This window comes from Cupressus sempervirens, chromosome 10, assembly GCF_028749045.1.
Source record: "Cupressus sempervirens isolate cs-2001-9-10 chromosome 10, ASM2874904v1, whole genome shotgun sequence".
Lineage (NCBI taxonomy): Eukaryota > Viridiplantae > Streptophyta > Pinopsida > Cupressales > Cupressaceae > Cupressus > Cupressus sempervirens.
In genome coordinates this window covers 434083790-434155878 of record NC_143127.1, presented here as the reverse complement: position 1 = coordinate 434155878, position 72089 = coordinate 434083790, and positions in this window count along the sequence as shown.

Here is a 72089-nt window from a genome sequence, read left to right as displayed (position 1 = left end):
TTAGTGCTATTTCAATAGATATTTTCTCATTCACCTTTCCTTGAAACTTCTTCTTAGACCATTGTAAAAGTTTTGCAGTAGTATCAAGGTATTCATTACGAACATTTTCCACTGTATTTGTCAATTTTTCTATCAGTGGCTTGGTCTCTTTAGGAGTTGGTAGACTGAATGCATCTAAAAAGATGTCTTTAATATCTTGGAGTGCTTGCTTCTACCTATGTTCTCTCCTAAGAATTTCTTCATGCTTTTTCTTTTCTCATGCCTATTGCAAAATGCCTATTTGCTCCAATGTCATGGTGTCATAGTCAAATTTTGGAATCACAATTTTTTCATCAAGGCTTATGTCTCCATAGTGAATTACCTTATCAATCATTAATGAGCTAGGGCTTGGCACTGAGATTTGTAATGGAATGGCTTCCATGCTCAGCTTTTGAAGAACCTATGTAGAAGGAGTACCAGATACTAGTAGAGTTACTAGTGCTTGGATGGATTCTTGTTCCTTCACCTTAGGTGTTAAATCATGCTCTTTAGGCTTTCCCTAATCTATCACTATGACTTTAATAAAACCTTGTTCTTTTTCTTTAGGTATAGATGAATCTATCTATCCTATTTTTTATTTTCATGCAATATCTTTCTCTTGTACTGCCTTCTTCTCAATAGTATCATATTTAACATGTGTATCAACCTTGGTAGATATCTATTATTGTTTGAGTCAAAGGTTGTACATTAGTAACTAAAGGTGTGATAGAAATTGGTTGTTGTGGATTCACATTTTCCCTTGTGACCTCAATTACTACCTTTTGCAATTCTTCTACACTGACCAAAATTGGATTTTCACAGAGTTTAGTTTGGAGTGTAGATTGGTTTAGAATCTTCTTCAAGTCTTCTTCAGTAAGTAGATTGATGTTCTAACCTACATTTTTAGAAACATCCTTTACAGTTATAGTTTTAGTTGCTACACTTTTGCCATGAGGGGGCTAACACTTGGCACTTGTGTGTCTTGCACATTCTATTGCTCAGTTGTTGCCTTGTCACCATATTAATTTTTTGTTTCTTCCCTAACTATATTATCTTTATCATCATTTTTCTTTTCATCATCATTATCATCATCCTTACCTTCTAAAGGGTCAACTTCTCCTTGTTTCATAGTGGTCAACCCATAGATAAGTTTCCATATTTGGGTCAATTTTTTGACCACATCTTCAATGCTATTTTGAAGAATGCTGAAGGCTCTATATTTAGGTGTAAACCTAGCTACATAACTTTTAACAACCTTAGCAATTTTCCCCTTTGTCAACTCTGGAATTACTTGATCCAATGTAGTTTCCCTAATTTCTTTCTCTAAATTTAGACAATAATGCCATTTTTTTTCAACAATATCATATAAAGCTTTTGGTATTGTATTAGCAAATTCTAGTGTATTATTTTTAAACTTAGACATCATGGCATATAATGCCTCTTCCAGTTGGTTTTTGTCTTCTTTTCCAAGTTTAGCAAAATCAATATGTTTCATACTAGATAAATCTGCATTGCTTTTGATATTTTCATGTAAATTTCAAGGTCATATAAAGGATTGTGACTTACCACTTTAAATTGATTATTTTCATTTGATTCTATCCTTTCTTCATCTGAATCTAGTTGTGCCACATACTTTCTTCTTTGTATTTTTTGCTCTTGGCCACCTTGCCATTTTTGCTTTATCTTTTCCTTGGCCTTCTAAGTTGTAACACATGTGCTAGCTCTAGTGGTAGGAGTAGTCAGCTTGGTTGGGCTAGGCTTGACAATTTTCTTTGCTTTTGCCACTGGCTATGCTTTAGCATTCCTCTTCTTTTTCTTGGCATGTGTAGGTGCTTCCTTGACTTCTTCTCCCTTGGCACCTTAAATTTCCTCCTCCTCCTTGTCTTCTCCTATGACTTGGGTTAGAGCTAGAGGTTCTTGTGTTTTTTCTTCCTCTTAATCATCTTCTTCTTCTTCCTCTTCTTCTTCTACACCTTCTCCAAATTTTACTTTCAACTTCTTAACCAGCTTATCTTCCTTCTTGAGTGTGGAGTTAGTTTTCAACTCCATGGTCTTTGATTTTACCATCTCATAGTTGCCAAATATCTTTGCACTTTTATCTATTTCTTCTACTAGTAGTGTTGTAATGGCTACTAAAGCTACATCAACATTAATTTCATACCCAAGTGGTCTTAACCATATTACCCTTGGTGTGGAAACTTGCACCAAAGTTAATAAGCATCAACAAGAAAACATATGTCAAATAGTGTTATTCAACCAAAGAAACTAGTATCCTCATTCTTTCCCTCATTGATTTCTTAAAATCTTTAAAGTAACTTGTCATCAAGGTTTCCCATCTCCTCAATGAACTCATTGATTTGCACTACAATTGACCCATTGGTCTTCCACCCTATAGTACCAAAAGAGGGAAATGTATTCTCTACATATAAGAATATGCAAATCAATATTGAACCAAACTTGTATTGTGCACTCTTGTTTTTCTTGATAGCTCCAAGATTTTTCATAAGTTTTTGTAATTGTAACTCTACCATATCATATGTATGATCTTTCTTTACAATCTTGTAGCCAATATCCATAGCTATGCAAGGTACACTATTTAATCTACTAGCTTGATATAATTTATGAGAGATTACCCTTACAACAAAGTTTAGCAGTGGATTAGTGATGGTACCTATAGCCATACCTCTCTTATTCCATTTTGCACTAGTGTTCTTCTGAATTGCTTCCTTGGAATCACTTCTGAGTGTCTTTGGCCAATTTAGGGTTGGACAACTAGCTACCCTATGAATTATTCTCTTGATGATCTTGATTTGTCCTCTGTCTAGCCATAAAGAACCATCGTGAATTTGGTTTAGTAAAATTCTTATCCATTCAATTTTTAAAAAGGATCTTATTTATAGGCGATGTCAGGAATGACTTTAAATATGGGTTGTTTAACTTCATTACTAAAAAGCTAAACATTCAAAACTTCCTTCCCAACATTTTTGAACTAGATTCCATTTTATCAAAATAGGGTTTATGCAAAAGTAAATTGCATGGCTCATCTTATGATAAATACCTTGTGAAATTTGATAAATTAGTGTGAAATCATTGCTAAATTCTTTGCAAATGCTTTGGATAGGTTTTTGAAATGCCTTCTACTCTACTTGCTCTTGCTATAATTTGAAATGATGAATAATGAGATAAAATTGATCATATACCCTTTGAAAACCTTGTATTTAATGCTTAGTGCTTATATAGCTATAAGCTCGGCATCAACTCAATTTCAAAATCACTTGGCATTCATTAGATGCTTCCACCACTCAACAGCTACTATGAGTTAAAAATCAACTAATATTCCACTTGGAATACATAGGAGATTTTTCATACTTGAAAACAACATAAAAAACTTAAAGATTTAACTTGAATTTTCAACATCTGGCATCTTTATCCATGCTAATGTAGTTTTTTTAGTACTATCTTCTTTAGAATTGATGTATGATATAATACTTGAATATTAGTCCCACATACCTCTTGATTGCCTAGTTTGATAAGGTGTGATCACTTGACCCATTAGGTGAAGTGATCCCTTCTCCATTTGATATGATGGAAGAATCTTTCTTTTCCCGTGTCTTTTTCATCTCATTTTTGATGTGTTCAACATCTGCCTTGCCTTTACCTTTATCAAATTCACAACTTGGTGCCTTTGACCTAGTTGGACAATGCTTACTAATGTGACTAGTCTTCAAATAGCCAAAATATGTAGTTTGATTCAACTACCTTTTTTAGTTACCACTGAAGTGTCTCCTAATACAATTCTCAGGAATATGTCTATATTCTTGACAATAATGAAAACTATATCTCACAGTATAATCCCTATTATAAATTTTTTTATTATTTCTTACCTTTGTTGGCTTGTTTGATGACAACATGGATTTGGATCTTCATTCAAAGGCTTTATGTCCATACTTCTAAAAATTGTAGAAATATCCTTCAAATCTTTGTTTATGCATGGTCTTGGTTCTACATTAATGTGCTTGATGGCCTTGCTTGTTGCACTTATGACAATGAGTCATGTTCTTAGGCTTGAAATTCTAATTTTTATTCTTGCTCTTGAACACACTGGCATCATGTCCTTTCTTACCACAAATATGACAAGTAGGTTTGGAGTTCTTACCTTTGATGTTTCTTTCTTCATGACTTTGGATGATTTTCTCTCTTTAGTGCATGTGTAGCCCAATCCTAATGTATTTTTTTTGGATCTAGGGGTCTCAATAATTTCTTAAAGTATTTCATGGCTTCATTTGGCTTGTTAAGACTTTTAGCAAATTCCTTTTCTCTTTTTAGGTCACTCTACAATTGTTCATACTACAACTTTAGTGCAGTTATCTCAATGTTCTTGATATTTAACTCATAATTGGCATTCATCATCTAACTTAGAGTATCCAATTGCATGTTGGAGATTTTGGTTAAATCTATTGACTTTTCTCCAATCTATTTGCCAAAATTCTTTTTTCTTCTTCAATCATGGCTTTCTTCTTTTGTTTAGTCACCTCACATAGTATTATAGCTTGTGATTGTTGTTCTAGCTTGAGATTTCTGATTTCCCCACCTTGGATTCTATTCTTTTCCATTAGATCTACAACTACTGCATCAAATTTATTGGAATCACCATTTGTAAATAGCTTAGTAGTGTCTATCTCTTTGTATAGTGTGTCATTCTCTGCAATAGCAATCTCTTTCCTTCTCTTCAAGGATTTCTCTAGTTTCTCTCTTGACTCATTCAATTGATGTAGTATGAGATGTATTTCAATCCCCTAGTTCTAAATAGTCTTTCCCAACTTCTATACTTCCATTTCAATATTTTTCCTCAAAGTTGCAAAGCTTCTCTTTCTAAGAACAAGGCTATGGTACCAATTGTTGGAATTACAAGTGGGAAGAGATTAAATTTTTTTTTTTTGGGGGGGGGGGGGGGGGAGGAGGTGAATCAGGAGTTTAAACTAGGACCCATAAAAATTTCACCATTCATTCATCACATGCATTTAATATATTGAAATAACATGTAAATAATATGCATCTAAATCATGTAAACATGAAATCAATCACACACATAACACCAGATACAATTACCTAGAAACCCTCCAAGTGAGAAGGAAAAATTGGGGCAGGGATGACACTCACAAATCTTCATTACTACAATAATAAAGTGTATCCAATGAGGGTTATAATGATTTGATCATGAATCATGGTCTACCTTGTGAAAGGTTTTCCCTATTAAAGGTATAAAAAGACTGTTAGGTATCACATTGTTAGAGGATTTCAACACCCTATTAGAAGTGTGCTTGGTTAGAGGACTTCAAACTACAATTAAGTAAACACCCTATTAAAGGATTTCACACAGCCTGTTAGGACTACTATGTTAAGATAGTTAACTAAAATCACCTATTAAAATGTCTTAGCATAGATCTTGCAAGTGGCACTTGCTTGCTTGATAACAGACCACCTCTACACAATGTCTAATTGATCCTTCATGATTAGATGTATCAATGCTATATACTTCTCTCTATCATCTATTCTTCTAACTGATTCTACAATTCACTCTTACTTCTAAGTTACCTTGAATTCTCTACAAACTATCTTATTTTCTCTTCTAATTTAATTATTCACCCATCCATCTCTTGTAAAGAGTTTAGGGCTTCGTCCACCTTAAGAAAACTTAGGTGGCTTAGGGCTGGGTATGAATCTATGGATGAGATTCATCTATTTTGTTGACTAAACCTTCCCATTTTCTAATTAGATGCATGTAATTACATAGGGAATCTACATAGAGATTCATTCTTATCTCCAAAAGATCATAATCTATCCTTAAGTCAGCTCAGAAATAGTTTACATAGTTGTTTGTGCCATTAAAAAAAAAATGTCGAAACTATGTCACTCAGCATATGCTCAGCATGAATTGTTCCATATATTATGACTTGACACTTTCCTTACTCGGCATCCACTATTTACTCAGCTCCTTAATCACTCAATATGGTTGATCTACTTAGCACTTGAGTAGTTCAGCACATAAGTGACTTAACAGTCATTGCAACTTGACATGGTATAGTATTTACATGTTTTGCTTGACATGTATTAATTTTTTGGCATGAATTGAGTAAATGGATTTAGTGTGTTGACACTCACTTGTCAAAACCAATCTAAGATCAACAAATACGTACAAAAAAAATACATACTAAGATGACACACATATATATTTTTCCCCTTTTTTGATACTTATGTTAAAACAACTCTTAGCATTGAAAAATACATTATCTGGGAGTATTTCAAAGTGATCCAAAAAATACTTATGATTATTCAATATGCTCTCTAAGGTGTTTTCCTAGTTGGACCTTATCACCTCTATAATTTTCATCTTAACTCTAGGTTTAGGCACAAGACCAACCAAGTGACCAACTATAGAAAGACTAGGGTTGGCTATGAGATCCTTGGCATCTTCAATATGAATTTTCAAAACTTATAGCTAAGATAATAGTGAATCTTGAATTTCATTTATCTTGATTTTCAAATTTCTCTTGTACTATAGTAACTCATGTTGAAGTCCTATGAGAAATCTTACTATGCTAGAGTGCATTGATGATGTGCTTGGATTGATTTTTAGTTCATCTACACTTTCTTTCATGTCTTCATTCATCTTCTCCATTTTATTCTTAACATCTTTTGCAATAGAAGGAATATCACACACTTTTTGAAAAAATGACATTTCTTTTTATAAATAGTCTCTAATTCAGTAACATAAGCAGATAACGTAGGTATTTCAATAGCAATTTTGATAAAGATCTTCTCTAATACCTTATGCTCAATTTTATTTTCATTTCTCTATACCAAATTGGATTGGGTGTCAATATTTGGATTGTTTAAATTATCAAAAAGTTGTATAAGTTGGTCCAATATAGGGGCTTTGTCATTAAATTAAAATTTTGGCAAAACCTCAAGCAATATATCTTTCACATCATGAAGTGCCTATTTTTTCTTATGCTCTTTCTATAGTCTAGCTTGTTATTTCTTTCTTTCACACAACTAGGTGTAAATTTTCATTCAATCACCATCCAAAGTGTTTGGATCCTAGCTCGATATGTTAATTTCCTCTTCCAATGTTGGTTTGACTTGAATGCATGGTACTCCTTCCTCTTTCTCTTGAGCTTCTTTCCTCTACTAGTTCTCAATGAAATGTTCTATGTAATGAGAGCTTGAATCTCCAAATTTCATAGTGTGGTTCTAGTGTATTTTTGTGGTTCTTCTACCTATATTAATGATTCAACATCAAATATAGTAAGTGGAATTACAATTGGTACTACATCCATGCTTGATGATGTATTCACTTCTTCATTCTTCTTGTGGTTATCACTCAATAATTCATGTATCTTAACTTTTAATAATCTCTTGGAGCTAATTTTTATTGAGATTGTTACTCTGTATATACATTCATTTTATATCCCTTGAGCTCAAGATAGTATTTTCTAACATATGTAAGGAACCAATAGGAATATCATTTATATTTTGTTCATTTGGCTTGGGGAACTCTTTTTTTTTTTTTATAACTATATCACATCAATGTATTGTACATGTGTTGGCTTGGTAAGTGATGTCCTCTTGGTATCCAACATGGTAATTACTATAATATATTCATTCTTCTTCATTTGCTCCACAAAATCCACATCCATCATATTTTCAATGGTAACAATTTCCTTCTTCCCTATTACATCACCAACCATTTCATACACTATATCTTTAAATAACCATGGGGTTATGCTGATATAATCATCTTCGTTATTGTCAATTTCAGCATATTTCTTGGTTTGAGTATTATTGACATTAAAAGTTTCCTTTGGATCATTTCTATTATAGACTTGCCTCTAGATTCTCTTAGAATCTTCATCTTACAATTACAAATTATTGGGTAAAACATAAATGGATCTATTCTTCTATAAAAATCTAGTCTTTTATTTCTCCAAAGCTTCAATTATATCTTCTAGACCAAAATTTGGCATAATCTTTTCCAATGATCTACTTCTCATCTCCTTAGTTTTAAGTGCATAATTCCATTGACTATCAACTCTTTGATATAGTTCATCTAGGACTTGATCTCCTAACACTGTTGGTGTACATTTGAACTTTGTCATCATAAAAATTAGAGTATTGTGATTTTAATAGTGCCCTTCGTTAATGTTGGAGTAACTTCTTGTGCAACTTGGGTTCTTGATCTTGTATTCTTTTGGCTTATGGGAGTATTTGTAGGTATTTTATTGCCTTTTAGTATTTTACTATTTTTGGATAAAAATTAACTATTAATTTTCCTTTTCCCTCTTCTCCTATGTCATCTTCATTCTTCCCTTTAGTGACCATTAATAATTTGTGAGATTCATTTCCACCGAATGTGCTCTTAAGTGTACTCAACATCTTCTGAGATTTATTTCTAATTTTGATGACCAATATAATAGTTTTTATCTTTTCCTTATTCTCCTCATATGCCCTAAATAATGGGAAATCCTTATTAATTGTCTCATTGAACAAAGCTTCAATTGCCTTGGTGGCCTGATCTATGTTTACTTCATAGTCCATGGGTTCAAGCCATGCAACCCTTGACAATACAACTTTTACAAGTTTATTATTAGTGTCAACTAGAAAAAAACATCATTATGATGTTTTTCAGCCAACATTGGGGGTATCCTAAATCTTTGATTCATTCTCAACTTAAAATTCTCAAAGTATTCATTCATAAGACTTTCAAAATTAACTCCTAGTGCCTGAATATACTAATTAATTTGATAAATTACTGGGATATCCATCTTCCAGTTCATTTGACCAATAGATGGGAAAGAGTTTTGCATATAAAAGAAAATGCATACTAGAAGGGAACTGTACTCACATGTATTTGACCTATAAACTTGGATAGTCTTCATGTTGTCTTCAAGTTTCTTTAGTTATAGCTTTGCAAAATTGCACTTGCATCCTTTCAACAAAATTTTATACCTTGTGTACACTACCATGCACAATACACTGTTGAGCCTCATATATTGAAAGATATTGTATGTTACCACATACACTCTTAATTTTATCTCTAAATCAAATATGGTGTCCACTTTACACCTTGTCTATCCCATTGTTCTTTTATATTCTCTTACATTTCATTTTAGACATTGTTTGAATGGTTTTGACCTTTTTTATAATAGGGTAGTTGGTGACTATATGAATAACATCTTATGTAATCTTCATTTTCTCATCTAGCCACATGTGCATGTCATGCACTCTACTTAACACTGTCATCATCAAGTTTGCCTTGAAATATTTTAGAAAAAGTAGGGCATGAATAAGACCTATTGCTTCCACATGCTTATACTTGTCCTTTATATTTCTATCAATACACATTTCCCCATACACCTTACATAGTTCATGCTCTCTAACTTTTGCAATTTTGCAATGATAAAAAGAAGATATATCACTAACAAATAAAATCCTACATTGAATTACTAATTAGGCATCTACCATGTCTATTTGTGTGGTGATTTATGGTTGTAATTTATACTTTGGCTCTTCACACACATCATTCTATTGGAAACTACAATTGGAGGAATTGTTATATTTGTCATTAATGTCAAATGTAATGGTGAGACAAAGTGTCAAACAACTTGAGAGACATTTATTAATAGTGTAGAGTGCCATATCATATGATTGATGAAGAGGATTTGAAAAGAAGAGATAGTAAGGTGAGCTAGTGATGTTGATAAGTGATAAGAAGTTAAGTATTATAGAAATACAATGGGCACTTATTAAGTTAGTCATTGACAAGATAATGTGTTGTTTAATTACTACATGAAGTAAAGAAGATAGTTGGATGAAGCTTAGAGTTGGAACAAGTCAAAAGGATAAAATTGACCAAGTATTAGTGTTGGTCGGTCAATGGAGCTGAAACATAAGATTAAGGAATTTTGGTTGAAGCCAAATATGCAATTTAAGTCGAGTGCTAGTTATTGCCAAGAAAGTGTATGAAAAAGTGTTAATAGAAATTTACCATAGTAATGCCCAAGTGAGCTTGTGATTCCAAGCAAGAAAATATAGTGTATGTTGAGCTACATAGTGATGATCGAGAAAAAGAACACAATGATTGTTGAGTGACAACAAAAATCATAGTTTGTTAGAGAATTGAGATTCAGGATGACATAGTTGAAATTTTGAATTAGTCAAAGAATGTGGATGATAAAGATTTATGAGTTAGCTATTTAATGGATGAAGAGAGTTTTCTATGTGATCAAAGGAAAGGATTTGATTAGAAGTTTCTAGAAGAAGGAAAATAAAATGATGGAAGGACATAATGGATCTAACCTAACCCTAAGATCAACAATGATGTTTAAGGAACATAAGGTCAAATTACCTATTTGAGAAGGCATAAAAGATTTTTTTTAAAGGTTGGTCCATTGTTGATTGGTGGTCTTTCAAAAAATCTATGAAAAAAATAACAAAAGATGAGTGTTAAGAATTTGGTGAAGTATGATTTCTTGAAGGAATATGAAGAAGATCAATGATAGAGATGTGAATGGAGGTTAATGAACCAACATATGAGAAAAAAGAGATCTAAATTCACAAAGGGAGTTGTATTCTATAGATCAAACCTAGTGTTACATTCCAACCATTGTGGGAGTCTAAACTTTTTAATCAAGGTTGATTCAATAGTCATTTTATAGATCCTTTAATCAAGGTATCATTTTAATGAAATGATCCATATTCCTCTAACAAGACCACTCCTAAAGGGGTGATTAAATCATTTAGCAAGGTCACATTTAATAATTTATTGTATAACCTTTAAAAGAGTTGGCTCTTAACCAAGCTCACTTTAGAAGAGTGAATAATTGATAGCACAACACTAGGTGGTTTTTCCCAAATTGAGGTTCCGTGTTAAATCTCACTGTCAAAGTATTATTTACATGTGTAGATGTTATTTTATGTAATCTATTTTTAAATACCTCTTTTACTAAAAAATGGAACATATAGAAAACATACAGCTAAGAAATTGCACGAAAAATTGAAGTTGAATTGGTACACCTAGACCAAAGGACAATAGATTCACCCCCCCTCTCAATTATTCTAAAACACCATAATGTAATTGGTATCAAAGCCTAGTTGCTTGTATGTATAGTCTAAATGACTTATAGATAAAGATCAATTTATACAAGAGAGATACCTAAGATGAATAAGGAGAACTTCCTAGCATGACAAAGACTAATGAGATTGCACTTACATGGTATTGTCAATTCCACATCATACTACTTAGATAATGAATATATTGAGGTGCCTATACCTATGACTATTGAACAATTTAAAGAGAAGCATGAGAACAACCAAATGATGATTAAACTTGTAATAACCCTAAGTTATGTAGAATTTGATGATTTGAAAGATTGAACAACTACAAAGAAAATGTGGGATAAGTTGGTAAAAACCCATGGAGGAGATAAAAATGTTTAATGAGAGCTAAAGTACAAAGCTTGTGAGGAAAATTTGATGACATGAGAATGAAATATAAGGTGAGAATATTATACAATATTATGGCCAAATCAAAGAAGTGGTGAATGCAATCAGAGGAGCTAGATGAGACACATGTGATAATATTGTGATAAGCAATATATTGAGGAATTTACTTCCTAGATATGTAATTAGAGTACTTACAATTCAAGAATTGAGATGTACACCTAGTAATGATTAGACCTTGGATAGTGTAATTAGTAGAATTACTACATTTAAATTGTCAAACTTTGATAATTTTTCTCTTGCTAGTGTTGAATTTTCATTCCAATCACAACTAGCCCTTGATGGATCAAAGAGGAAAAAGAAAGGAATGCATGTAGAATGTGATATTGAAGTTGATGATTACCTTGATGAGCTTGGAGAATTGTTGGCTAGAAGACTACTTAGAGGAAAATGAAAATACAAAGGTAAATGACGTAATTCTCCTATAGAAACACTCTCTTTTCTCAAACATAGCTCTATGCTTCACTCTCTGGTTCATGGTTCAGAATCCAAAAACCCTAAAACTATACATCATAAATCTCTACAAACTAATATACCATGGCTTCCACAACTACCACCAAGCTTCCTCCTTAATTTTATCCAATTCTTTCTCCCCCCATTCCTCTTCATTATATCTCTTTCAATTATGAGTCAAGATGTTGATGCCACCACCTTTTCAACATCAAAAACCTGATGGCATTAGGGATACATAACTGGCACCAATCTCATCCACATTAAAACATGGAAATGCCACAAGCTTACATTTACTGGTTCCTCCCCTTCCACTACTGAATGCAAACAAGAACATGCTTTGTAGTGACCCCATTCCCATTATCAAGTTTAGGTGAGGAAATCACCACCTTTCCTCTAAGAAATGAAAAAAAACATGATGTTCTTCCCACCTTCAGTCACACCAAGTGTTGATAGTTATTTCAACATTTGAAACTAGTTCTATCCAAATAGATGTATAACAGTTCTTAAAACTATTTGTCTTTACAATGAATAGTCGACTTTCTTGGATACATTCAAAAATCATAATAACACTATAAAAAATCCAATAACCATGAAATACACATAGAATCCCCAAGAAGACTATGAAACTTGATACTATTATTGAATTGATATGCATAATATTAACTAGAATATCTTTCGAATTTGATATCACCCAAAGCTTTACACTCATGTATTCCAAAGTACAATATAGTAGGTTTAAAACCAATTCTTTTTCCAAATGAAATACTCCTATCATTGTCCATTCAAGACTACTAAGAAACTCAATTCTAACCACTATTAAAGCAAAACCAACTTGCATAGAATTTAGACAAGAAAAAAAGAGAACAAAAAGATTAGCAGCACCAATATTTAGAAACTAAAATACATTAAACTATAAACTGCATACATTAACAAGCTTGGCTCTTTGGATGAAGGCTAGAGTAATGACTCTTTTCTAATCTTTTGTTCACTCTCTTGTAATTCTTCTCTTTCTCTATCTACACCTTCAATTACATAAATGTGCCTATTAAAGAGCATCTTGGATAGTTATGACTATCCACTTTCCATCCTATTAGGTTACATGTTTGTCCCTAAAGGGATTCTAGGGAGCTATGAAATTTAATGTCTCCTCATAACCATTTCAATGAATACATCATGTTGTCTAATAATAGACAATTATAAATGGTTACAAATGTCTTAGGACCCATTTTTATGTACATTATAATGCAATTTTAACTAATTTCCATATTTCTTAGACAAGATCCTACAAAACCTTAATTACTAAGATAATACAATATTATGAAACTTGTCATAAATTTCAAGAGATGAGGTGCTCCTGCACCATACTCCTAGGCTTAAAAGATTTCCATTTCTCATGGAAATGCTAATTATTCATGCTTCTATGGAAATCTTGCAATGAACTCCAATCATTGAGGCACATACTAGCCACTATCCACCTTGTTTCATGCTTCTTCACACAACCTCCATATTGTCATCTTATCCAACAAAGTATGGAGAAAATGCATATAACATATATTTACCATCACATCTAGGCATATCCCCTATTTTCAATGTACAAGAATTGGTGGCATTCAAAAGTACATTAACTTAGATCAATCTAGATGTTCAAGTAGACATTGAACTTGCTGCAACACCTAGTATCAACAAGTTGGAGGTAGAAGAAGTCTTAGATTCCAAAGTGAAGAAGTCTACAAGGCACAAGGTATATATATAGCACCTCATCCAATGACAGGGAAATCCAACTTTCAAGGCTACTTGGGTTTCTAAAATAGAGATCAAGAAGGTTTGTATTCCCTTGGACATGTTTCCATTAGGTATAACTTTGGGAGTATGGTACAGGAGCACCTAGGTAGGCTAGTGATACACCCAGGGCTTCTTTGGTGTTTTGTCTTGTAGTGATGCTAGCCAAATCACTATATTAATAAGAGGACTAACTTGGTCTTAGGATGTGGATAGATAGATTGCAAGAGCCGAAAATGGCAATGTTGCTCATAGTTGCTCAGAATTGCTCATTTGGCTTAATAGAGCATTTTTGAGTTTTGAAGGTTAAATAGGCCAAGTAGGTGTTTAGGGGACCTTATTATGTGTTTTTCATCTATGTAAGGCCTTTTTCATGGTTTGGTAGAAAATAGAGCAAATTTGAGAAGAAAATATGCACAATTTCAAAAATTGCTCATTCTTGCAAAGTTTTGATTACGTGAAAATAAGTTTTAAAGGACCTGAAACCTTGTACAAAATATCAGAGAAACAAGAGCAGAGTAGCTTAGAAAAATAGAAGGCCTCATTGTGAAATGTGTAAAAAAATAGAAAAGCTAAAAACAAGAGGCCAAAATACAACTATGCATGAAAAGATAGCAAAAGGAAAGCAAAAAGACAGCCCCAAGACAACTATAGAGTCTTTAGAAGATTCACACCTTGGTCTGCTAGGATGTTCATGTTTTCTATAGCTGATTTTACATCAGGTTTTTTTTCTTCTACACCCTCTTTCTTCTTGGAATTAGCCCTTTTTTTAATGCTCAAACACTATTCCTCTTTCATAACTTTAGTGTCTTGGCCTTTACCATGTTCAAGCTTGTTCAATAGAGTGTTAAAGTTGTCAGCCACAATTTTCAAGATAGTGTAGTTTTGTTTGGTCAATTTCTTAACCGTATTATCTAAGTTACCAACTCTAGTATCTAGTCCATCCACTCTTTTTTAAAGATCTTTTCCCAACTGATCTAAATTTCTATTCTTGGCTTCAAGTGGTGGCACATGTTTCATCAAATTCTTTACCTCTTCAATGTTTCCCATAATCTCAAAAATTCTATCAATGTGTTGACCCAATGTTCTCTCCCCCCTTGCCATCTTGCTAAGCTGATCAAAATCCCTCAAGATATCCTACATTTTCTACTTTAGAGTGTCAATATCCTTCATCATTATCCCTATGTTAACAAAAATTCTCTTAAGAAAACCCTAGTCTTCCTCATCCTTATTATGCTCAAGGTAGTCCTCATGCCCCATGTTTGTTCCTATCTAGTTCCATCTCCTTAAGTTCTTTCTCAATATCCACATACTGAGCAAGCACTGTTTCCCTTTTTCTCTCCATCCTCTTAATTAGGAGTTCATCATTAGAGGGGGAAAAATTCCTTTTCCACATTTATCCCCTTGTATCCCAAAACCTTGCTCAAAGTTCCTCTCATCTAATTACCCTCTTCCTACTACTCTTCAAAATCACTATCTTGTTCAAAAGCAATCTCCTTATCCTTCATTTACATCCTGAATGAGCCCCCTAGATCACATTTCTTCATCTTCTTCATTTCCACCTTAGCAATTTCATCCTCTATATCCTCATCAAATTCCTCCTTTGGTTTACTTCCCTCCATCTCATAATTTAAAAATTTCTTGCTCTGCCAAGGCCTATCCACTTTTTTGGATTCATAAGGTTCATAACTAAAACCATTAACTCCTCATGACAAGCATGATCACCCTCAAGATCATTTTGAATGGCTAAAATAGTGTTACCCAAAGATTGTCTGAGGTAGAAGGGTAAGTTTAGCCTAACCTTATGACTAAAATGGTTAACCAATATAAAATGGTGTCCATATATCTTAGTAAAGTGGCCATCTAAAGTGAGATACTCTCTCACCGTAAACATAACAAATATCCAAGGGTGAGAAATGGAGCTAAGGCTAAAGTATGAATTCCCAGTTTTTACCAACCTGTTGCACTCCTTAGCCATTTCCACAAACTCTTCAATCGCCCAATATGAAAGTTTCCTATCCCTGTAGAAGTTAATACCCTCTGTGTCAATTCTGTTGCTTCAACAATAATATCTTCAGAAACCTCCATCCTCTGATTACCCACAAATATACTCCTATATTTCCAAGTTTTGATGAATTTTTGGGTAATGGAAGGGTTACTACCTTTTAGTTTCTCCATAAATCTTGTGAAATTGCCTTGCTCCAGAATGTCCCAAATCTCATTCAATTTCTTCTATTCTTTGCAGCTCGCTAGTTTAACTCTCTTTCTCCTTCCTCTCATAGTCTTCACACTAAAATAGTGGCTCTCACTTCTCAAAAACACCCACTACAATGAAAGACCAAAGTCAAAATCATAGCCAAGGATTTTAGTGGAAAAAATTCCCACAATCCATGTGGTAATGAATGACAATACATTGTACTTCTCATAATAACTTTCCACTTCCCAATCATGTGCTATCCTTCTCATAATAACCTATCACTTCCCAATCCTCCACTATCTTTCTCATAATAACCTATCACTTTCTAATCCTACCTATATCATTATTACTCCTTGATAGAATATTCATCATTAATGAAACATTTTTGTTTCCTTCTAGCTTTGTCATGCTCAATCAATAAAAGCCCCTTAAATGGAATAATATCACTTTGATTACAAATTAGCTTTTCATCACTCTTGCATGTCACATTAGCCACCTAGTTATCAACTTGATTAGTTTCTCTATAGTTGTGAGTGACTACACAATTTTCAAAGAAATTAATAAGATCAATGACCTTTCCTATTATAATATTAATAGTCCAAGAAGGATTAGTAACTTTATTAAGGCAATTTATTATATTAAGGGAGTCCCCTTCAATACAAATCTAATTCAAATTCAAAATTTTAGCATAGCTAAGACCATAGAGGGCCACACTTTCTTCAGTCACATGGTTAGTCACATGGTTAGTTTGAATCCCAAAAGTAATGGCTATTCCACCCAATCTATCCCCATTCATATTCCCAATGATGAAACCATAACCTACTATTCCTAGGTTTCCCTTTGAAGCCCCATTAGAGTTAATCCTACACCAATCCTTAGGAAGAAAATCCCATCTTGCCAAATCCTTGAGGTTAGGACCATTTTGAACAAGAATAAGACCATCCAACTTCCTTTTCTAAAATACTAATTATTCCTAGGTATTCTAAGGTTGGTGTCATTTTCATAGGATCTATTATTCTTAGACACCATATTCTTAATCTTGTATAATATATGACCTTAATTAGTTTCCTTACTCCTAAACACCCTATCATTTTGTTCCTTCCAAATGCCCCAGCAAAGGAATGGGGGGATGAAATCCCACAACCTCATAGCCAAAGTATTAGTAGAGGGAGACTTCTAACCATTGAAAAACTCTTGAATGGTAAGGGGGAAAACCCAAGTAAGTATTCAACAAGCTACAAACCTTTTCCCATAATCGTCTAGTATTGTAAAGTTGTTGTTGACAACTTTTGCAATTTTCTTGCAAAATGAGCAATTTCTTCATGAGACATCTTTAGCCACCAAATTTAGTTGGGAACACTCTTGGGAAGCATTTATAAGGCAAATATCAACCTTTTCAAGGTGTTGGAGAAACTAAATTTGGTTGTGTATAGTCTGTGTAGACAACATTCATACTGACATTTTGTGTTTTTTGAATTCTTGTCATGTGCACGGATTAGATTTTGTACTATTAGTATTGGAAGATTTACTAGAACTTGTTTTGTGATTCTATAACTAGTTTGTCTTTATTTTACCAAGCTTTGTGTGTTTAGATTCATTTTTTCATAATTTATCAATTTATTTTTCTGAGCAGAGGTTCTTGGACAAATACGGTTCTTGGGCCATTTACCACTGTAAGCATTGTATAGTTTCTTGGTATATGGAACTAGAGTCCATGTAATCCATGTACAATAATGGAGGGCCCATGGAGAGAACAACTATTAGTTTTAAATTGATGCCCTAGGCAAGTAAAACCAACTTGGTTAGGGATCACAGAGTAGAAAAGGAGCTATGGAGTGGATAGAAATGTCTTATTCTTCAATCCAAGAATGTGGAGAATTAAGAGGTGTTATGAGATAGCCCCAACCTTGAGGAGAAGCTTTGGTGAGAGTTCCAAGGTGCAAAAATCAATTATTTGCACATCAAACAACAAGAAAACCCTTGAAACCTTTAATTCAAGGCTAAATTTGTGCTTGATCTGCACAATCAAAGCATAATCACTAGACCCTCAGAATCTCTAAGAACTCTAAAAAGAGTATCTAGATTTATTACTTGTTTTGGAAAATTTTAAGAATTTTTTCAATATATTAGGGTTTGAATGCATTTGGAGGGCTAATCCTTATAGCCTTTTTCCAAGCATTTGAGTGCTTTCTAATTTGTGGATTGCAACTTGATTAGGGTTGTGGCCTTCTTTTGGGTTAGACATCTTGAAGGGTGACATAAGCCACACCTAGGTGTCCTTTTCATCATATGGGAGATCCAATCATCATTTGGGCTATTTCTATGTTGATGGAAGTTGTGAGTAAGCTTGTACTATCCAATTGATAACTAGGATCCTTGGAGGCAATAGGGTGTGTAGAAGCCATATTTGGTCAAGTGAATGACCTAGTGTAGACCCTAAAGATTTTGGGGTTTGAAAGCAATATTGGTTGTCACATCAGAGTTGTATTAGAGCCAACAAAAGATCTTGGCATGGGGGTAAAAGCACAAACATTTGTCACCCTTATGTAAAGGAAAAGGCTAAGAAAAGTATGACAATTCACCTTCAATGACATAAAACTAGAATTATTATGTTGAATTTGATAATGAAGTAAATTAATGAAATGTGTAGAAATGGATGAAGTTTATGATTATAATTTTTAATAATTATTTGCAGTAAGAATTGATATATTTTTCTAAATTTTATAGATAAATATTTAGCTATTGAAAAATGCTAAAAATTAAGGTTGTAGTTCCCACAAAAAAACTATATGGAAATGAACTTATTTCTCTTTGATTTCAGACTATGTTATAGATAACATATATATCTAGAACATAGATAACATATATATCTAGAACATTCAAAAATAAAAAATTTCTTTAGATCTATATTTTCTCTTTTATAATGATTCAAATTTTAACTCACATGAAATCAATAGTTTTCATCTCCCACCACATTTTTCAAAATAAATCTATTCTTAACTAGAAGAAAAAATATACATTCTAGAAGAGGATTCTCTCCTCTAGAATGCCATATAATTTTAATTTTTTAAATATGATTTAACATATTTTTCTTCACAAAATCATCATCTTTTTTAGTGTTAAAATGCATTCTTGTACAATTTATTAATTAAAATATAGTATACCTAATTAAAATACTATAAACTCTATATAAGAATATTCATGACTTTGAGCTCTATAAAATGGTGTTTATATGTTATTAAAATATAGCATAAAAATAGTAAGAGTTATTGAAATGCTACTTTTTTGAAATAATTTGATTACTTTAGTAAGTGGATACAAACTAGTATAAAACATGCATTTAATTGGCATTTCCAATTGGAAAAGTGTGAAACCATGTATAACTTAGCTACAATGAATTTATCTAGATCATATTTTTGAACAAAATTGATTTTCAGATAGAAATACACAAATTCAATTGTTCTAATAAGTCAACTTGAAAGGTAACACAACTTTGTACTTATACCCAGGGTAGAGTTTGCTTTCAAATAATGATTGCAAGTTATTCCATCAAAGATGGAAGAGGAAAAAGTGTTCTCACAAAAATATCGTAGCAAAGGTCTTGGTATTATTTCCAACTAGATAAAGATGGGTAGAAGGTGCATAGTAGGCAACCATTAAGAGAAAGGTGGGAAGCATCTTTTAGCATCTTATGTCAATAAGATGACAAAACAAACTTTCTGTGAAGTAGCATGAGGCAAGGTCGATAGCGACCAATATGCTCTCCAATAGTGGGGTTAAGTTTTAGCATCAGAGAACACAATAGAAGCATGTACATAAGCTTTGTCCCAGAAATTTCCACGAGACATGAAAATCTTTCAACTCCAGGAGTATGGTGTGGAGGCACCTTGACATTATTGACATTTTTTTTAAAATATGACCAATTTCATCATAAAGATAAGTCTTCACCAAGAAGTCATCTAAAATTTAAGGGACCATGATTTATAATGGTTAATTTTCTAATATATTAAAGTTAATAATTATGTTGTAATGATCTATTCAAATGTAAATGGGTAGGTAGATGGTTTTAGTTTTACAACTACCAACTATCCAACTACTCAAAGAATCACTAATTCTTCTTTTATAAAGGAGGTCAATGTAACTGAAGATAGAGGAGAGTGGCTAGATGAAAAGTTATAAGATTTAGGATATAGAGTGCATAGTAGTTTAAAGGAAGGGAATTTAGGTAGCTCTTTGACAACAGCCAGAGAGCCATGCATTTGTAATTAAAAATAGTTTGAGTTTTGAAGAATGGTATTGTTTTAGATTATTTTAGTGTTTTTGTGGCTCTTGTTCTATATTAAATCCCATTATTGAATAGGGCGCGCTCATTGTTTGTGAGTTTGGTTCTTGTTTTTAGTCATGGGTAGGATAACTATGGAGACATTATTGAGTCTTCCAAAAAGAGAGCCTGATAACCATAAGGAGAGAAGAGATATGATTTTTAAAGATAGAAAGGAAGTAGTAAATGGATACCATGGGAGAAAGTTTAATATAAAAATGGTAAGGATGGATGTTATGGGAATAGGAAAGGTGATGATGTATGAACCTAAGAATAGAAAGGGAAAGAGAAATTGGGTTTTGGAACTAGTTTTTCATTTGATAATGGGCAAGGTGGAATATACATGTAGGTGACAACATGATAGGAAAGGAGGAAGCTTGGTATGTTAAGACCAATGTATTCTAGGCAAGATTGAAATAAGAATCAAGTGTCTATGGTCAATATTTAAATAAGAATCAATATACTTTCATCAACTCTAAGAAACAAGAAGAGATTGTATGGAATCATAAATTAAAAGGGTTCCATTGCATGGAAGCCATGGCTGTCAAGAATAGAAAGGTGGCAGTATTAAAGTCTTAGCTTGTTAAGTGAAGAACCCAATAAAGATAGGGATTGGGTGTAGAAGGGACCCACGAAACAAAGGAGTTTTATCTCAGTCCATGGAAGGCCCAAAAGGTATGAAGAATTAGTAAAAGTAATAATTTGACTATTGGTGAGTTCTAATGCAATGATTTTCCATGGAAAGTATCATAAGTTTAATGTTGTTAATATTATCATTATTGAGATATAAAAAGAGCATGAATCTCTAAAATTGTTGGTTATAAAGAAAGGAAAAATGATGAAGTATTTGCACATATAGAGTATTAGGGTGGTAATTTTTGGCATGAAGAGTGAAGGTTAGAAGGTACAAAGGTTTTAGTTCTGTGCCATCAGAGCATGTTATACACTATGCACCTTCTACCCAAATTTATCTAGTTGGAGACAATACCAAGACCTCTATTGATATCTTTACATAAGAAAACTTTTTCCTCTAGTAGCTTTAGTGGAACAACTTACAACCATTCTTGGAAAAAAATCTCTACCAGCCCAAATCTTTCACTTGCTTTGATATCACTTGATGTAATTCTCCTACAGAGAAACTCTCATTACTTAAAGATAGCTCCCTTCTTCATTCTTTGGTTCATGGTTCGGCATCTAAAAACCCTAAAACTATACATCATAATATATGTGGTGTAATATTTCACCACCTTATCAACCTTAATGGGCTTCCTCTATATTAGTAGACTCCTCACCATTTCATATCTACCACCCCATCACTCTTATCAAGTCCTCCTCCTCAAATCATGGCACTAACAAAACACTACAAACTAATACCCCATGGCTTCCACAACTACCATTGAGCTTCCTCCTTAATTTTATCAGGTTCTTTCTCCATCTATTCCTCATCATTATGGCTCTTTCAATTACAATTCAAGATGTTGATGCCACCACCTTTTCCAACATCAAGCACTTGATGACATTAGGGATATATAACTTAGCACCATTCTCATCCAGAGTAAAACATGGAAATGCCACAAACTTAGATTTACTAATTCCTCTCCTTCCACTACTAAATGCAAACAAGAACATGCTTTGCAGTGACCCCATTCCCACTATCAAGTTTGGGTGAAGAATTTTCCACCTTTCCTCTAAGAACCAAAAAAAAAAATTATGTTCTTCCCACCTTCGTTCACACCAAGTGTCTATAGTTATTTCAACATTTGAAACTAGTTCTATGCAAATAGATGAATAATAGTTCTTAAAACCATTTCTATCTTTACAATGAATAGCCAGGTTTCTTGGATACATTCAAAAATCATAATAACACTATCAAAAATCTAATAACCATGAAATATGCACTAAATCCCCAAGAAGATGATGGAACTTGATACCAATCTTACTAAACCGATATACATCATATTAACTAGAATATTTCTCAAACCTAATATCACCCAAGGCTTTACACTCATGTATTCCAAAGTACGATATAACAAGTTTAAAATTAATTCTTTGCCAAATGAAACAATCCTATCATTGTCAGCTTGGGACTGCTAAGAAATTCAATTCTAAGCACTATTAAACCAAAACTGACTTGGATAGAATTTAGAAAAGAAAAAGAGAGAACAAAAAGCTTCACCAAAACCAATCTTTAGAAAATGAAATACATTAAACTATAAACTACTGATGCAGGAGCATCCAGAGATATAAGGGCAATCCTGTGTCACCCAAAAAAATGTACTTAGACTTATTTTCTATTTCATGTGTTTTCATTTCTAGAAACCCATTTGGGTCAAATAAAGGTTCCAACTCTCATAGTTCCACTATTAGTATTTTGGGTTAGAGTTTTCAATCACCTTGGGATACATGTATATGTTGAAAAAATAGGAGTATGTAATTGAGTAATATTTTGGTGAACTAGAAGATGTAAATTGGTTAGATGATTTCTATTGTAATTTAGAGCATTCCAAAAAAAGAATCAGGTCAAAAGGCCTCATGGTTTGAAATTTATTGCAGTTTTTCAATTTTTGGAGACCTCCTAAGAATGCTTCAAAGTCAAGTTAGGGGCATTAAATGACCTCAAATAGGGCCAAAAAATGGGGGATGAGTGAACCTCCTCCATAGGGCTATAGAGTGCTTCTATGGCTTTCCAAAAATGTAAATGGTTCATCAATTGGAGCTACAGTTGAAAAGTTATGTCTCCTGGAAGTTTGGTTACCATTTCTGGATTCTTCTAGTTTTGCGCCAACTTCTAACGCGGCTTCTAGAGCCTTCTAATTGGTCAGTGGATGCCAACTACCACTTTCTATAATTTACTCCTAATTCTTAACCCTTTGGGGTCTATTTAAGGACATTTCTAGCATTGTAAAAGCTAGTTTGGAGTGGAGTTTGAGAGGAGGTACTGAAAGGAGAAATTATCTCTAGATTTATGCTATTGTAAGCCCATAGGGAATGTTTTGAAGTCTATTTTCTCTATACTAAATGTAATATAATATTTACATAGTTAATCAAATTTTCCCCTTTCTTTTTTTGTCCATTGTGTGCTTGAGTTGTGTCCCCATCAACTACATACATTAACGAGATTGGCTCTCTAGCTGAAGGCTAGAGAGTCGAATCTTTTCCAAATTTTTGTTCACTCTCTCGTAATTCTTCTCTTTCTCCATTTGCCTCTTCAATTACATAAAGACAACTATTAAAGACCATCTTGGATAGTTATGACTACCCACTTTACATGTCTATTCAATTACATGTTTGTCTCTAAAGAGATTTCAGGGAGTTATTAAATTTAAATCTCCCCATAACAATTTTAGTGAATACATCATGTTGTCTAATAATAGACAATAGAAAATGGTTACAAATGTCTTAGAATCCATTTTTAATTTGAAATAATTTCCACATTTCTTAGACAAGGTCCTACAAAACATTAATGATTAAGATATTAAAATATTATAAAACTTTCCATAAATTTCAAGAGGCACTCCTGCACAAGTAAACTTCATATTACCTATTTTACATGTAACAAAGTTCATATTGCAACAAGATTTCCTGATAGAGATGACAAAGAGGAAAGGAAAAACTTTAAGTTCAAAGGAAGGAGAGATAATAGAGACAATAAAGGTAACATACACTACAAGGATAAATGTAAGAAATATTGCTATATTGCTAAAGAAGATGGCTCTAATAGTAATTATAATGGTCATCATGAAGAAGTAGTTTACGTTGCAATGAAAGATGATTCTAATAAAGATGAGAAAATTACAATGATTTTACATGTGAGTAAGAATGATAGATAATTAGTTGATAATAATTTCTCACATCATATGACTGGGGATATTGGTATGTTTTAGAAGCTAGAACATTATAATGGAAGTAGTGTTAAGTTTGGTAATGATGCACCATATGTGAAAGGTAAATGATCTATCAAACTAAATGATAAGATCAAATGTGACAATGTATATTGGGTTGATGGCTTGAAATATAACTTGTTGAGTGTGACATAGATAATTTTAGGCTATAGAGTTTATTTCTAGAACAAGAAGGAAAAGATCTATGATACTACTAGTGAAGTATTTGGAAGTGGAGAACAAACAAGAGGTAACTTGTTCTATCTAGACCTATCTAAAGATATCTTTCTATTTGCACATTGTGAAGATGTTTGGTTATGGCATAAAAGGCCATGTCATGTGAAATTTGATAATTTGGTAAGCATTAGTAAGATGAAAATATTAAGAGGTTTACCAAAGCCAAGAAAATTAGATAAAGTGATGTGAAAATAATGTTGAATGGGTGAAATGACAAAAGAGAAAGACCTATTCTTCTAATGATATTTTGGTATTGGTTCATACTGACATGTGTGGTTCTATTGGAGTGAAAAGCTATTATGGTGACAAATATTTTATTTTTTTTGTTGATGAATTTTCTAGAATGATGCTATGATGTTTCTTAAGACAAATATGATGTATTTCAAATGTTTAAGTGGTATTTGACTAGAGTTGAAAAAGAAATAGGAAAGAGTCTGATGTGCTTGAGATTAGGTAGAGGTGATGAGTTCATCTCAAATGAGTTCAACATATTCTATAACAACAAAGGAATCAAGAGAAAAATAACTGTCCTGAGAACTCCACCATATAATGGTATAGTTGAAAGAAAAAATAAAACAATTATGGACTGTGCAAAGATATTGATGATGGAGAGAAATATTTCATAGAAGTACTAGAGAGAATATACTTAAGTACTAGACTCTACACTCTAAACTGAGTTTAAGTGAAGAAAGGTATAAACAAAATAAATTTTGAACTCTGGTATGGTTATCTACCAAATGTGAATTACTTTGGATTTTTTGGAAGAAAGTGTTATATATTGGAAAATGCAAGAAAAGGAAAACTTGATGCAAATAGAGATGAAGATATATTCCTAGGTTGTTCCACTAAGACAAAACATTATAAGTGTTTGAATTCTAATGCAGAGAGGAATGTAGAAGAATGTAAGAAAGAACCTAAAGATTATATAAATTTTGTCTATATCTATGAAGGTGAACCTAGAACCTTACCTAAACCAGAAATGGTTGATGCTAAGCATCAGAAGCCAAACACTTTTGAGGTTTTGCAAAAGAGTTCTACTAAGCATCAGGATATAGGATTTGAGTCACAGACCAAGACTTCCAACATCATAAAGAGGAAGTAGAGTTGTTCAAGAATTTATACATGTCAAATCTAGTGAACAATAATAAGAAGAAATAAATCCCAAACCTATATTGGAAAAGTATGTGAGAAAACATCATGCATCATATCAAATAGTTACAGACAAATATCTAGGAGTCATCACAAGAAAAAAATTTGAAGAATGATATATGCTTAGTATGTGAGTTTAATCCTAAATCTATCAAAGATGCTTTGGATAATGAATATTGGAAAGGTGAAATGAATGAAGAAACTCAAAAAATTGAGAAGAACAAAACTTGGACACTGATGCCTATACCAAAGGATAAGAATGTGATTGTACCTAACAAGGTTTTTCAGAAATAAGATGAATGAGAAAGGAGAGGTCAAAAGGAACAAGGAAAGACTAGACTATAAGAGATATGCACAAGGGGAAGGAGTTAACTATGGTGAAAAATTTTCTCTAGTTGCAAGGTTAGAAGGAGTGAGAACTTTTCTTGCATATGATACTTATAAAGGATTCAAAGTGTACCAAATGGATGTCAATTCTACATTTCTAAATGGGATTCTAGAGGAAGAAGTCTACATTGAACAATCTAAAGGATTTGTTGATCCAAGAAAAAGGAATATGGTATGTAAGTTACATAGAGATTTATATGGTTTCAAGCAAGCCCCTAGAGCATGGTATCAAAGATTAGATAATTATCTGGTAAAAATTGGTTTTACAAGAATTAATAACAATAACAATCTGTGTTTGAAAATGAATCTAAAAATAAGATATTGCTATTTGAAATTTTTGTTGATGGTATCATATTTGGAGGAAAACATTCATTAAGAAAATCTTTTTCTAATGATATAAAAAAGGAATTTGAGATGTCAATGTTTGGAGAGATTAAATTATTTGTTGGATTACAAATTTGGTAGATCAACAAAGGCATTTTCATTAAACAATTAAAATGTATCAATAAAAATTTAAAGACTTTTGGTATGGAAAATTAAAGAATAGTTGGAACACCTATGGTTACTAGACATAAACTGACAATGAATGATGATTTAGCTAAAGTGAATCAAACACTATATAGGTCAATAACTCATAAACTACAATATTTTTTACATAATAGAACTAGCATTGAATTAGCAATTAAAATTGCTGCTAGATTCTCTACCAACCCCAAAGAAAATTACATTATGGTAGCATAGAGGATACAAAGATAGTTGAAAGTTACAAAACTTGAGTTGAAGTTTTATATAAATGTTGATTGGGAAGAAAATTTTGATGACAAAAAAAATACAAGTGGAGGATATTTCTTTTTAATAAGAAGATTGATTTTATGGACAAGCAAGAAGCAAAATTGTATTTCACAGTCTATAGCAAAGGTTGAGTATGTTGCTACAATATCGAATTATTCTAATATTGTGTGGATCACACAATTATTGAAAGGAATGGATGAAGAGATGATTGAACCTATTGTGATATATTGTGATAACAAAAGTTCTACAAATATATCAAAGAATCCTCTGATGTACACAAAGAATAAGAATATTAAGTTCAAGTATCATTACCTAAGAGAGCTCGTACAAGACAAAGAAGTGAGATGAGAATATGTGAATACAAAGGAACATTTAATATTCACTAAGACATTACCAAGTTATTTTTTAGTGGCTAATATTCATCAATTGGCTAATTTTAGAAATTTTTGCTTGGTAATTTGGCTATTAATTTAAGATTTAACACAACCTAAGTTGACATACTTTCATAAATTTTAGCTTTAAAATGTTTAAAATCACTCAATAATTTATTTTATTAAAAAAATTGTATTAAAAGGTTCACCATAATATTTGATATATGAATAGATTTGATTCACTTAAATATTATATATTATTGGAGAAATTAAAATTAACTCACCAATAATTGTCATAATTATTAGCTACTTTAGGGATATATAACCAATATTTAGTTTTCACTATTGATTTAAAATATAATGTAATGATCCTCATAATATTCCATGAGTTAAAAAAATTTAAATTACATTCGTAATATTTTATGGTTAATGAAATTTCTATTATTATTGAGATCCACTAATATTTTCTTTACAAAATTTTTGATTCCAAAATAATTACCAATATAAATAATATTTAAAATGAAAAATTTGAAAGATGTGAGGCCTAACCCCGACCTGTCATAGCATATACATGTTACTAGCATTTTGATATTCAAGACTTTACTATTTTGACAGTTATTTGAGACTTAGATGGATAGTGGATTGCTTTGTCTATTGATTTTGATATTTCAATAGTTTTTTACATTTCTGATATGTACCATGAACCTAATATTGTGAATGGAATGATCGAACACATATGGATGCAACTTTATGATAGGATTGTATTAGATTATAATTCAATGTGAAATGTTAATTTGATTATGATGATTTATGATATGTAAAAAAATGTTTAATTAATTTTGGTGATTTATGATATGCAGATGGATGTTAAAGTTATTATGATGGTTTATGATATGTAGATTTGATATTATAACATCTTGAATGATTTATTTGAAATGATTAGGAAAGGAAATTTAATTTGAATTATACTAATAGTGATTTCATAAAATTTGAAATTTTATGCATTTATGACATATATTTTATGTGACCTCCTTGGACTACTAATGCTTGAGTTTAATGTGTAACAAGTGGAACCATGGAAAATTCTTGGGGGAAACAAGTTCCAAACCTATGTGAACATAGTTTAACCAAGGCAAATCTTTAGAAGATTCAAAAGCCTCGTTGTGAAAATACTTTGCTTTGTAAATGTAAATGTTCTTGTATGTGGAAATATTAATCTTAAAGATGCATTAGGGACATGTGATGGTGATGTGGAATGTGTTTTTTTATGTGTCACTTGACACTTGTGAACTGTATGTGCCATGACATGTCATCCAAGGTTTTGGTTATGGTGACATTTTAGCCTAAAATTAATTACCTTGTTAATGAGTTAGCAAACCCACTTGACAAGAAGGATGGGTCACAATCAAAGGAAATTCGAAAGTTGACTTGGCTAGAGTTATGAGGGGTCTTTAACTAGTCCTAAAGTGTCTTTTAGGTGAAAAAAAGTTACCCATATGATAGTATATCAAGTTAGGGACCTAATTTTTACCATGTGAGTGCCTAGATAGCCTAGGGGGCCTTTAGCCATGCATTCTTCCATCAATTCAAAATTGGAGTTGTCACATGTGTTTTCTTTCATGTTCCCACTAAGTCAAATATAGAAAATTTAGAGGAGACAAGTTTGTAAGAGGGGGTGGCTTGGTTTTTTTTCTAAAATAGTTAGTGGGAAGACCTTATTAGAGGGTCTTGGTCAAACTAGTTGGGGTGTTCACCCACTCTCTAAATTTAGAGATAGTTAGGGTTTGGAGGGAGATTAAGGGAGTTGTAGTACAACTATCATTGCCTTTAGCTTGGACCAAGGTTGGTGAATAAAACCATGTTCATTATTTTCCTTTTTAGTATTGCAAAATAAATCTGAAAGAAAGGAGTATGTGTCATGGATTTATGTATTGTGTGGCGAATCTTTGTATTGTAGATTTTGGCATTATATTGTGAAAATGTGAATGTGTGTTGTGTTCACATAAATTTCTTGGCCTTCTTTTTTGATTTTCTTGTCTTGATTTGTATGTTGAATGTGATCATGGGTATGAAGGCTTCACTCACCCTTGGGAGGGAAGAGAATCCTTACGTGAAGGGATTAGTTGGGCTCAACAATGTACTAGAGAGCCTCTTCTCTTGGAGAGAAGGGGGAAAATTTCATGGAGTATGGGCTTCATTGAAGCCATTGTCCTACTATTATGATTGGGGGAGATAAGTGGAAATATGAATTTGGGGTTGATAAGTAGAAATTGTGAAGAAAAGAAAGTATGATGCAAGCCTTGTAGAGGCATGGTGAAATTCAATGTGTGTGAGTTGTATTGACATGGAAAATCTCCTCTTGAAGAGCCCACCTTCACCCAATGTTCTTATGATTCCAATGGTGAATCAATGTACAAACCTTTGAAGGAGTATTATGTGTTGTCTTGTAAGTTTCTCATGCATCATCATATGTTGTATGTGTGTGCATCCCATCTGGATCTTGTTTCGCCTGCTTGATGGGTGGCATCATAGAAGCCTAGGATGGGAGGTGAGCCTTCATGGTTCCAAGTTTTGTGTTGTGTTATAAGTTTTGTGAAGATGGATTTCTTGGAGATATTAGGGTTTTTTCTTGGCAATTGGGAATCAAGTGTGTGTGGAGATACAAACCCTCCATGCCATTGTAAACATGTTAGGATGTTAAGTCTCCATGGTCATTTCATTATGATGTAAAGAGGGATATTCTTATAATTTTATCTTATTGAAAATGTGTAAGGAAAGATTGAAAAATATTTATATAGTTTACTTGTAAGAAAACATTGATTGTGAGTTTCACATTATTTAAATTGATGCAAAATGGAGAATCAGATAAGTGAAACACTCCTTCCTACAATTCAATTAGTGTAAATATTTCATAGTGGTTACATCCTTCTGATATAGTTGATTTAATTCAATGCATAAATGTTGTATTGTAAATAAATATATTTTGCATACAATATGATGGAAGAAAGTTAACATATTTTGATATATTCATTCATGTGTATAAAGAATTAGGTCACTTGGACTTCAAGTTGTAACAAAAAATTTAGGTGATACCATCACATCATCAAACTTATTCACCAAAATTCCATGGTAGAAATCAAAGGAAATTAGCTTGAGAAAATGAATACACAGACAAAAAGTATAAGAAAGCATCCTATATGCATATATTATGCCTCTAAAAAATGTATGGGGAAATAAATTAATTCCTTCTCCAAGATTATAGATCAATAAAATAATAAAGATAATATGCTTGATACCCCTAGTAAGAATCTATAAGGCTTAGGGACTATAATATAAAATGATCAACACTAGGACCCCTAAGTCATTTCAAAAATCACAAGATTTTTGAAGTGACATATAGAAATATACAAACAAATATGATAAGAATAAGAAAATAAAATAAATAAAAAGAAATAGAAAACCTAAAACTTGAACCAAAGGTAAATTAAGAAGATATAGACACACACACACACACACACACACACACACACACACACACACACAAGCGCACATGCACCAACCTTAAGTGTTGATAACCCCTTAATACCTAGAAGTCCACTCATTACCATGTTCAAATAAATTCAATATTGAAAAAAGTGCATTGTTCTCCCCACTAGGTGAGCTATCTTTGTCTCACTTTGAACTCATGAAAATTTATGATGGTGACCTTAGAGATGACATAACTTTACCTTTCCTTCCTAGGTGACTAGCACATTTTTTTGGGATTGTGCAAACTTAAATTTTGGGTTTTAATCTACTACATCACACCTAGAAAAAGGTGAAGAAGGCATTTAGGGAAGTGGGAGGAAAAGGGTTATGTTGCGAAATGTTCATGACAGGGCACCTTGGGATCTAGACCTTGCAAATTGTTAAAGTGGGCACATGACTCTATGTAGCTAAGGAATTTGCATGGGAAGGAATGTGGAGATCTAGGACATGGAAATGTTGTGTGGAGTTAGGGGATGAAGAAAAAAGGTAAATTGCAAATGTCTTTATTGCTAGTCAAGATAAGAAGGTCATTTTGTTTAGTGCTAGTGTTTAGGGTTTTTTTGTATTAAGATATGTATTAGTAGTTAGGCAAATATATGACATGGGATAAGTAAAAATGCATTAAGAAAGGGGTTAAGTCTTAGGTGGCACAAGGTAAGGTAGATAGAAGTTAAGGTAAGAAAGTTAGTTAGTAGAATTTATTTAAATAAAGTTAGGAAATCTAATTTGTAGGAAAAATGGTATCATAGGTAATCAGTATAGAGTAAATAGTAAATAAATTAGTGAGGAGCCATTGAATAAAGTGGGTTAGTAAGTATTGCATAGAATTTTAGAATTAATTTAATAGGGGTAAGTTTAATTAGCTCTTTATCTACTACTAATAATAAAGTTAGTTCGTAGAAATTATAAGTTAATAGGAGATGTTGTTACTACATGGCATAATTTTATGGATTCCAAGGGGTATTAGGGAGAATGGTAAAAGGTTAGTATGGAGTCATGATATTTCGATATGGAAGCTTAGCAATAAATATCTAGGAAATATATTTTCTTATTAATAAGAAGTTGTGCTAAGTTAGGATAATAATGTTATAAGAATTTAGTTAAGTTACAACAAATAGACATAATTAGGAACCATGCAGTTATGAGTCACTTGGAACTAGGAAATTCATAGCTAATAGTAATATTATTCATTTTCGATTAGAGGCTATGTTAACCATCGACTTCATATTATGATTATTTTATTTTACTTATTTTTATATAACTAATACAAATAGTATTAAGGAGCAAAATGAATTATTATATACATAGATTAAATAACACATATAATTATGTCAAGACATTGCACTTAATCCTTCCCACAAACTAAGACCAAAAAGGAACATAGTATTTTAGTAGTAATGTGTAGTATGATATATAGGAAATGGTTAGTAGGTGGTAATGTATTGTAGTAGTTCAAGAAAATAAAGAATCGATCATCACTCTAGCTAGTAGCACCTAGTCCATAGGTCATCGATATAGCAAGAAATGTAGAGGAGTAAAATGTACGATTTTCATCAAAGAGTCATAGCTATATCATAATTAAACTAGAATAGAATTTTTGCTTCACATATACTTACGAAATGTATTTCAAGGATAGGACATGGAATCCGAAATTATAGCATCACCTATCACCTAGCAACTATGTCATAATCTAGACCTTCAATTAATATTTAGAAGCAACTTGGCCACCCATGGAAATATGAAGTACATAATTTTGAATCAAAACAAATTCCTTCTCACCAATTAAATCTCCTATCTCCAACACAATGATCACATTTATATCATCTAACATGAGTTGTCCAGACACTCCATAATTTGATAGAATGATCATAACAAAAATAGATCTATATATATTATTGTTAGTTTATCTTTAAATTTATTTATTTTTGGTTGTGTCTGCCTTGTTAAATTTAAGGCATGACAAAAGATTCATGAATAGAAATAATTTAATTATTTCAAAATAATGAAAGATTTTCTAGTATTTTATATCCTATTTTGGAGGGGGACTTCTTAAAGATTACCTTAGATATTACCTATGGATGCTTTTGATTATCTAAGAGGCAAGTAAGGAGTCATTCCCCTATCAGAAGAAAACTATGAAGAGATGGTACATTGCCTCAAATGTTATAATTAGAATATCTTATAGATTGATGTAGGAGGTGATACTTTAGGAGTTTCCTAAAGGTGTGAAAAACAAGATACAAAACTATGAGTAGATGAAGCTACACATAGATAATGTTGGAGTGACATTTTTATATTAGTCAGAATAGCAACATGATGATGTATATGAATGGTTGATGTCTTTGGCATTATTTTCAAAGAAGGAGAGCATGATCAAGTTACCATACAAATAAAGAGGGAGATGTATGACACTTACCATTCCTATTAGTAAAAGGGACGCATATGTTAGCATGAATTGGAGGTGTTGTCATCTAACAAATATGATAGAGAAAAAGTATGTGTTGAATTGATAAAGTGAGCATCCTAACATTGCATGGATGAGAATGAAAATGAAGCTAAGAAAGAGAACATAAACACAAAGGGAGCTAACAATACAAGTATTGAATATTTTTTATTATATAGTAACTAGAGTTGTTTCCATCAATGCCAAAGAGGGATATTGTTGGACACTATAATTGGAGCAAGAGTTATGTTTTTATGGATGTCGAATCTAATGGTAAAATAGGGTGTCAAACCAATAGAGAGAAATTTACTAACAATGAAGAGTGCCATATCATTTGATTGATAATGAATATTTGAAAAGAATAGATAGAAAGGGAGCTAGTGTTGTTGATGAGTGATGATACATTAAGTATTATGAATATACAATGGGCACTTGATAAGTTAGGCATTGACAAGATAATGTGTTGTTAAATTGCTACACAAAGTGAAGAAGACAATTGGATGAGGTTAGAGGTGGAAAAATTCAAAAGGATGAGCTTGATCGAGTATCAGTGTTGGTTGGTCAAAGGAGTTAAAAAAAAAGATTAAGGAACTTAAGTTGAAGTCAAACAAACAATTTAATCTGAGTGCTAGTTATTATCGAGTAAGTGTATAAAGAAGTGTTAATAGTGACTGAGCATATTAATGATCAAGAAAATCTATTTATTTTAAGCGAGAAATTATAATGTATGCCAAGATACATAGTGATGACCAAGAAAAAGAATACAATAATTGATGAGTGACAACAAAAGTTAAAATATGTGAAAGAATTAAGATTGAAGCTAACATATTTGAAATTTTGAATTAGTCAAAGAACATAGACAATAATGATTAATGAGATGACATGTTTAATGCATGAAGAGAGTTTATTTTTTCATAAAATTGAATGATTTGATTAGAAAGTTATAGAAAGAGAAGGAAAAAAATGATGAAAGGTTTTGATGAATCTAACCTTACCTTAAGATCATCGGTTATGTTTAAGTGGGAAAGATCAAAATTAGATATTTAAGGAGGTGTAAGAGATGTTTTATAAGGTTGGTTAATTTTTTATTGCTGATCTTAATGAGAATCTACGTAAAGTAGACAAACCAAGAAGAAGTGTGAAGAGTTTGGTGAAGTATGGTTTCTTGAAGGAATGATGAGAAGATTGGTGATGGAAATGTGATTGGAGGATAGTAAATGTACCAACATATGAGTGAAAGGAGATTTTAATTTTCAAAGTGAGTTGTATTCAATACATCAAACATATCAAATTATTCTTTGTCTTCTTCCTTATAAATAAAATTAGTCATTCTTGCCAAGGTTGTATGTCTTTTTTCAGCTCTATTACATTCTAACCATTATGCCAGTCAAAATCCTTTAATCAAGGTTGACCTAATAGTCATTTGTAAATCCTTTAATCAAGGTAACATTCTAATGGAATGATCCAAAGTCCTCTAACAAGGTAAATTCTAATAGGGTGATTAAATCCTTCAACAAGGAAACATTTAACATTGTTTTGTATAATCTTTAATAGGGTTGTCTCTTAACTGAGCTCACTTAATAAGAGTGAATAATTGGTAGCATGTTACTTGTTGGTTTTTCCTAAATTGGGTTTCCATGTTAAATCTTGGTGTCAAAGTGTTATGTACATTTGTGGACATTATTTTGTCCATTCTATTTTTACAGTAGGTTTTACTAACACTCAACACATATAGGAAACAAAGAGTTAAGAAATTACATAAAAAGTTGATTTTCTGATGATATGCTATATTGAGAGAGTTGTTCTACAAGATTGATTAAATTATTTGAAGTTAGTATAAGTTTAGTTGGTACATCTAGACCTGGGGATAACTTATTCACCCATCCTCTCAATTATTCAAAATCATTATAACACATTCTAAATCAACCACATTAGATTCATCTTTTCCTTAGTCTGTCATTTCACACTAGTATAATTTGAAGCCATTTTTTGCTTAGTAGCACTTCATAAAATACTTTAGTCTCCTCTCAATTTTCTTACTACTTTCTTTGGTGCACAAGTTTCTCAATAAATTCACACTAAAAATCTTCTATGACTAATCAATTGAAAAAATTGCTTTAGCTTTCTCTTTGCTCATCAAATGTATGGTAAAACAAAAAATAATTTAAATCCCCAATATATATGAGATAAAGTTAACTTTATGACTATTAGGTAACATTAAATGCATTGCACTCCATGTTTTTCCATCTTTAATGAACCCAATTCCATTAGCTACTCCATCACTTCTCTCTTCCATCATTACTTAATTGAAGCGATAAACTTGTCTCAAAATTTGGTAAAGAATTATCATACCTTTCGTCATTATTAAATTAGTTATCACTACTAACACTTAGTTACCAAAAAAATTGGTAAAACTCTTTTATTGCAACATTTCAAGACTTCATGTGTTGTCCTTTTGAATCAAATATTGCATAGATATGGACTTCCTTGTACTTGATTCTAGGAATTGGTTTAAGATAAATCTTTAGTAATACAATTCCTTTCCTTATCTGAAGGCTTAGTTGGATTTGGTGGTTATAGGTCTAATCCATTGGATGAGGTGTCAACATTTGCTACACTTGGTGTCTCATTTTCTTTTGACTTCCTTCACTATGTTTTACTCATATGTTAATGAATTTTACCAATACTTTTACCTTTTGAATCTACTTCTTTTGGTTCTAACACTTGATATCTACAAATTTCTTTTAGATGACTAACATTGTAACAATGATAACATGTCACTTTGTAGTTCTTCCAATTTCTAGATCTTCCTCCAAAGTGTAATCTCATGCAATTTCCAAAAATATGACCATATTTTTTATAATCTGTAAAAGAATACCATGTATTGTAATCCTAGTTGATTTCATTACCTTTCTTTCATGGTTTCTAGTTGGGCTTCATCTATGATATACATACTTGAGACTTGCAACCAAACTTATTGCAAGTATAACAATAATCATTAAATGCATGCTTCTTAGGTGACTGAATGAACTTTGATCTACTCAAGTTATTGATGCCCATACTGATTACAATGATAACAATAACCATCAAATATGGAGTAACATTTCTTTTATGGATATGTGCAGGATCATGGTGTACCAAACTACGGCCTTAAGTGGCAGTGAAAAATTAGCAAATCAAGGTTATGTTAACTTGACACATAAATTCAAAGTGGTTATGTACTTTATATCAAAAATTTGTAAAAAAATAATTTGTAAGAAATTGAATGTAGTTTATAAATTACTATGCCTTATTTGGAGAAAAAAAAAATTGATTGGTCAAAAGTTTGGATTTTAATGCAGTAATACAAAAATTTAAGGAAAAAAATAAAAAATAGGTGTATGTCTGACCACCTTAATCAAAATCAAATGATAATTTTTTTTAATATAATTATACATATAAAAATTAGACTCATGCCCAGATGTGACACATATTTTTGGGTATTTTTATTCTAAATAAATAATTAAATATGAATTTTCTACTAAAACTTTTTCGAAAAAAAACTCTCATGTCTGACCACGTTAACTAATAGAAAATTTTACCAAATTTTATTTTATTTTTATTTTTCTTATACTACGCCAAGCATAGAATGTGACGTAACTTTTGGATTTAAAAAATGTTATACCACTTCAAAGTTATAGCTATTTTTCAATCAGTATGTCAATCAACACTTTACAATAATCTTCATTGAAAATTAACCAATAAATACTTATTGAAATTAGAATTTGACACAAATTATATCGATGGAATCTTGAGAGTGATATAAAAAAAACCCTTTGCATTTTATTCAATTTCCATCAAAATATCATTGTCAGATAGCTACCCGAAGTCTGAGTGTCACTGAAACCATTCTCAAACACGTTTTTTTGGGTTGACTAAATAGGCTTGGTAAATACCAAGCCTAATCAGATATCTGATTTGAAATTAGATATCTGATCTCAAATTGGATATTCAATCAGGCCTGACAATTTTCCACACCAATTTGGATGGAAATTTGAGAGGGTGGATTTTTTTTAATTTTAAATTTGGAGGGAGAGAAATTTAAAAGGAAAACTTTAGATTGTTTTAGAAGGAAATTTATTGCAGAAAAGTGTGGACATTAATATTATTATTATTATATATTATTATAATTAACATAATATTATAGTAATATGTATGATTATTATTATTAAATATTATATAGTTATAAATATAATAAATTATTATAACTAAATATAATATAGTGATATATATGATATATATTATTATTATTAAATCTATAATCTAGTAACATATATGATTATTATTGTTATAAAATATATTAATATATTATTATTATACTGAAATATACAATATTATATAATTGTTAAATATAATATTGTCATAAAATGCATCATTTCGACACATTTCATGACAACATATGTCCCTAGGGCCCCTAGTGACCCCTGTTGATGCATTCCCAATGGGGCCCTAGGGGTCCTGGGGATATACATTATCATGGAATGTGTTGAACGTAGTCATAAGTCACCCTATAACTACCTTCGACCCACATGAATGATTCTAATTTGTCTATAGGGATCCTAGAACCCATAGGGAAATATATCGTTGTGTAATCGGTCGAAGGGGATCCTAGGTCACCCTACGACCGACTTTGATCCATATGAATGATTCTAATATGTCCTTGGGGGTCTTAGGACCGCGATGGACATATGTCATCATGGAATGGGTCGAAGGAAGTCATAGGTCACCCTATGACCCCTTTCGATCCATATAAACTATACTAATATGTCCCTAGGGGTCCTAGGACCCTTAGGGACATATGCCATCATTTAATGGGCCAAAAGGGGTCATAGGACACCCTACTGCCCCCTTTCACCCATATGAATGATTATAATATGTCCCTAGGGGTCCTAGGACCCCTAGAGACATATGTCATCATAGAATGGGTTGAAGGGGGCATAGGTCACCCTATGACGTGTTCTGACCCATATGAATGACTCTAATATGTCCCTAGGGGTCCAAGAAACCTTAGGGACATATGTCATCATGAAAAAGGTCAAAAGGGGTCATAGTTCACCCTATGAACCCCTTCTATCCATATGAAACATATGTCATCATGGAATGTGTCATAGGCAATCATAGGTCACCCTATGACCACCTTCAACCCATATGAATGATTCTAATATGTCCCTAGGGGTCCTAGGACACCTTGGGACATATATCATCATGTAATGTGTCAAAGGAGTTATAGGTCACCCTATGACCCCCTTCGACCCATATGAACGATTCTAATATGTCCCTAGGGGTCCTAGGACCCCTACATACATATGTTATCATGGAATGAGTCGAAAAGGGTCATAAGTCACCCTATCACCCCCTTTGACCCATATGAAGAATTCTAATATGTCCCTAGGGGTCCTAAAACCCCTAGGGACATATGTTGTCATGTAATGAGTCAGGACCTATGACCCCCTTCAACCATTATGAATGATTCTAATACGTCCCTTGGGGTCTTAAGGCCCCTAGCGACATATGTCATCATGGAATGGGTCAAAAAGGCTCATAGGTCACTTTATGACCCAATTCAACCCATATCAGAGATTCTAATATGTCCCTACAAGTCCTAGGACTCCTAGGGACATATGTCACCATGTAATAGGTCAAAAGGGTCATATCTCACCCTATGACCCCCTTTGACCCATATGAATGATTCTAATATCTCCCTAGGGGTCCTAGGACACCTAGGGACATATGAAATCTTTGAATGTGTTGAAAAGGCTCATAGGTCACCCTATGACCCTTGTCAACCCATATGAACAATTCTAATATGTTCCTAGGGGTCCTAGGACCCCTAAGGAGATATGTCATCATGTAATGGGTTGAACCTTTGAACTCCTTCGACCCATATGAATGATTCTAATATGTCCCTTGGAGTCATAGGACCCCTAGGGATATATGTCATCATGGAATATGTTAAAGGAGATCATAGGTCACCCTATGACCCCCTTCGACCCATATGAACAATTCTAATATATCCCTAGGGGTCTTAGGACCCCTAGGAACATATGTCATCATGTAATAGGTTGAAGGAACCTATGACCCCCTTTGACTCATATGAAGGATTCTAATATGTCTTTAGGGTTCCTAGGACCCCTACGGACATATGTCGACATGGAATGTGTTGAATTGGGTCATAGGTCACCCTATGAATCCCTTCGACCCATTTGAATGATTCTAATATGTCCCTGGGGATCTTAGGACCACTAGGGAAATATGACATCATGGAATGGGTCGAAATGAACGATTCTAATATGTCCCTAGGGGTCCTAGGGCCCCTAGGGACATATCTTGTTATGTAATGGGTTGAAAGGGGTCATAGGTCACCTTATGACCCCCTTCGACCCATATGAACAATTCTCATATGTCCCAAGGGGTCCTAGGACCCCTAGGGACATATGTATTCATGGAATGGGTCAAAGGGACAAATAGGTCACACTATGACCCCCTTTGACCCATATGAAAAATTTTAATATGTCCCTAGGGGACCTAGGACACCTAGGGACATATGTCATCATGTAATGGGTCAAAAGGGATCATAGGTCACCCTAAGACCCCCTTAACCCATATGAATGATTCTAATATGTCCTTAGGGGACTTAGGACCCCTAGGGACATATGTCATCATGGTATGTATCGAAGGGAGTCATAGGTCACCCTATGACCCCCTTCAACCCATATGACTGATTCTAATCCCCTAGGACCCCTAGGGACATATGTCATCAAGTAATGGGTTGAAAGGGGTCATAGGTCATCAAATGATCCACTTTGACCCATATAAACGAGTGTAATATGTTAGTAGGGGTCCTAGTACCCTTAGGGACATATGTCATCATAAAATGCAGCAAAAGGACCTATGAACCCCTTTGACCCATAAAAATCAATCCAATATGTCCTTAGGGGTCCTAGGACCTCTAGGGACATATCTCATCATGGAATGTGTAAAAAGAGGTCATAGGTCATCCATTGATTGCCTTCGACCCATATAAATGATCCTAATATGTTTTTAAGTATCCTAGGACCCCTAGGGACATATGTCATCATGGAATGGGTCAAAGGGGGTCATAGGTCACATTATGACCCCTTGTGACACATATGAACAATTCTAATATGTCGCTAGGGGCCCTAGGACCCCTAGGGACATATGTCATCATGGAATGGGTCGAAGGGGGTCATAGGTCACCCTATGACCCCCTTCAACCCATATGAAAGATTATAATATGTCCCTAGGGGTCCTAGTACTCCTAGGGACATATGTCATCATGGAATGGGTCAAAAATGGTCATAAGTCATCCTATGACCCCCTTCAAGCCATATAGATGAGAGTAATATGTCTGTACAAACATGTCATCATGAAATGCATTGAAAGGGGTCATAGGTCATCCTATGATACACTTAGACCCATATAAATGAGTCTAATATGTCCTTAGGGGTTCTAAGACCCCGAGGAACATATGTCATCATGGAATGCATTAATAGAGGTCATAGGTCATCCTATGCCCCCTTCAACCCATATAAATGATTCTAACATGTCCTTATGGGTTGTAGGACCCATAGAGACATATGTCATTATGGAATGTGTCGAAAAGGGTCATAGGTCATCCTATGACACCCTTAAACACATACAAATGATTATATTATGTCCCTAGGGGTCCTAAGACCCCTACGAGCATATGTCATAATAGAATATGTGACTGATGACCCCCTTTCGACCCATATAAATAATTGCAATATTTCTCTCGAAGTTTTAGGACCCCTAGAGACATATGTCATCACAAAATGTGTTGAAAGGGATCATAGGTCATCCTATGACCACTTTTGACCCATATAAATGATTCTGATCTGTCCCTAGGGGTACCATGACTCATAAGAACATATGTCCTCATGCATTGTGTTGAAAGACCTTTGACCCCTTTTGACACATATACATAATTATAACATGTCCCTAGGGATCCTAGGACCCCTAGGGACATATGTCTTCATGGAATGTATTTCAAGGGGTCATAGGTCTTCCTATGACCCCTTTCAACCCATATAAACAATTCCAATATGTCCCTAGGGGTCCTCATCATGGAATGTGTCGAAAGGGGTTATAGGTCATCCTATGACCCCTTTTGTCCCATATAAATGATTATAACATGTCCTTAGGGTTCCTAGGACCCCTAGTGACATATGTAATCACGAAATGTGTTGAAAAGGGTCATAGGTCATCTTATGACCCCCTTCGACCCATATAAATAATTATAATATGTCTATAAGGGTCCCAGGACCCCTACATACATATGTCATCATGAAATGTGTCGAAAGGGGTCATAGGTCATCCTATGACCCCTTTTGAACCTTATAAAGGATTATAACATGTCCCTAGGGGTCGTAGTACCCCTAGTGACATCTGTCATCATGGAATGTGTCAAAAGGGGTCATAGGTCATCTTGTGACCCCCTTCGACTCATATAAATGATTCTAATGTCCTTAGGGGTCCTAGGACCCCTATCGACATATGTCATCATGGAATGTATCAACAATAGTCATAGGTTATCCTCTAACCCCTTAGATCCCATATAAACAATACTATTATGTCCCTAGGGGTCTTAAGACCCCTAAGGACATATGTTTTCATATTATGTGTCGACCCTTCAACTTGTATAAATGATTCTAATATGTCCCTAGAGGTCCTAGGACCCCTAGCGACATATGTCATCATGGAATGTGTCGAAAGGGGTCATAAACCATCCTATGACCCCCTTCAACCCATATAAACAATTATAATATGTCGCTAGGGGTCCTAGGACCCCTAGAGACATATGTTGTCATAGAATGTGTCGACTTATTACCCCCTTCTACTCATATAAATGAGTCCAATATGTTCTTAGGGAATCTAGGACCCCTAGGGATATATGTTATCATGGAATGCATCGAAACCTTTGACCCATAAAAATGATTCTAATATGTCCCTTGGGGTCAAAGGACCCCTATGGACATATGTCATCATGGAACCTGTCAAAAGGGCTCATATGTCATCCTATGACCTCCTTCTACCCATATAAACAATTCTAATATGTCCCTGGAGGTCCAAGGACCCCTATAGACATATGTCATAATAGAATTTGTGGAAAGGGGTCACAGGTCATTCTATAACCCCTTTTGATCCATATAAATGATCGTAATATGTGCCTAGGGGTTCTAGGACCCCGAGAGACATATGTCATCACCACCCATATAAACGATTGTAATACATCCCTAGGTAACCTAAGACTCCTAAGGACATATGTCATCATGGAATGTGTCAAAAGACCTCTCACACCTTTCGACCAATATAAACAATTATAACATGTTCGTAGGGGTCCTTGGACCCCTAGGGACATATGTCATCATGGAATGTGTCAAAAGGGGTCATAGGTGATCCTATGACCCCTTTTGATCCATACAAAAGATTCTAATTTGTCGCTAGGGGTCCTAGCACCCCTATGCACATATGTCATTATGGAATGTGTCAAAAGGGGTCATAGGTCATCCTATGACCCCCTTCAACCTTTATAAATTATTCTAATATGTCCTTAGGGGTCTTAGGACCCCTACAAACTTATCTCATCATGAAATGTGCTGAAAGGGGTCATAAGTCATCCTATGACACCTTTTGACCCATATAAACGATTCTAATATGTTCCTAGGGGTCCTAAGACCCCTATAGATATATGCCACTATGGCATGTGTTGAAAGGGGTCATAGGTCATCATATGGTTCACTCCGACCCATATAAATGATTATAATATGTTCGTAGGCATCCTAAGACCACTTGGGACATATGTCATCATGGAATGTGTCGAAAAGGGTCATAGGTCATGCTATGATCCCAATCGATCCATATAAATGATTGTAATATGTCCCTTGGGGTCCTAGGATCCCTAGTGACATATGTCATCATGAAATGTGTTGATAGGGGTCATTGTTCATCCTATGACACCCTTCAACCCATATAAATGAGAGTAATATGTCCCTAGGGGTCCTAGGACCCTTAGGGACATATGTCATCATGGAATGCATCGAAAGGGGCCATAGGTCATCCTATGATCCCCTTCGACCCATATAAATGAGTCTAATATGTCCTTAGGGGTCCTTGGACCCCTAGGTAAATATGTTTGCATGGAATGGATTGACAGTGGTCGTAGGTCATTCTATGACCCCTTTTGACCCATATAAATGATTCTAATATCTCCCTAGGGGTCTTAGGACTCCTAGTGACCTATGTCATCATGGAATGGGTCGAAAGGGGTCATAGGTCATCCCATGACCCCCCTTTGACACATATAAATGATTCTATTATGTACCTAGGGGTCTTAGGACACCTAGGACCATATGTCATAATAGAATGTATGACCTATGCCCCCTTTGACCCATATAAACAATGACAATATGTCCATCAGGGTTCTTGGACCCCTTGAGACATATGTCATCATGATATGTGATGAAAGGGGTCATAGGTCATCTTCTAACTGCTTTGGACCCATATAAATAATTTTGATATGTCCCTAGGGGTGCTAGGATCCCTAGGGACATATGTCATCATGGAATGTGTTGAAAGACTTTTGACCCCTTTCGACCCATATAAACCATTATAACATATCCCTAGGGGTCCTAGGACCCTTAGAGACATATGTCATCATGGAATGTGTTGAAAGGGGTCATAGGCCTTCCTATGACCCCCTTTAACCCATATACTAAATTCTAATATGTCCTTAGGGGTCCTAGGACTCTTAGGGACATATATCATCATAGAATGTGTCGAAAAGGGTCATAGGTCATCCTATGACACATTTCATCTCATACAAATGATTATAACATGTTCCTAGGGGTCCTAGGATGCCTAGTGAAATATGTCATCATGAAATGTGTCAAAAATGGTCATAAGTCATCCTATGACCCCCTTTGACCTATATAAATAATTCTAATATGTCCTAGGAGTTCGAGGACCCCTACCAGCAGATGTTATTATGGAATGTTTCAAAAGGGGTCATGGGTCATTTGATGACCCCTTTTGACCTGTATAAATGATTATAACATGTCCCTATGGGTACTAGGACCCTTAGTGACATATGTCATCATTGAATGTTTGACCCATATAAATAATTCAAATGTCCCTAGGGGTCCTACGACCCCTATCGACATATGTCATCATAGAATGTGTCGACAGTAATTGTAGGTCATCCTCTAACCCCTTACATCACACATAAACAATTCTATTATTTCCCTAGGGGTCCTAGGACCCCTATGGATATATGATGTCATATTATATGCTAACCCTTCAACTCATATAAATGATTCTAATATGTCTCTAGAGGTCCTAGGAACCCTAGCAACATATTTCATCAGGGAATGTGTCAAAAGGGGTCATAAACCATCCTATGACACCCTTCGACCCATATAAACAATTATAATATGTCCCTAGGGGTCCTAGGACCCCTAGAGACATATGCCATCATGGAATGTGTCGACCTATGACTCCCTTCTACCTATATAAATGAGTTCAATATGTTCTTAGGGGACCTAGGAACCCTAGGGACATATGTCATCATGGAATACATCGAAAGGAGTCATAGGTCATCCTATGAACCCTTTCGATCCATAAAAATGATTCCAATATGTCTGTTGGGGTCAGAGGACCCCTATGGTCATATTTCATCATGGAACATGTGGAAAGGGCTCATATGTCATCCTATGACCCCCTTCCACCCATATAAATGATTCTAATATGTCCCTGGAGGTCCAAGAACCCCAAAAGATGTATGTGATAATGGAATGTGTCGAAAGAGGTCACAGGTCATCCTATGACCCCTTTTGACCCATATAAATGATTGTAATATGTGCCTAAGGGTACTAGGATCCTGAGAGACATATGTCATCACCACCCATATAAATGATTCTAATACATCCCTAGGGGTCCTAAAACCCCTAAGGACATATGTCATCATCGAATGCGTCGAAAGACCTCTCACCCCTTTCGACCAATATAAATAATTACAACATGTCCTTAGGGGTCCTTGGACCCCTAGGAACATATGTCTTCATGAAATCTATCAAAAGGGGTCATAGGTGATCTTATGACCCCCTTTGACCCATACAAAAGATTCTAATATGTTGCTAGGGGTCCTAGAACCCTTAGGCACATATGTCATCATGGAATGTGTCAAAAGGACCTATGACCCCCTTCAACTTTTATAAATGATTCTAATATGTCCTTAGGGGTCCTAGGACCCCTACGAATATATGTCATCATGGAATGTGTCGAAAGGGGTCATAGGTAATCTTATGGCTCACTTTGACCCATATAAATGATTCTAATATGTCGATAGGGGTCTTAGGACCCTTTGGGACATATGTCATCATGGAACATGTTGAAAGGGTTCATAGGTCATCCTATGACTCCCTTCAACCCATATAAATGATTGTAATATGTCTCTAGGGGTCCTAGGATCCCTAGCGACATATGTCATCATGGAATGTGTCGATAGGGTTCATTGTTCATCCTATGACACCCTTTGACCCATATAAATGAGAGTAATATGTCCCTAGGGGTCTTAGGACCCTTAGGGACACAAGTCATCATGGAATGCATCGAAAGGGGCCATAGGTCATCCTATGACCCCCTTCGACTCATATAAATGAGTCTAATATGTTTTGAGGGGTCCTTGGACCCTTAGGAACATATGTCAACATAGAATGGATCAACAGCAATTGTAGGTCATTCTATGACCCCCTTTGACCCATATAAATTATTCTAATATGTCCTTAGGGATCCTAGGACCCCTAGTGACTTATGTCATCATGGAATGTGTCAAAGAGGGTCATAGATCATCCTATGACCGCTTTCAACATATATAAATGATTATATTATGTACCTAGGGGTCTTAGGACCCCTAAGGGCATATTTCATAATAGAATGTATGACCTATGACCCCCTTTGACCCATATAAACAATGGTAATATGCTCATCAGGGTTCTTGGACCCCTCAAGAGATATGTCATCATGAAATGTCATGCAAGGGGTCATAGGTCATCCTCTGACTGCTTTCGACCCATATGAATAATTTATATTTCATTGTGGAATGTGTTGAAAGACTTTTGACCTCTTTCGACACATATAAACCATTATAACATATCCTTAGGGGTCCTAAGATCCCTAGAGACATATGTCACCATGGAATATGTTGAAAGGGGTCATAGGAAGACCTATGACCCCCTTCAACCCATATAATAAATTATAATATGTATCTAGGGGTCCTAGGACTCTTAGGGACATATATCATCATGGAATGTGTCGAAAGGGGTCATATGTCATCCTATCACCCCTTTCATCCCATACAAATTATTATAACATGTTCCTAGGGGTCCTAAGATGCCTAGTGACATATGTCATCATGAAATGTGTCAAAAATGCTCATAAGTCATCCTATGACCCCCTTCAACCCATATAAACAATTCTAATATGTCCCTAAGGGTTCAACAACCCCTACCGACATATGTCATAGTGGAATGTTTTGAAAGGGGTCATGGGTCATCCGATGACCCCTTTTGACCTATATAAATGATTATAACATATCCCTAGGGGTCCTAGGACCCTTAATGGAATATGCCATTATGGAATGTGTTGAAAGGGGTCATAGGTCATCCTATGACCCCCTTCGACCCATATAAACAATTCTAATGTCCTTTGGGATCCTACGTCTCCTATGGACATATGTCATCATGGAATGTGTCAAAAGTAGTCATAGGTCATCCTCTGATCCCTTTTGACCCATATAAAAAATTCTATTATGTCATATGTTGTCATGTTATGTGTCGAAACTTTAACCCATATAAACAATTCTAATATGTCCCTAGGGTTTCTAGGACCCCTAGCGACATCTGTCATCATGGAATATGTCAAAAAGGGTCATAAGTCATCCTATGACCCCCTTCGACCAATATAAATAATTATAATATATCCCTAGGGGTCCTAGGACCCCTAGCGACATATGTCGTCATTGAATGTGTCAACCTATGACCCCCTTCGACCCATATAAATGGGTCAAATATGTCCTTAGGGGACCTAGGACCCCTAGGGACATATTTCATCATGAAATGCATCAAAAGGGGTCATGGGATTACCTATGACCCCCTTCGACCCATATAAACAATTCTAATATGTCCCTTGCGGTCGTAAGACCCCTAGGGAGATGTGTCATCATGAAATGTGTCGAAAGGGGTCATATGTCATCCTATGGCCCCCTTTCACCTATATAAATGATTCAAATATGTCCTTAAAGGTCCAAGGACTCCTATGAACATATGTCATAATGGAATATGTCGAGAGGGGTCACAGGTCATCCTCTGACCCCTTTTGACTCATATAAATGATCATAATATGTCCTTAGGGGTTCTAAGACCCCTAGTGACATATGTCGTTATGGAATGTGTCAAAATGGGTCATAAGTAATCCTATTATCCCTTTCGACCCATATAAATACTTCTAATACATCCCTAGGGGTCCATGATGGAATGTGTCGAAAGACCTCTAACCCCTTTCGAACTATATAAATGATTATAACATGTCCCTAAAGGTCTTAGGACCCCTAGGGACATATGTCATCATGGAATGTGTCGAAAGGGGTCATAGGTTATCCTATGACCCCCTTTGACCCATATAAATGATTCCAATATGTTGATAGGAGTCCTAGAACCTCGAGGGACATATGTCATCATCGAATGTGTCGAAAGGGGTCATAGCTCATCCTATGACCCCCTTCAACCCATATAAATGATTCTATTATGTCCCTAGGGGTCCTGGGATTGCTTGGGACATATGTCATCATGGAATGTGTCGAACGGGGTCATAGGTCATCCTGTGACACCCTTTGACCCATATAAATGATTCTAATATGTCCCTAGGTGTACTAGGACCCCTATGGACATATGTCACTATGGAATGTGTCAAAATGGATCATAGGTCATCCTATGGCTCCCTTTGACTCATATAAATGATTTTAATATGCTCGTAGGGGTCCTAGGACCTCCAAGGACATATGTCATCATGGAATGTGTTGAAAGAGGTCATAGGTCATCCTATGACCCCCTTTGACCCATATAAATGATTTTAATATGTCCCTAGGGGTCTTAGGATCCTTAGAGATATATGTCATCATGGAATGAGTCGATAGGGGTCATGGGTCATCCTATGACCCTTTTTTACCCATATAAATGATTCTAATATGTCCCTAGGGGTGCTAGGATCCCTAGAGACATATGTCATCATGAAATGTGTCTTCAACCCATATAAATGATTGTAATATGTTCCTAGGGATCCTAGTACCCCTAGGGACATGTCATCATTGAATGTATCAAAAGGTGTCAAAGGTCATCCTATGACCCCCTTTGACCAATATCAATGATTCTAATATGTCCCTAGGGGTCCTAGCACCCCTAGATACATATGTTGTCATGGAATGTGTCAAAAGGGGTTATAGGTCATCCTATGACCCCATTCAACCCACATAAATTATTCTAATATGTCCCTAGGGGTCCTAGGAGCACTAGGGACATATGTCTTCATGAAATGTGTTGAAAGGTGTTATAGGTCATCATGTGACCCCCATTGACCCATATAAATGATTACAATATGTCCCTATGGGTTGTAGGATCCCTTAGGACATATGTCATCATTGAATGTGTCAAAAGAGGTCATAGGTCATCCTGTAAGTCCTTTTGACCCACATAAATGATTCTACTATGTTCTTACGGGTCCTAGGACCCATAGGGACATATGTCATCATGGAATGTGTCAAAAGGGGTCAAAGGTCATCCTGTGACCCCCTTTGATCGATATAAATGATTCTAATATGTTGCTAGGTCTCCAAGGACCCCTAGGGACATATGTTGTCATGAAATATGTCAAAATGTATCATAGGTCCTCCTGTGACCCCTTTCAACTCATATAAATGATTCAAATAGGCCATCTTATGACCCACTTCAACCCATATAAATTATTTGAATATGTCCTTAGGCGTCATAGGACCCCTAGGGACATATGTCATCATGAATGTGTTGAAAGGGGTCATAGGTCATCCTATGAACCCCTTCGACCCATATAAACAATTCTAATATGTCCCTAGGGGTCTTAGGACCCATATGGACATATGTCATCATGGAATGTGTCAAAATGGGTCATAGGTCATCCTTTAACCCCTTTCGACCCACATAAAGGGTTCTATTATGTCACTAGGGGTCCTAAGAACCTTAGGGACATATTTCATCATGTTATGTGTCAAAAGGGGTCATAGGTAATTCTATGACACCCTTTGACTCATATAAATGATTCTAATATGTCCCTAGGGGTCCTAGGACCCCTAGTGACATATGTCATATTGAAATGTGTCGAAAGGTGTCATAGGTCATGCTATGACCCCCTTTGACCCATATAAACAAGTATACTATGCCCTTAGGGGTCCTAGGACCCCTAGAGATGTATGTCATCATGGAATTTTTTGATATGGGGCATAGGTCATCCTGTGACCCCCTTCAACTGCTATAAATGATTGTAATATGTCCCTAGGGGTCTTAGGACCCCTAGGGACATATGTTGTAATGGAATGTGTCAAAAGGGTTCATAGGTAATCCTGTGACCCCTTTCGACCCATATAAATGATTCTAACAGAAATAATACAGTAAAAATTTAATAATGTAGTAAAATAATAATAATATAGTGTAATAATCATATATATATATATTATATTTATAGATAATAGTAATAATAATAACATAATATATTATTATATATTAATAACATATGTCATAATAATAGTAATAATAATATATTAGAGATTATAATTTATAGATGATAATAATAATAATATATATTAATAACATATATAATATATTACATTAATATATTTAATAAAAATATAGTGAAAGTAATAATAATATAATATAATAATATATATTATATTTATAGATAATAATAATAATAATAACATAATATATTATTATATAATAATAGATTATATATTATATTATATATAATAGTTACATTATTATATTATATATTTATAGATTATATATTATATCTTTACATATTTCATAACTCAAATTAGTCATATAACTTACAAATTCATTTTTCCCTCCAATTCTTTTGCCACTAGTATTGGATATCCGATTTAATATTAGATATCTGATCTGAGATCAGATATCAGATATTTGATATGAGATCAGATATCAGATATTCGATATGAGATTGGATATTCGATCTCAGATCAAATATTTGATAAAGCTTGGGCCATACTTTCCAGGTTTGGTACCTGGATAGGTGAAAAAAAGTCAGAGTGGATTTTGAAACACTTTTAGATGTCTTCAAACTCTATTTTTTTCACATCGCCACTTTTTAGCACACCATGATCCTACACATATCCTTACCATTTTTTCTCCCCCATATATTTTTTGTGTGTCCAAGTTTTCCTCAATGATAGCATGTTGGTTTATTTTCTTTAGGTTTGGATTGGTGTACATATTTCTTTTCTCAAATTTCTTTGACAATTCACCTTTTTTGGTTGTAGAGTGATTGGTATAGCCTAAGCAAAATGTATCTCTAGGTTGCTTCTATCCTATTAGTTGCTCATCTAGTATTTTAATACTTTCTTGTGAACTCTTCACTATATCAATTAGATCTTTGTTATACTTCAGTTTATTCTTTAGTGTGGACATAAACAATCTGTTAAATTTTTTAGAATCTTTGGAAGTAAGTTTTATGTTAAAAGAGATAATAATTTTAGAAAGTGTGATTCAAGAAGTGATCAAGATATGTTTGTTAGATATTCATTGAAAAGTAAGGCATATAGATGTTTTAATTAGAGAAGCATGGCTATTTTTTAGAGTTCTTATGTGAGAGTTGATAAAAAGTTCATAATTCATGAAAGGATAATTGATTGTAATTATAATGAAGAGACTAATCCAAGGCCTAATATAGAGAATATTGAGAATGAATTATTTTTTGAGATTGACACTAATTTTCATAATAAAATTCAAAGAGAAGAACCTCGAGCTAAAATCAGACTTAAATCAATGACACCTAACTAAAATTTGATAAAGAACCACTAGAATAAATAAGATATTGGAATTAGAGATAAAGGAGTGATGATAAGAAATAAGGTACAACAAGAGCTATGTTTAATTTATCAAGTTAAACCTAAGAATTATTATGAAGCTTGCAAAGTTGACTATTGGATCAAAGCTATGAAAGAAGAACTAGAGAAGATTGAGAAAAACAAAAGATGCAAATCGGTTCCTAAACCCAAGGATAAGAATGTTATCAAAGCTAAATGACTATTAAAAACAAGATGAATGAACTAGGTGAATTTGTAAGAAACAAAGAAATATTGTTATGTAAAGGCTATTCACAACAAGAAGGAATTGACTTTGAAGAAATTTTTTCATGTTTTGCTAGATTAGAAGAAGAATTAATGTTTTTAGCATATATAGCTAAGGAAAAACAATAAAGTTTATCAAATTGATGTCAAATAAAATTTTATAAATGGAGAACTAGAAGCAGATGTGTAAATTGAGCACATTTATGGTTTTCCTTTGAAAACTGAAGATGCTATGGTTTACATATTGAAGAAGACATTATATGGACTGAAGCAAGCGCCTAGAGCCTAATATGCAAGATTGGACAAAAACTTGAAAAAATTAGAATTTGTGAAAGGTAACACTGATAGTAAATTGTATTTGAGGAAAGATCATAAAGGATTATTGATCATTGTGGTGTATATGGATGATATAATTTTTACAGGTAATGATGAAGACATCAAGGCATTTTTAGAAGATATGAAGAAAAAAATTTAAATGAGTATGATTGGTGAGATGAAGTACTTCTTAGGATTTCAGATTATACAAAATAATGATGGTATTTTCATATTGAATAAATTTTGTAGAAAAGATGAATCTCCTACTATTAGAAGAAAAAATATAGATCTATTACTTGTGGATTGTAATATTTGACACACACTAGACTTGATATAGCTAATGCAATCAAAAATATGGAAAGATTTGAGGTAGATCCTAAAGAGACATGTTACGCATGAGTAAAATACTCTTCAGATATTTGAAGGGTACACTTGATTATGGATTATAGTATGATGGATCAAACAATTTTAATGCATGTGGATACACTAATTTGAAATGTAAAGGAAGTGCTAAGGACATAAAAAATACTAGTGGTGGAGCCTTTTTCTTGGGAGAAATATTAGTCTCTTGGCCAAGAAAGAAACAAGATTTTATTTCACAAAGTATGGTAGAAGAAGAGTATATAACCATAGAAAATAGTTGTACTCAGATTAATTGGATGAAGTAAATGTTGAAAGACATTGGGATTCAGTTTATAAATCTTGTTGTCATACATTGTAATAATACAAGCACAATGAGTATGACAAATAATCTATATTTACATTCAAAGAGAAAAATATATCTATTAAGTATGACTTTTAGAGAGTGAAATTTTCACCAAAAAGGACTAGAATGGAGTATGTTAAAAAAAGAAGCAAATACACAACACATTTACAAAAAAATTTGTGAAGGACACGTCTAAGTACTTGAGAGGTGTGCTTGGAATAATAAGCATGTAATTGTTGGTCTAATTATTCATCCAGTCAAAGGACCTAGAATACGTAAGTGGAGGATTAATATTGATGATCATGAGAGAATATTACATATTATCCAATGACAAGCTGACCCACTTGATATGGGATAGAAACAAAATGTAAGATATAGAGAAGTATCTTTTCTTGAAATATGTACGAAATTCAATTGAAAATTTTGAAATTTAGTTGAACTATTTGAACTATTTTTACTCTTTGATGTAAGTATTTAAGGTTAAATTATGATTTGCAAATAATTATTTAAATTAGAAGTATATGTAACTAATTAGGACATGTGTCTTGAGGGGAAGAAATTTTAAGATTTGTCTTAAGGGGATGAAATTAGAACTTGTCTTAATGTGATGAAGTATATTGCAATCAAACTTTTACTCTTTCATTTAACTTGTCAAGTTCAAAATATGATTTGTAACTAGTTATTGAAATTAGAGGTATATGTAACTACCTAGGACATGTGTCTTTAGGGGAAAAGAATGGAACATTTTCCTTAAGGGGATGAAGTATATTGCAATCAAATTTTTACTCTATTATTTAACTTGCTAAGTTCAACATGTGATTTGTAACTAATTATTTATTTTAGGACTATATGTAACTGATTAGGATACTTTTGATATCTCTAACTATTGTTTTCTACCAGTGTCCAAAACTTAGTCATTCACTAGGTAGAGTTAGATGGTCATCACTACAATCAAGGTACTCTTTATAGGCTGAGTCATGTACATAAGTATGTATGTACTGAGCTCTATAGGAGTCAAGTATATATGTGGACACAAATTATTTCTTATAAAAGTTGATTTCAACACTTACCAATAGTTCAAGCAAAGAAGTGTTGAGTTACATAGAAAGTGTCAAGTATAATATAGACTGTGCATTAGCAACATGCTGAGTATCAGAGACAACAAGTGTCAAGCAATGCAAAGTTTATATACAAGTTATAAATCATACAAAATTTGATGTAAAAAATCTTCAAGATGACACAAAAGGAACATTTTTAATATTTGTTGAGGTTGTTACAAAGATTCCAAATTTTATGATGTGGATCATGTAATACCTCTAAATTGGCACGTTGGCATTCTGAACCAATTTCAATGCATCAATCTTGCAACATCTACTTCTTGATCAATTAAGTCCTATTATAGTAGGAATTTTTGGTTTCAATCATCTTTACTTGAACTAAGTATTCAATGTAGGATACCCCTAATTTTTATTAATTATATACTTGTTTTAATTCCTAAATATTGATTTAAATTTTCTAGATTAACCTCCTAATTGAATAAATTTAATTATAAGCCATAAGCACTTTTTTAAAAATCTACCCTCTTTAGCTAATACACATAAAAAGGAATAAAAATACATTGATTTAATTAAACATACATATCATAAGTGTTGGAACTAATTATTTAATTAATTAGGATGTTAAATTATGATGTCATATTTGAATGGATCAATATTCTTTCCCAATTCATCTCATATGAAAAAAGAATTAAATATACTTATTTAATCAAATATGCTTATCATAATTGTTGAAACCAACTATTTAATTAATTAAAATAATAATTATGAGCACATATTTGAATGGTTCAATGTTATCCCCTATTTCAACTCATTCAACTCCATCAAAAATGGAGGACTCAATCTCACATTCAATCTAAACCATACACTTGGTTTAATTTGGACCATTGATTGGATCCAAGATTCTATAAAAGAGACCCCCAACCTCTTATTTGGGGAGGATTCAGGTGAAGAGTATTGAATCCTTGCTGGATTGATAACTCAAGAATTTCGTATTCAAATCCATAGTGCTTTTACATGCTCATCATTTAGATTACAATGCTCTCATTTAGATTAATTTGTGTTTCATTGTTCTTGGATTATTTTAAACATCATCTAAATTAATCCATATCTTTGCATACAAAAAAATCTAAAACATAGATTGATACTGCATTTGCATTTGTTCAAATTCTCTATACCAGTTTGGCCTGGTTAATGAACTCTTAATTTTGAGAGCATATAGTAAAATGATGTCTAGTTAGAAGAAAATAGATAGCCTTATGTAGACATATGGGATGAATAATCCCATGTTCATTCTCAGATATTACAAGAAAAAATGATCATGTTAAAATGTGTGGTTGAATTAGAGACCCACATTTAACACTCACATTTTTTAAACCCACCATGGGGTAGAAAAGTTAATTTTTTGGCCTCATTTATTTTAATTTCGACATTCTAGATTTTTGTCCATATAAAAAATGAATTCTTGCATACAAATAATTATTCTCACGTGAGAAACCTAAAATTTTATGTTGTTTTATGCACCTCCTCACATGTGATATCATATGTTTGTGTGGAGAAAGTACTTTCTCGCACAACATGAAGCATTTCCTCTCATGGTAAGAAGCATAGTCTCATACGAGATGTGATAGAAGAGTATGAAAAATTTTCATTTTTAAGTCAGTTAGTCATGATTTTTGGTCTAATCTCTATTTTGATTAAGAAAAAGCAGATTTTAAAGGACCCGAAACCTATACAATAGTAGAGTTGTGGAAATAAGCAAGAGAAAAGAACTAAAGAGAAAAGAAACCAAGACAAAGCATGAAACAGAACTTAGACAACAAAAAAGAGTCATAGAGGACAATGCCAAAAACAATAGCAAAAGTCTAGCAAAGGAATAGCAACTGACTAGCTAAGGAGTGTTGATCAAATTCACTACCTGGTCCACCAGTGAATGCATGGTTTTAGTAGTAGCTTTGACCTCGTCTTTCCTAATGGTTTCCTCAATCTTATTCAAATGGGCCTAGGTATGTATAATTGGTCCTTGAGAGTCATCCCACAAGGGAGAATCCTAGTCTTTACCTGCCTCATTCTTCTTTAGGAAGGTAGAAAAATTTTCCACCATCTGCTTAAGCTATTTGTCCATGTTGCCTAGTCTAGATTCAAGTTTTGACACCTTCCCCTAGACACTACTAATATCCTTGTCCCTAACCCTCTATTTAGCTTCCAACATAGAAATCTTAGGCATCAAATTTTTAACTTCTTCAGCATTTCCTATGACCTCTGAGAGCTTGTCAATATGCTATCCTAGAGTTCTTTCCCCTCGCCATTTTAGAAAATTATTCCATTTCCTTGTTTAGCAAAAACATTTTATGATTTAAGATGCCTATGTCCTTCTGCATAAATCTTGAGTTGCCAAACATACCTTTAGAAAACCCTAACCCACTATCACCCCCTTTAGATTATAATCCTTGCTCATCAATATTAGCATCAGAATAATCTTTAACTTTCTTAGCATTTTTATCGACCTAATATCATGTAGGCTTTTTTTTTCCTCTCCAAGCAATGAGCCAAAGGCTCATCATTAGAATGCATAGACACTCTCTCACCTAGACAACCCTTACCTTTACCTTTATTGCCTCCCCTATTTTTGATATGCTCACGAACAATTTCTTCAACAAAATCACTTTCCCTCTCCTAGTCAGAATCCTCCTTCTTAGTATTCTTCTTCTTTTTCTTACTGCTACCATCAAAACCAATTTTAGGGCTAGCTAGACCTCCTTTAGCCTCATCTTGTGTATCAGAGTCATAGCCTTTTTCTTGAATACTCCCTTTTGTATCTTGATCTTCCACTTTAAATACCCCTGTTTCTAAAGCACTTGTTTTATATTTTTTGATTTTTGAAGTAGCTTAATAGTGGTTAGTAGGATGATTGTCAAATACACCTTCAAATAAACATACAAACAATACTAATATTTTGATTACAAGATGTTCGCCAAAGATTTGATTGCCAAAGAACAATTCAAACCTACTCAAATAATGTATCTATTTTTGTGCTTTCCAATACACATGGTTTAATAGGGCTTGCAAACTGATAGAATATATAGTCCACTAATATAACTAAGAGGGGGAGGGGTGGTGAATCAGTTATCCAACTATTATCATGATTATTATCTTTCAAAAACTTAACCATGTGAGTAATTTTAATTGAAACCACAACAAGATACTCATACACAATTGATACTAGATGTGTTAACTAGGGAAACCCTTGATTAGAGGGAAAATCCCAATGGAGATGGTACCTACGACATGATGTACTAATATAAATATTCCTTCTTAGAGGATAGATGTTGTTATGATTCTATTACAACATTTAGTACATATGAGTCTTTTTTAGGAGACTTTGAATCCCTATTAGGATATTCCATCCCTATTAGGAGTTGTGCCAATCTTGTTAGGAGTTGTGGAAGACTATTGGACCCACTGCCCAAAAATCTTCAAGGTTAAGATCAATGAACCCACTATCCAAATGATCTCTATATTATTCCTTGTAGAATAATATAATTGGAATGTATGTCTTTCCTTGTCATTGTCCTATCAACTAGACTTCTACTCCTTCGGATCTTGTAACTAGATCTTGTACTGAGTATCCAATGGATCACTTACATGCATTCAAAAAGAATTCTACTCCTCGCTCTGTACACTCATGCTTCACAGCCCACTTAGTCCTCTAATCCAAATTCACACTACAAACAAGGAAAAAAAATTCCTTTATACCATATCTTCATAATAATTCGTTGAGTCAGCCTTGAGGTTTTCCCAATTAATTAAAATAAGATAACTAATTAATTCATAATTATGATAGCATTGTCATCTCATAGTCTATAGAATTCTTCACACATGTGAAACAACATCTTGTGAACACATTGGCATCACCATCTAAGTGTCTTCTATCACATATAATAGCAAATCATCTTCATTACATCTTAGATGAAAGATAGTGATAGATCCTCTCAAGTCTATTTTCCAATGCTCTATTTCTACACTGCTTCCATTAAATCAAGTACAACTTCCATATACCATCAAATTATACTTGTTGCTCTTGAACATGTAATCATGACAACCTCAAAAAAAATTTCTCCACTACACAACATCTAACACTTCTTTAGGTTCTGTGAATCATAAGATTACTAACTTCTATTCTTCTAGTCTTTACAAAATTATTGCTATGTTGACATCAATGACAAACCTAGTCACGAATGCAACATATCAATTCTCTCCAATGCTTGGGATACTCCCCTAATGTAGTATCAATAGAATTCATGCTAACAATATCCACCTTTGTCATTGATGACAACTTAGATGAAAAATATCTAAGTTCCAAGAATACCAAATTGTACTATGTTGCTAATGCTATTAACTTCTCTTCATCAATCTTGAAATCTTCTTGCCACTGGAATGTTCATGGTGAACATCTTACAATACTTTTTGACTGCATATTGTTCTATGCACAATCATTTCCTTTTGTACACTAACATATTCTTCTATGCACTCACATATCCTTCTATGCACTTACATATCCTTCTACTCACTTACATATCCTTCTGTGATACTTACATGAATCTTTCTAAATCTCCCTAAAGAAATAGCACTCCCCTATTGACAACTCAATAGGTGGTTCTCTTTATATATTCTCTCTCCCCATGATTAGAAGATTTTTTTCACTCATATCTTCTCCCTCATTGACATCAACATCAAAGGTTTCAAATACACTATTATTAAATACCAATTGTTATAATATACTTTTTCCAATTCTTCTATCATCTCAAGTGTCCAAAGACACTATTTAATATAGGATACCAAACACCAAGAGTCCTAAATGACTTAGTACATACTAGATACTCCCTCATATAGGAAGCATCAATAATCAGTCTAGTCTAACCATAGTGCTTTGTACCACTGGACTAATGCACTCCTTGCATTATCTACTCTAAAGTAGGTAGGGGCATAACCCCTAACATACCTCATAGGTACTCAAAAGTATCGTTTGGAAAAGGTTTCATAAAGATATCTACAATATGATCTTTAGTACTTACATACTCCAACCTTATCTCTTTCTCTATTTCCTTCTCTCCAAAAACATGATAATTTATGGATATGTGTTTTGTCTTAGAATGTAGTATTAGATTCTTAGACATACTCACTATACTTTTTTTAGTATAGTAAATGATAATAGGTTTTAAAAACTCAATTCCAATGTCCTTCATCATTTGCTTCATTAACATAACTTGATTATAGTTATTTTCTACTATAACATACTCTGCCTTAACTATACTCTTAGAGGTCCAATCCTATTTCTTGCTCAACCAAGAAACCACTCTTCCTCCAACAAAGAATGCTCCACTACTTGTTCTTTTTCTAGCATCCATACTACCTGCCAAATCTACATTAGTATATGTGCACAAGGTAAAATAACTTGAACTATCATACCAAATTCCATAATCAGATGTTCCCTTCAAATATTTGAAAATCTTCTTTACTACACCATAATGGTACTTTTTTGGAATAGCTTGGAACCTTGCCATGATCCCAACTACATTTTTTATATTTGGTTTCATGCGAGTAAGATATTGTAATCCTCTAATCATAGATCTGTACTTCTTCTACTCAATTGTAGGTGTCTCATCTTTACTAGATAACTTGTGACCACTTATCATAGGTGTACCAATAGGTTTGCAAATTTCCAAACCAAATATTTTCAACTTGTCATTTAGATATTTTCCTTATGAAATGAATATCCTATCTTTACTTTGCACAATCTGCAATCGTAGGAAAAACTTCATTTCTCCTATCATGCTCATTTAAAATTCATTTTTCATCTCTTTAGCAAACTTATGAATTTCTTTATCACTTGCTACAAATATTATGTCATCCACAAATATTAAAATGATGAAAAAATCATCATCAATTTTCCTCAAATATAGATTACCATCTACTATACTTTAGTAAATCCAAGCTTAGACAAAGACCTATCCAATCTTGCATACTAGGTTCTAGGTGCTTACTTTAGACCATATAGTTCTTTCTTCATTTTGCATACAAACTCTTTTTCTTTTGTTAGAAGGAATCCATCAGGTCAATCAATGTAGAATTCTTGAAATTCTCCATTTAGAAAAGATGACTTGAAATCCATTTGATAAAAAATGAAATTCTTGCTTTTTGTATAAGCCAAGAACATCCTTACTACTTCCATTCTTGCCATAGGTGCATATGTCTCTTCATTATCTATGCCTTCTTTCTCTAAATAGCCTTTACAAAAAAGTCTAGCCTTTTTTCTCATAACTTCTCCTTACTCATTCATCTTATTTCTGAATATCCACTTGGTTCCTATCACATTATTGTCTTTAGGTCTAGGAACTATTTCCCATGTTTCATTCTTCATAATTTGATTTAATTCTTCTTTCATTTCTTGCATTTAGTAATCATCCTAAACAATTCCTCATTCACTCCATTCCTTTTCATCGCACCTTTATCTCTACTCCCAATTATCTACTCTGGAGGGTGATTCTTCATCATGTTTCTATTAGAGGTTGGAGTTGACATCTCAACTCTTATCCCATCTCTAGGTTCAGTTCTTTGTTCTTCTCTGTGTTCAATAGATACATAATTATGCAAGTCATTGTTAGTCTCAAAAAGAACTTTAACATTCTATCTAAAAATTCCAAAATTATCCTCTTCTTCATTAGAATTATAATATACCATCTTCTCTTTAGTACTAAACTTTTTATCAATTCTTACATTTGTGCACTAAACTATTGTCTTAGTTATATAGTTGAAACATCTATATACTTTACTTTTCAATGAGTAACCAAGAAACATACCTTCATTTCTTCTAGGATCAAACTTACCAATATCATCATCTATTTTTATGTAACAATTACTTCCAAATATTTTGAAATATTTGATAGATGGTGAATGACCAAACCATAGCTCATAGGGTGTCTTTCTCATCACTTTTCTTATCTATACTCTATTCAGAGTATATACTACAATGTTAACTTCTTCTCTCCAAAATGTCTTTGACACATCATTCTCAAATAACATTACTTTTGCTACTTCTACTACTAATTTGTTCCTTCTTTTAGCAATCATATTTTGTTTAGGTGTTCTAGGTGAAGATAATTGTCTTTTAATTCCATTCTCTTCGTAGAACATGTTGAACTCTCTAGAGATAAACTCTCCTACTCTATCTAATCTTAAACATGTAATCTTGACATCAAATTCATTTCCAATTCTATTTTTGAAAATCTTAAATTTCTCAAAAGATTTAGACTTCTCTTTAAGAAATTCTACCCACATCATTCTAGTGAAATCATCAACAAAAATCATAAAGTACCTTTCACCATAGAATCCTCTAGTTCTTGCAGGACCACTTAGATATGTGTGAACAATCTCTAGTTTCTCTATAGTAGAGAACTTCTTGCACGGAAATAAAACTTTCCTTTGTTTAGCCAAGATACATTCCTTGCAAACAACAGTAGTACGCTTAATAATCTTAGGCAAATCTCTTACTATAAATGTGTTGCTAACCTTCACAATGTTATGAAAGTTTAAAGCATAGAACCTTCGATGCCATAATCAACTATTATCAGCCTTTACAACCAAATATTTTATTTTAGTAGGATTCAATTGAAATATATTACCTCTAGATCTAGTTTCAATACCAATTAGCTTGCCATCTCTGTCTTTGATAATGCAAGTCATCTTTGTGAACTAGAATAGACAACCCTTGTCTACCAACTGTCCACCACTTGACAAATTATGTTTCAAACCATCAACAAAGTAAACATCATCAGTATTAGTTTTACCATCAAGGGTAATAGATTTAATTCCTATGATATAATAGGTTGCATTATTACCAACACTAACAATACCTCCATCGTGATTTTTGAACATAAAAAATTTGTTCATATCACTGGTCATATGATGCAAACATCCACTATTAATTATCCAATTTGATTTCTTCTCAACTTGGGTAACTAGAGCTCTTTCCTCTCTAATTTTTCTATCAAAATCATCTTCCTTGATAGCCACAAATCCTAATTCATCATCACTATCACTCTAAACCTATTTCATTAGATTCTTCATCCTCCTTTGCATACAAAAAATTTCTATCTTTATTTCTTCTAGACTTGAATTTTCCTCTAAATGTTTTCTCTCTTTTAGGACATTTATATTCATAATGACCATATTAATCACAAGTCCAACATTTAAATATTTTCTTACCATATTTTTCTTTCCTTACTAGAAGGGTTATTCCTTCTTCAATCTTCTTATTTTCTTCAGATCTGTTGCTACTAGAAAAATCTCCTCTTGCACTTGTACTTCTTGACATGTTAGGTCAAATGTTTAGAGCACTAAAGGTTATCTCAACTTTGGCTAGTTCTCCAGATTGTCAAATTTTTGCTTCTACTAATTCTAATCTTCCAAGTAGTGTTTCTTTAGTGAAGTCTTTGGTATAGGTCATTACTAGCTGAATCATCTAAGCTATCTACTTGAATGATGGTGTCAAACTTTTCAAGATTTTCTATATAACATCATCATCTTGCTTAGTTCCACCAATGTACTAGATTCTTGCAACAATTTTTGATATTGTACCAACATAACTTCTTATAAATTCATCTTCCATGATCTTAGCATCTTGAAATGCATAAATCCAATTTTGCAATCTCATTCTTTTTGCATAATCATCACCTTCAAAAGTAACTTCTAATGCTTTCCAAATTTCACAAGAAGTTTGAAATGTCTTTACCTAATTATATTCATTCTCTAGAATACATTATAGTAGGACTTCTCTGACTATCATGTTATACATGAATACATCTCTTTCTCCCTTATTGCATTCTTCAATCTTTGATTCATCAATAATTGTCTTCTTAGCTTTTGTCAAAATCCAATATCCTAGGCCCATGCATAATAGACGAGTCTTCATCTTTTCCTTCCAACTATCATAGTTGGTCCCATCAAATCTTGGACTATCCTTCTTGAAAATTTTCACCATAGATCTCCCAAGGCTATTAAACCTTATCTTCAAGGACCTAAAGCTCTAATACAAATTGCTAGAATGTATAGTCCACTTGTTGATCTTAGATTGGTTTTGATAATTGAGTGTCAACACACTTAATAAATTCTCTAAGTTGATGCCGAGTATAATATAGATGCTAAGCTACAACATGTGCCAAGCTAGGAATTCAACAGGTGCTGAGTCATTCAGATGTTGAGCAAATAGACAGTGTCGAGCAAGTTTTAGATGTTGAGTGACTAATAGATGGCAAGTCATTTAGATGCCAAGCAAGACAAAATTTAATATGTGTCGAGCATCACTAATCAATAAATGTTGTGTAACATAGAATCAACATAAGAGTTTGTACCTTCCCAAACTAAGAAGTAAAATATTTTTGAGCTAACGTAAGGATAAATCTTGAAGGATTAAAAGATAAGAATGAATCTATTTGGATTCCCCATGCAATCAACATGCAATTGATCAGAAAAATGTACAAATTTGAATGGGAAAGATGGATGAATCTAAATCATAGATTCATACCTAACCCTAAGTCATGAAATCCTTTTAAGTAGTTTGAAACCCCATAATTTAGAGTGTATGAGAGAGTGTGCAAAAATAAAATGCATGCAAGGAGAGAATACTAGCAAAGTTTGAAGGAAGTGAAAGGGATGAATTAACTTAGAAGAAGGAAAAAATTGTAATATCAGTTAGCAAAATAGAGAATCAAGGTTACAATAGTTTCATACCAAATCAATGAGGATCAAATTGGATAGAAAAATGATATAAAATGAGCAATAGTAGATTGCAAGTAATCAGGTCAAACATTCTACTATACTTTCTAAAAATTGTATTAGCAGAATGAAATTCTATGGAGATAGGTTGATTTAATATCCATTGTATAAAGCCTTTAATAGGGTGACATTCCAAGTGAATTTTTTATAAATTCTTTAGCTAGGTACATTTTTTATAGAGTGTTAAAATCCTTTAATAGGGTAGGATCTAACAATCCTTGTAAGCTTTTAATAGGGTAGGCCTTTTGCAGGGTAGATCATGAGAATGGTCAAAATATGTAACCTTAAAAGGTGAAATTTATTGCTATAATAGTGAAGAGTTGTGGGTGTCATCCCCACCCTAGTTTACCTTCTCATTGGAGGGTTTCTAGGTAATCATGTCTGGTGTCAAGTGTTTATGTGGACACATTTACTTTACATGTTATTTTCAAATGTTTATGCATGCAATGTTTTAAAATTAAAAGTTTTATTGGTTAAAGTTTAAATACTTTTGATTCACCCCCCTTTCTTAGAAGTATACTTCCCACTTGTTAATTCCCAACACCGCTAATATAAGTAAGAGGGGGGGGGGGGGGGGATGTGGGGGTAGTTAATTCAATTATCCAAGTATTATCTTTAAACAAACTTAACCATGTCAGTAATATAAATTGAAACCACAACAAGATACTCATACATAATTAACACTAGACACGTTAATTGGGAAAACCCTTGATTTGAGGGAAAACCCTATTGGGGATGGTATCCACAAGATGATGTACTAATATAAATATTCCTTGTTAGAAGATAGACCATGTTAGGAGTTTGTTACAACATTTAGTACATATGATTCCCTATTAGGAGACTTTGAATCCTTGTAAGAAGATTCCAACCCTGTTAGGAGTTGTGCCAACCCTAATAGGAGTTGTGGAAGACAATTGGACCCACTGTCTAAATGATCTTCGTATTATTCCTTAAAAAATAATAGAACTAGAATGTACTTCTTCCTCTATCTCTATCCTGTTAACCAAACTTCTTCTCCTTCAAATCTTGTAACCAGATCTCACACTACACATCCAATTATCTCTTGGATTGTTTTCATGCATTCAACAAGCATTCTGCTCATTCTTGCTCTGCACACTAATACTTCACATACCACTTAGTCCTCTAATTTGTGAGGCCTCAACCTAACCCATCATAGCATATACTTTTTATTTCATTTTGATATTCAAGACTTTGATATTTTGATAGATATTCGAGACTTAGATGGATAGTGGATTATTTTATCTATTGATTTTGATACTACAGTAGTATTTTACATTATGATATGCACTAGGAACCTATTATTGTGTATGAGATGATAAAAAACATATGGATATAGTTTTATGATCTGGTACTATTAAATTTTCATGCTATGCCAACTTTTAATTTGATTATGATGATTTATGATTTGTACATAAATTTTAATTTGATTATGATGCTTTATGAGATGAATTATTATGATATGCAAATAAATTTAATTTCATAATGATGACTTATGACATGCAGATTTTGATATTTCAACAAAAAAAATTGAAATGAATAGGAAAGGAAAAATTTATTTGAATTATGTGAATGTGGATTTCATAAAATTTTAATTATGCATTTATGATATACATCTTATATGACATCCTTGGACTACTAATGCTCAAGTTTGATGTGCAAGGAGTGGAACCATGGAATTTCTTGGGGGGAAATAAGTTCCAAATCTTGTGAACATAGTTTAACCAAGGTGAATCTTTGGAAGATTCAAAAGCCTCATTGTGAAAGTATTTTTCTTTGTAAATGTAAGGTTGCTTGCTTGTGAAAATGTTTAATCATAAAGATGCATTAAGAGTATGTCATGATATTGTGAATGTGTTTTATGTGTCACTTGACACTTGTGAACTTTGTCTATGATTGGCATGTCATTTAGGGTTTTGAACATGGTGACAATTTACCCTAAAAATAATTACACTATTAATAAGTAAGTAAACCCACTTGAGAAGGGAAGGATGGGTCTCAATAATAGGAAATTCGAATTTGGACTTGATTAGGGTTTTGAGAGGTCATTAGGTGGTCACAAGGTGTCTCTTATGTTAAAATAAGTTAACCATATGATAGTATATCAAATTAGGGACCTAATTTTTATCATGTGAGTGGCTAGATAGCCTAGGGGGGCACTTTATCCATGCACTCTTCCATCAATTCGAATTTGGAGTTGTCACATGTGTTTTCTCCCATGTTCCCACTAAGTCAAAACTAGCAAATTTAGAGGAGACAAGTTTGCAAGAGGAAGTGGCTGACTATCTTTACTAAAAATAGTTAGTGAGAAGGCCGTATTAGAGAGTCCTAGACAAATTAGGGGTTGTTCATCCACTCTCTAAGCTTAGAGACAGTTAGATTTGGAAGGAGAACAAGGGAGCTCTACTACAACTATCATTACCCTACCTTGGATAAAGGTTGGTGTTTTTAAAACTATGCTTCACTTTCTCTTCTTCTTTCTTTTAGGATGGAAAATAAATTTGCAAGTGTGAAGGATTTCACAATGGTGCATGCATTGAATTGTGAATCTTGCATTGTGGTCTTGGCATTGTGATGTGGAAATTTAAATGCACTATGTGTTCTTGAAGATTTTCTTTAGGTTTTGTTTTCTTCTTGATTTTCTTGTTTGAATGTGGGTGTTGAATTTGTTCATGTGTGTGAAGGCTTCACTCACCCTTGGGAGGGAAGAGAAGCCTTGGGTGAAGGGCATAGTTGGGCTCAACATTGTAGTTGAGAGATTTACCTTATAATGAGGAATTGTTTTATTTCATGAAGTATGGGATCCATTGAAGCCATATACCTTTGCTATTTTAGTAGATATAAGAAATTTTGCGTGTATGAAGGAGGAGATGTTATGATGGCCTTGAAGAGGAAAAATATGATTTCGAACTAATGTTTTATGCTTGGTTATGGCATCTTCTCCTTGGAGAGCTCACCTTCACCCAATATGAGATGATTCTAATGGTGAATCATAGTGCAAGCCATGGGAGGGTGTTGTGTTTTGTTTTGTGTTGTGCTCATGTAATGACAAGTGATGTATATAAGTAACCTATTTGGATCTTGTTTCCCCTACTCAATGGGTGGCTTCATAGAAGCCTAGCATAGGATGTGAGCCTCCATGGTGCCTAGTTTGTGTGCATGTACAGGTTTTGTGAAGATGGATTCCTTGAATATATTAGGGTTTCACCCTTGACAATGATGGAAAACCATTTATGTAAAGGGAGACCCATGTTTTATGTCATCTCAAATGTATTGTGTTCTTTAAGTCCGATTGTGATTTCATTTTTATGTAAAAGAGGAGTGTATCATTGTTAGTTGTTTTGGAGTTGTGAAAGGAAAGATTGAAAGATGTTCATATATTTTACTTCCAAGAAAATAGTCATTGAGTGATTTGATGTATTATGAAAAAATTTCATGTATCAGAACTTCATCCTCATGTTATTATAAATTATTTGGTAGATTTATTTCATAAATGTTTTGTGAAGGATACTATGGGTGGAGTTTATCATTTTAGATCATAGTACCTATATTATGAATTTATATGTTATGTATTCAATAACATGGAAGAAATTTATCATGTCTAATAACTCAATGAATATGTATGATCATTAGTTTTAATTTGTATTCAAGTTTTAAAAAATTTCTTAATAGATGATACCATCCTATCATTGAACATATTTACATAAATCCTATGGTAAGATAAACAATAAAAAGAAGGTATTAGTGAGAAGGAAGAAAACACCTTGACCAAAACCATGATAGGGCTTGCTGTAGGTCCACATTTTCTCTATGGAAAATGTATGGACAAGGGAAATAAATCCTTTTCCAAAATATAGAGCAATATAATAATAAAAGGAATATTCTTAGTGTCTTATGCATAAGATAATAATAGGAGAAACGCCTTTGACTTGACAAAAAAAAAAACAATATCCAATCCAAATCATTTAGAGGAATCCCATTTAAAAAAATCATGACCCTTATGTCACCAAAAAAACAAGCAAAGGAAAATACACAAAGTAACTAAGTCTATAGTTACATGAAACCTAGACACCTATCTTAGAGTACACTTACCCTTTGAATCTAGGAAGTATCCAATGTAAAATACCTGCCAAATAAATAAATAAATAAATTTTCAAAAAAAGACATATATATAATTGGTTTTCCCCTTTCCCAAGCACTTACTATGATTTGGGAGGATCTACGCACATTTTTAAGGAGTTTGGGGAAGAACACCATCTCTAACATTGGGACAGCCCCAAATCCCAACAACTTCCTCATGGGCCATGTCAAACACATCTTTCTAGGGGCCTTAGGTGCCAAGAAAGGGATGGTGAAGTAAGTTAAGAAAAAAAATTCCATGAGATAAAGTATGTAGTTACTTTGGAATGAACCTCAGGTTGGTGAATGAGACATGTCCCTGCCACATCTTAGGAACCCCTTTCGCTAGGAAAAGTCGTTCCACTTTAAACCAAACTCGATGCCTATGCTGGAGGGGGAGATAAGAATGATGTTAATTTGATACCCATCATTCCTAGGTGCCAAAAAGGGGATGTGGTCTTTTTTAAACAAGAAGTGCCTTGGTCTTGACAAGGTTAATTAGGAGATGGGATGGCTTAGGTGAATGGGAGAGTAGTGAAATAAATAGTTTCCCTTTTAATATAGAAAAAAAATCAATGTAGCTCCTATTTATTGTTAGTGTAATATGTGGAAATTTAATAATGTGTTAAGTCAGACTTAGGTAATTACTAGAAAATTGTGAATGAAAATTTAAGATGATTTAGGTAGTATAATGTTAAAATAACTTTATTTTTAGATGTTTGAATTTCTCTAAGTTGTTGTAGTTGACTAACTGAAATATAGGTTATAATGTATGATTATTTTATCTTTATTATGATTGTTTTTTCTATTTTCTTGAATAAATGAAAACGTTTTCTATTTAATTAGGATAATTGGAATCTATTCATTAGATTGTAAAATAAAAATGCTATAGTGGATAGACATTTGGTTATAAGATAAATTTAGTAATTTAATTAACTTACATATGGGTTCTAGTAGAGAGATATGTACGTGTAAAAGTAAAAACAATGATTAAAATATAAATAATATATAATAAAATAGAATTAAAGTGAAAAATAATATAAATAATTAATAAGTGGGTTCTAGTTAGTAATGCCTAATTAGCAAGTTACCTATATGGACAAAAAGGAAAAAGGATTACATATAAGATGTTCATTGAGGGGATAGATATATACAATTAAAGGAAAAAGAAAGCTAAATGGGGAGGGAATGTATTCTATCACTTAAACCCATCTCTGCCACCATAAAACCTAGCACCACTGCTACTACACTAATACAAAAATTAAATTTCACTTGCATTTGCATAGTGTCTTAATTGAGGGCATACATAGTGAAAGGGTTATAACTAAAGTATCTTTATAATTTAGTATTGCAACCAATGACTTGCCAACCAGGTGATCCCTTATAGAACACTTGAAGTCTAGATTTGAAATGAAACAAATTTCATTTCATCAAATAAATTTGCCATACCAAAATTTACTGGAGATACACATCGAAAAGCCACCATTCTTTTGGACATAGGTCTATACAAAAAATCTATAGTACACCTTTTTAAAAAAAAATTGCTATGTTTTTACCTCATAAATTTAGGACACAACATTTTCGTATCAAAGCATTGGTTACAACATTAGAGCCTAACCCATTACACTTAACTCTTTAAAATTGAAACTTGTGTGTAGGATGCCTCCTATTACTGTTAATGGTTGTCAGAGGGCTAGAGGCCCTAGAGGCACATGAGTGGCCTCTGGAGGGGCAGGATGTGGAATTTCTAAACCCCCACCTGAGTAACCTCAAAATCTTAATCAACTCTTTACAACCATTCATAACCTTATTGGAGTAGTGCAAGAGAGGATGCCACCTATAGCCCCACAACCTAAACATAAAGGAGTAGGGGAATAGAGAGAAGATAATAGGGAAAGAAGTAGGAGTCCCCCACCTAGAGATGTAGAGGGACAAGGTGACTAGCAAGAGGCCTCAATTGGTAAGGTTGACCAACCACCAGTCTTGGAACCACTAGTAGTATTTAGAGCACCCTGCAATATAGGGAATGAAATCATGGATTTGATTCGAATCAAATGACCTCTTTTCACCAAAACCACATATGGTACATAGGTAGAGGCATGGTTATAGAGCTTACAAAGGTGCTTCGGGTTGCAACCATATGGGAGCAATCTGAAGGCCTGACTTTCCATCCACTTACTACGAGACAATGCTTCCAATTGGTGGAAATAGGAGGATACCATAGGTGAAGTTAGAATAGACACACTTACTTGGTAGGTGTTTGTGGTCAAATCAAGGATAGGTATCTCTCAATGCATTTTAGACAAGTTAGATTGAGGAATTCCATGACCTCTAGTACAAGGGCCTTACTGTAGCATGGTATGAGAGTAGTTTCTTAGAGATCCCTCCTTATGTTGAGTACATGAAGGATGAGAAGTTATGCATCTACTGATTCACCTAGGGTTTGAACTTGTCTCTATAGAATTTAGGATGCCTAGCTTTTCTGAGCACCTTCAAGGAGGCAGTTGAGACAACACCAGTTGTAGAAGATCTCCATAAAAAATAGGAATCCCAAGATTAGTCCCACAATTCAAATTACTCCCAGTAGTTAGGAAATCAAAAACCCTCATGGAAGGATATCTAGGGTCAGTCAGTCAAGTCCTCTAATCCCCCACAAGTCCAACAAAAATCACAACAAGATAATAGGTAGAAGTTAGCACAGGGGCATTAGGGCTCTAAGCCCAAGTAGTGGCAATCCCAAGGGTCTTGATGAGATCATAGGCCACAAGATCCATATACACAGCTAGCTAGGACTTAGGAGTCCTCTCATGGTGGGTATAGCGGACCCTATAGGATAGGTGGTCAGCAATAGTCTAGGCCATAGGGAGTTTAGGTTTAGATAGATGGACCATGTTATGCTAGTGGTGGTATGGCACATATAGCTAGAGAATGCCCTCAGAGACTAGTGGCCAATAATGAATGGGGAGTCACCTCAGAGCCTATAGTAGGAGACATGGATATATCCCATAGGGTATTTGTAGTGATTGATAACTACTGGGGCAAACATTAGGCTATAGTCATTAAGGTTACAACAAGTATAATCAATGGTATTAAGGTTTCTATTTTGTTTGATTCTAGAGCTACTAATTCTTTTGTAACTCCTTTTATAGTGGAGTGTTGTTATCTAGTGGCGGCTAGGTAGAACAATAACTAGGAAATTGAATTGGCATCTGGGGCTAAGATGATAGTTAATTCCTATATACATAATTGTCTAATTCAAATTGGAAACTTGAGTATGACCATAGACCTTCGAGTTAGCCCCTTAGGATTGTATGATGTAGTCTTTGGTATGGATTGGCAATGTGTACATAATGTTAAGATGGACTACATATGAAAGATGATTGCGTGTCTTGATGATTGTGGTACTCCTATGGTAATCTTAGGGGTGGAAAGGCTAGTGTCTCTTCATATTATCTTCATCATGCAACTTAAGTAGTGTCTACAAAAGGGATGTTAGTTTTTTGCAATATCTATCAGTAAAAAGGATGAATATGATTAGAGGGAACCTTCTCTTGATGGCTACCCAAGACTAAAAGAATTTAAGGATGTGTTTCCCTCAAAGCTTCTAGGTATGCCACCACCTAGGGAAGTTGATTTCCACATAGATTTGGTGCTAGGGGCTGAACCCATTTCAAGATCTCCATACAGGATGGCCACACATTGGCTCAATGGACTCCATATTCAATTGGAGGAACTCTTGGAGATGGGACATATCCATCCTAGTGTATCACCTTGGGGTGCACCAATGATCTTTGTGAAAAAGAAAGATGGATCACTTAGATTCTGTATTGACTACTAACAATTGAATAAGGTAATGATCAAGAATCAATACCCACTCCCTAGAATCAATGACCTATTTGATTAGTTGCAAGGTGCTTGAGTATTCTCTAAGATAGATTTGATGTTGAGATATTATCAATTGTGGATTGTGGAAATTTACATTCATAAGACCATGTTCAATACAAGGTATGGCCACTACGAGTTGATAGTGGTACCATTTGGTCTTACAAATGCCCCAATCATATTCATGACCTATATGAATGGGGTGTTTCATACATTTCTAGATAAGTTTGTGGTAGTGTTCCTTGATGATATATTGGTATATTCACATGATGAGAAGGAACATGAAGAAAACTTGAGGTAGGTATTGCAATGCTTAAGGGAAAATCAGCTATATGGAAGTTTTTCTAAATATGTCTTTTTCATGAAGGAAGTACATTATTTAGGTCATGTGATATCAAGGGATGGAATCATAGTGGATCCATCCAAGATCCAAGCTATCATGGATTGGCCAGCACCAACTAATGTTTCAAAAGTTAGAAGCTTCATGGGATTAGTAGGATATTATAGGTAGTTTGTGGTAGGATTCTCCATAGTAGCTGACCCCATTACCTCACTTCAAAGAAAAGGGAAGAAGTT